This window comes from Dipodomys merriami, unplaced genomic scaffold, assembly GCF_024711535.1.
Source record: "Dipodomys merriami isolate MVZ:Mamm:240054 unplaced genomic scaffold, mDipMer1.0.p SCAF_33, whole genome shotgun sequence".
In the NCBI taxonomy this organism is placed as follows: Eukaryota; Metazoa; Chordata; class Mammalia; order Rodentia; family Heteromyidae; genus Dipodomys; species Dipodomys merriami.
Genome location: NW_027204826.1, coordinates 4,295,943 through 4,356,890, shown reverse-complemented (window position 1 = coordinate 4,356,890; position 60,948 = coordinate 4,295,943). Strand labels below are relative to the sequence as shown.

The 60,948-nt window shown below is 49.1% G+C and overlaps 2 protein-coding genes across 5 annotated transcripts; one reads left to right on the top strand and one right to left on the bottom strand.

Moving 5' to 3' along the window:
• Positions 1-269: 269 nt before the first annotated feature.
• Bbs4 (Bardet-Biedl syndrome 4) lies at positions 270-23,997 on the top strand. 2 transcript variants are annotated; one of them, XM_070042936.1, is made up of 16 exons: positions 270-311; positions 5,059-5,110; positions 8,427-8,506; positions 10,173-10,236; positions 11,670-11,781; positions 12,333-12,405; positions 13,758-13,811; positions 15,972-16,099; positions 18,235-18,289; positions 19,038-19,106; positions 19,789-19,941; positions 20,018-20,189; positions 20,859-20,928; positions 21,598-21,739; positions 22,202-22,403; positions 22,766-23,997. In XM_070042936.1, the coding sequence occupies exons 1-16, from the start codon at positions 288-290 to the stop codon at positions 22,858-22,860; spliced, it is 1,545 nt and encodes a 514-aa protein (XP_069899037.1). In that variant the 5' UTR covers positions 270-287; the 3' UTR covers positions 22,861-23,997. The 2 variants fall into 2 exon arrangements, with proteins under 2 accessions (XP_069899037.1, XP_069899038.1); XM_070042937.1 differs by lacking the exons at positions 270-311; positions 5,059-5,110; positions 8,427-8,506; ... (2 more) ...; positions 12,333-12,405; positions 13,758-13,811 and adding an exon at positions 14,089-14,183 and having other exon boundaries at positions 22,766-23,909.
• Positions 23,998-29,610: 5,613 nt separating this feature from the next.
• Positions 29,611-46,092, bottom strand: Adpgk (ADP dependent glucokinase). Of its 3 annotated transcripts, none has more exons than XM_070042938.1 (7): positions 45,815-46,092; positions 40,048-40,273; positions 38,044-38,106; positions 36,122-36,242; positions 34,039-34,235; positions 33,545-33,643; positions 29,611-30,813 (listed from the first exon to the last, which is right to left on the bottom strand). In XM_070042938.1, exons 1-7 carry the CDS (start codon positions 46,039-46,041, stop codon positions 30,250-30,252), a joined length of 1,497 nt encoding a protein of 498 aa, XP_069899039.1. In that variant the 5' UTR covers positions 46,042-46,092; the 3' UTR covers positions 29,611-30,249. The 3 variants fall into 3 exon arrangements, with proteins under 3 accessions (XP_069899039.1, XP_069899040.1, XP_069899041.1); XM_070042939.1 differs by having other exon boundaries at positions 29,611-30,810; XM_070042940.1 differs by lacking the exon at positions 45,815-46,092 and adding an exon at positions 40,355-40,372.
• Positions 46,093-60,948: the final 14,856 nt, after the last annotated feature.

The window sequence follows — 60,948 nt, the reverse complement described above, 5'->3', positions numbered from 1 at the left end:
GGCGCGGTCCAATCCGGTCCAAGGGACCGAAGGTCGCCCCTGGCGAGGGGCGTTAGGGGTTCCCGGGGACTTCGAAGGACGGTCCGCACCCCCTCAGAACCAACAGATCGGCGGACCGACTCCCTGGGTCGTTCTAGTGGTCCTCCAGGCGAGCCCTCGGGATCGGAAATCTACTTCCTGTCTGGCTCGGGGCCCTCCTCTTCCGGTCTACAGGCCCCGCAACTTCCGGCGGCCTGGTTGTCCGGGAAACCATCGGCTTCCGGCGCGCAGTGGTGGGCGGAGCCAACATGGCTGAGGAGACGCCAGAGGCGGTGAGCGCGGGATTCTGTGGTAGGGCAGCTTTGGGGGCCAGCCTAGGGCGGGCGGCGCGACGGCCCGGGCCGCGGGGCTGACGGGGCGGAGGGGCCGGGCTGCTGGGGCGGCGGCGGGCTGACGAGCAGCTGAGAGGTGGCGGCCCGGGCGCGCCGTTCCCCCCGGGGCGCGCTGACCGAGGAGAACCCGGTCGCGCCGCTTTCTCCGAGCGCTCCCGCTCGCTTACGGGTCAATCCGGCGGATTAGGAAGCTTTCCGGGGCCCGGCCTGGAACCTTCCGCCCCCGGGGTCGGGGCGCGGCCGCCGGGTTGGGATTTAAGTGTTGGCGCGTTTCCTCGGGGCTGCGGCGGCTTTGGCGCTGGGCAGCCGCACCGCACCGCACCGCACCGCACCCGCACCCGCACCCGCACCCCACCCCACCCCACCGCACCGCACCCGCACACGCACCCCACCCCACCCGCACCGCACCGCACCCGCATCCGCACCCGGACCCGCACCCCACCCGCACCGCACCCCACCCCACCCGCACCGCACCCGCACCGCACCCGCACCGCACCTCACCCGCACCGCACCGCACCCGCACCGCACCGCACCCGCACCCGCATCCGCACCCGCACCGCACCGCACCGCACCCCACCCGCACCCCACCCGCACCCGGACCCGCACCCGCACCTCACCCGCACCGCACCCCACCCGCACCGCACCCCACCCGCACCGCACCCGCACCCGCACCCGCACCCGCACCCGCACCGCACCGCAGCTGGGAGGGCGGCTTTGGCTAAGAGCTGCTCATTTTCCTTTGTCGGTGGGAGGTCCTGTGGGATCGAAACCATGCTTCCCCCCCCCCCCCCGACTGAGCTACTTCGTGGACAGGGGCTAGAACTCGGGGCCTCCCCTTCTCTCTCACTTGGCTTTTTCGCTCAAGTCGGCTGCTCTGTTATCCCTGGAGCCACAGCTCTCCTTGAGGCTCTTCGGTGGTTAACCAGAGATCAGAGTCACCCACCAAGAGGTTTGTCTGCTCGCCTCGAACCTCGATCCTCAGATCTCAGCCCTGACTAGGATTACAGGCATGAACCACCAGTGCCCTGCTGTTCATTTTTTTATAAAAAAGATAGAACATAACTATATATTATGGGGTACAGCGGAATAACTCAATAGGCACGTGCCATGAATTATGGCTCAACAGAGTAATTAACATTTCCGTCTTGAACATTTATCATTTGTTGGTGGGGACCAGTGATCTCCTTCAGTCTAGCGTTCTGAAAAAAAAAAACAATAAATTGTTATGACCTGTAGTCACCCTACTACCCTGTAGGTCATTGGAATTTATTTCTCCCCTTTTAACTCCTCTATCTCCTCTTATTTCCTGCCTCCCCCCACCCCTTTCCCCTTTTATCTTTTTGTGCTGGTCCTGGAGCTTGAACATAGGTTTTTTTTTTTGTTTGTTTGTTTTGACCACTCTCACCTGGTGCTCTATCACTCCCCCTACAATTCCAGTCCTGTTTTTATTCTGGTTAATTATAGAGGTAAGAGTCTGCACAGCTAGCCTCAATCCTCAAATCTCAGCCTTCTAAGTAGGATTACAGGCATGAGCCATTGGCACTGAGCTACAGATCACAATTTCTTTATCCATCTATTGCTTGTTAAATTGCTGGACACCTCCACTGATTGCTAATTTTGTTGTGAATACTACGACAATACACAGAAATAAACTGGTATCATTTTCTCTAATAAAGAATGCACTAGTGGTGGGGTGCCTGTGGCTCACGCCTGTAATCCTAGATACTCGGAAAGCTGAGATCTGAGGATTGTGGTTCAAAGCTAGCCAGGCAGAAAAATCCCTGATTCTTACTTCCAATTAACTACTCAAAAACCGGAAGTAGTGCCGAGGCTGGACGTGGTAGAGTGCTAGCCTTGCAAAAGAGTTCAGGGCCTAGGTCCTGAGTTCAAGCCCCCCCCCCCCCCCCACAAAAAAAGTACTAGTGGACAGCTGGATTATATGATGGCCTTCTTTTTTAGTTTATTTTTTGTTGTTGTTGTTGTTGTTTTTTAATCAGCAGTAGTTTTTGTTGTTGGTTTGATCCTGGGGCTTGATTCAGAGTCTGGGTGCTGTTCTTAAGCTGCTTTTCCTCAAGGCGAGTGCTGTACCACTTGAGCCACAGTGCCAGGTCCAACTTCTTTTTGAGTAGTTTGTTGGAGATAAGAGTCTTACAGACTTTCCTGCCCAGGCTGGCTTCAAACTACAATCCTCAGATTTCAGTCTCCTGAGTAGCTAGGATTATAGGCATGAGCCACCTGCGCCCAGCTAATTTTTTTTTTGTATTAAATAGTTGTATAAAGGGGTTTCAATTCCAGAATTCCTGTTACGAGTACAATGTGTCTTGACCAATGTCACCCCTTTCATTGTTCTCCTCCCTTTCCCATCCCATCTAAGTAGTGTATACCTGTGTGTGTGTATGTTTGCGTATGTGTATTTGTATGTGTATATATATAGCCAGTCCTGGGGCTTGAACTCTGGGCCTGGGCACTGTCCTCTGAGCTTCTTCTACTCAAGGATAGCACTCTACCACTTGAGCCACAGTGTCACTTGCAGCTTTTTCTGTTTATGAAGTACTGAGGAATTGAACCCAGGGCTTCATGCATGTTATAGGCAAACATACTACCACTAAGCCACATTCCTGGCCTAATAGTAATTTTTTGAAACACATATTCATACTTGGATCTAATATCTGTAAATTCCCAAAAGTGAAACTTACGTTTTCTTTAGTATTACCTATTCTTCACTGTTCTTAGAACTAATTAAGATTTTCAGAACTTTTGTCTTTTGAAAAACACACTAAAAAACTTAGAAAAGTAACTGCCTTTAGTTACTTAACAACTTAGTGTTTATCTGTTATTAAGGAACAAGGTCACAACCAGGCATGGTAGGATTGTGAGTTCAAGGTTGTTCTATGTTACATAGTTAGACCCGGTCTCAAAATGAAGCCAATTTTTTTTTTGGGGGGGGGGTCCGGTCGTGGGGCCTGAACTCTGGGCCTGGGCACTGTCCCTCAGCTCTTCAGCTCAAGGCTAGCGCTCTACCACTTGAGCCACAGCACCACTTCCAGCTTTTTTCTTTTGCTTATGTGGTGCTGAGGAATCAAACCTAGGGCCTCATGCATGCAAGGCAAGCGCTCTACTACTGAGCCACCTTCCCAGCCCCTGAAGCCAATATTGGCTGATAAGGTGGCTTAATTGCCTTGTCTGATTGTGTCCATGTGTGTGTCTGTTTGTTTGTCCATCCCTGCCCACGTGTATCTGTGTGTGCCTGCACCAGTACTGGGGCTTGAACTCAGTGCCTCTCACTCTCACTTGGCTTTCTTGCTCATGACCTGGCACACCATCTCTTTTCTTTTTTTCCTTCCAGTCCTGGGGTTTGAACTCAAGGACTAGGCACTGTCCCTGAGCTTGTTTTGCTCAAGACTAGCACTCTACCACTTGAGCCACATTCCCAGCTCCCACCCTACCTCTTGAGCCACATTTCCAGTCTAGCATTTTGCTGTTTAATTGGAGATGGGGCAGAGGGTGTCTCATGGACTTTCATATTCTTTGGCTGGTTTTAGAACTGTGATCCTCCAGGTCTTAGCCTCCTGAGTAGCTAGAATTTCAGGTGTGGGAAACCAGTGTCTGGCTCTTATTCTTGCACTTGAAGAGTAATCACATTATTTTAGTGTAATCTGGAAGCTATGAACACAAAGCCCAAAGCAGTGTTAAAATTGTGAGGATGATAGAGGCGGTGACTGATCACAAAGCACTAGACACTTAGATGGACATGATAACTTGTAACTCCCTGGTTCAACCTTGTACAATAGGAGAATCACAGCCAAAGGATGATTGCTACCTACACAGGCCTACGCATAAAACTAGATCCTATCTTGAAAAATAACCCAACACAGGGCTAGAAATATGGCTAAGTGGTAGAGTGCTTGCCTAGCATGCATGAAGCCCTGGGTTTGATTCCACAGTACCACATACACAGAAAAAGCTGAAAGTGGGGCTGAGGCTCACAAGTGGTAGGGTGCTAACCTTGAGCAGGCCCTGAGTTCAAGTCGTATGACTAGCTTCCCCCCCCCCCCCCCCCACAAAGTGAAGTCTTAAGCAAAATGGTATCCATTACAGTACTCTTTCTAATGGCAAAAAAAAAAAAGCTGGAGATAAAAGTAAATGTCCATTAATAGAACTCTGAAAGTTCCATATGGTGGAATATTATGCAGGTATTAAAAAGTGTTCCAACCATATATTTAAGGTATTGACGTCAAGAGATTTCTATTCAGTACATCTAAATAGTAGCTACCTGTGGAGTTGGAAAAAAAGCATACATATATGTGTATATGTAGACATATACTTATATACATATACACACATATATGTAGGTACAGATGCATAGATGTGGAGGAGAAGGTGGAAAGACTCAAAACTTCTTAAGTGTTAGGGTCTTATACCTGTAATCCTAGTATTTGGGAAGCCAAGAACAGGAGGAACTTATGAGAAAAGTCCTTTTAAAGTTTTTCTACTGAGTTACAGTATAAGATGGGTATAGCATCTCCCTCTTAGCACTGAGGGCTATACAGTTAGTATATGATCTCAAGCCTTCTTTTGTCAAAGACTGTGTTAATTACATGAATTGTGAACTAAACATTCTTATTGGAATGTGCCCAAGCTAACAAAGTACATGGTGTTTTAACACAAATGATGTCTTTCATTTCAGAAAAGTCACCTTCCTGCATCTGCTGAATCTCAGAAACTTAGGCAAAAGAAAGGTCTGTATGCAGTTTTATTGCATATATTACTTTGTACAGGTTTGAGTCATACCTACCACTGTCTTTGCTTTTTTCATTTTTGAGACAGGGTCTCATAGTTTTGCCACGTCTGACCTGTATTTCAAGGCCTTACATGTACTGGGAAGCTGGGATGCTAGGAACACACAACTACCATGTTCAGGTTTTTTGGGGAAGGGGAGGGACCCCAGTCTTTCCTGATCTCTTGTCTCTCAAGTAGCTGGAATTACAGGTATGATCCATATAGCTAAGTTTATATTTCAAAATTGTAGCTATCAATTGTAGCTACTGTCCTGCCAAAAATTATTGAAATGAAACACCTCTGATCAAAAAATAACTTCTGAGGTTGGAGGCTTGGCTCAGTTGGCAGAGCACTAGCCAGCAAGTGAAAGTGTCAGGTACCAAGTTTGAGTCCCCATCTTGGGCCTAAAAAAAAACAAATAATTTCTACAGTATCAATGCAGAAAAGGAAGAGAACATTAAGTTCAATCTTGGTTAAGCGTTAAGACTTCCAAGACACAGAAGGCATCAATCACAAAAGAAAAATAGATTCGTTTTCATCAAAATGAAAACTTCTGATCATCAATAAAATGAATGGTGCGATGTACTGTGACTTGTGATTGCAATTCTAGCTATTTGGCCAGAGACATAAAAGCAGAGCAAGCTGGATGCCAGTGGCTCATGTCTAATCCTAGCTACTTAGCTGAGACCTGCAGGATAGTGGTTCAAAGTCAGCCCGTTGATGGACATAACAATTTAGTCAGAACACTTTATGCATGGGTATTTCTTTTTTTTTTTTTTAATTTAATTTTATTTGTGAACATACTGTACAGAGGAGTTACAATTACATGGGCAGGATAATGCGTACATTTCTTACCAAGCATTGCAGCCTCCTCCTGTGTTTACCCTTCACATCCCTTCCCAGCCTCCCCCCTCCCCCCCAATCCCAATCCTTCTCCCTCCCCCTCCCTCCCCCCCCCCCCCACCGACGTTTTGGACATGACAACTTGTACTTCTCATTGTTATGCATGGGTATTTCAATTATTAAAAATATTTTACAAGTACAAAAAATACAGTGTTGTTTGTTGTTAAAGATAGCTTCAAAGAGAAATATGACTTATGAGTAGAGGTCAGTGAAAGCTGTCAATAGTTGATTAGAAGGAAAAGCTGTAGAGAGGATAATTCTGAGTACAACATAATGCATGCACATCTTGAACACCATAGTGAAATTCCTTAGTTCACACACTTTAGAATACACACTTTAATAAAAGGGGGAAGGGGTGTTGGGAAGGTGACTCCATGGTAGAGTGCTTGCCTTGCAGGCATGAGGCCCTGGGTTCAATTCCTCGGCACCACAGAAGCAGAGAAAGCCAGAAGTGGCACTGTGGCTCAAGTGGTAGAGTGCTAGCCTTGAGCTGAAGAGCTGAGGGACAGGGCCCAGGCCCAGAGTTCAGTCCCCACAAGCGACAAAAAAAAAGAAATAAGGTGTGTGGGGGGGGGGGAGAGACTTAAAATTGATTTGTTTGATTACAAGAAGAACTGAATGACAGGAAAGTAAAACAGGCTTGGTTGGGGGAGGCTGACCACCAACAGGAGGAAGGCTATAACAGCCAAAGTGAATGTGCAAGAATATGGTTAAGGGGGCTGGGAAGGTGGCTCAGTGGTAGAGCGCTTGCCTTGCATGCCTGAGGCCCTGGGTTCGATTCCTCAGCACCACATAAGCAAAAAGAAAAAAGCCAGAAGTGGAGTTGTGGCTCAAGTGGTAGAGCGCTAGCCTTGAGCTGAAGAAATGAGGGATAGCGCCCAGGCCCAGAGTTCAGGCCCTACCACCGGACCCAAAAATAAATAAATAAATAAAGAATATGGTTGAGGGCTAGGAATGTGGCTTCACTCAGTGCTTGCCTAGCCTGCATGAAACTCTGGGTTCCATTCCTCAGTACCACATAAACAGAAAAAGCCGGAAGTAGCGCTGTGGCTCAAGTGGTAGAGTGCTATCTTTGAGTAAAAGAAGCTCAGGGACAGTGCCCAGGCCGAGTTCAAGTCCCAGGACTAGTCAAAAAAAAGGATATGTTTGAATGATTTTGTTTGTATGGAAATAGAACAATGTGTTGAAATTGTTTTTAAGAAAGGGGAACAGGTTAGAGAGAGTGGTGAGTGAAGTTGATGTGGTACATTGGTACATTGTTAATGAAACCCCTTTGTACAACTAATGTATGCTGAAGTTCGTGTATTCTTATTCTGGGGCTTGAATGCAGGGCCTTGAGCTCTCATTTGGCTTTTTCCCTCAAAGCTGGTGCTCTACCATGTAAGCCACCCCTCCAATTCCAGCTTTTTGCTTGTTAAGTGGACATGAGAGTCTCACAGACTTTTCTACTTGGGCTGTCTTTGAACCTTGATCCTGAGATCTCAGCCTTCTGAGAGTAGCCAAGAGTATAGGTGTGAGCCACCAGCACCTGGTTTAATACTTTGTTTTTTTAAAGAGTTTAGGTGAGTGTGGTGGTTTATGCCATTTATAATCCTTGTTACTTAGAAGACAGATCGGAAGAACTGTAGTTTAGGGCAAGCTAGGGAAAAGCTTACAGTAAAATATGGAGTATGGTATGAGGCTGGCTTTAAACCTTGATTCTTCAGGTCTTGGCCTCCTGAGTGGCCACTCATCTGGCCTGAGGAGTTTATTAATCATTTTTTACTTTTGAAGTTCAGTGAGCAAGTAACTGATTTCATAGTTTCTCAACCATGAAACGTATTCAGTGATTCCAATAGATTTCGGCTTTTTCTTTGCTCTCTTCTAATTCCTGGGCAACATGTTTGCTTTTGAGCCTTTTCTAAAGATTATGTTTTTACTATTTCATGTTTTTGGTACTATCTATCAAGTGTACTATGTTAGGTATATTTTGTTAGAAATATTCCCTGAAATCTCCTATTCCCAAACATCTTTCCTAGTCAACTTTTTCAAGAAGTTAGTGTTGTTTTTATTCTCCGCAGTGGTGGGGATTGAACCCAGAGCCTTGCTTGTTCACCTTTCCAGGGAGAGAGAGCAGAGACAAAGGATGGTGATTTTATGTTTTCTAGGCATTCTAAGTATATCCAGCGTATTAGCAGGGCAAGTATCTCTTAATGTAATAGTTTATCTGCATAAGATGGATGCACTGTCATATTCTAATGGTTAGCAGCATGAAGAATTTAGTGTGATTATAATGCGGTTACAGTTAGTATAGAGTTGAGACCAAAGGAGGAAAATCTAACAAGGATTGTGTTGGTTTTTTTTTTTTTTGTCAAACTGTGCCCTCCTCTCTAGCTCCAGAGTTCCCCATTTTGGAGAGGCAGAACTGGTTGATACATCTGCACTATATCCGGAAGGATTATGAAGCATGCAAGGTGAGAGGTGAGGGACCGAGAAATGAAAGGGGGCTGCCAACAGGCAGCAGCCACCAGGGTTTGTGTGCAGGGTGTGGCTGGCTCTTCATGTCCAGTTAATCTGTCTTTCCTGTGCTTTATGTATTTGTTAGCTTTTGCTTTGCTAGAGCTCAGATGACCCTATATAACACCCTTAAGATTCTAGTGAGAGGCTGGGAAGGTGGCTCAGTGGTAGAGCGCTTGCCTTGCATGCCTGAGGCCCTGGGTTCGATTCCTCAGCACCACATAAGCAAAAAGAAAAAAGCCGGAAGTGGCGCTGTGGCTCAAGTGGTAGAGCGCTAGCCTTGAGCTGAAGAGCTGAGGGACAGCGCCCAGGCCCAGAGTTCAGGCCCCACGACCGGACCAAAGAAAAAAAAAAGACTCTAGTGATTCCCAAACGGCAGACATTTATTGTTTGCAGGCCTCCAGATTGGCTGTGGGTTGGGTTGGGCTTCAGGTGTGTGCCATGTGGCTTTCCATGTTAAGACTGAGCTGCAAAAGCTGAGCACCATAGGCACACACCTGTAATTCTAGTAACTCAGGAGGCTGAGATCTGGAGAATCATGATTTGAAATCAGCCTGTACAGAAAAGTCTGCAAGACTCCTATCTCCAAAATAATCAGCAAAAAGGTAGGCTTGAGGTGTGGCTCAAATTGGTGGTTAATTGAGGATGAGTCTCCAAGACAAAAGTCTTGGGATGACTTTGAACTTTTATCCTCAGATCTCATCCTTCTGAATAACTAGGATTACTGGCGTGAGCCACCAGTGCCTGGCTTTCTTTCTTAATTTAAATGATCATCAAGTTCTAGAGATCCTTCTATCACATAAAAACTCATCTACGCTTGCCAATCATCCTGTCTCCTTTCAGTCAGTTTTCAACTGTGCTCCAAATGAGATTTTTCTGCATAGCCAATAGGATTGGGTTCCTTTCTTAAAACTTGTCAAGATTTCTTCCATTTGTATTCAATCTTTTTTGGGTAGTTGATTGGAGATAAGTGTCATACAGACTTTCCTGTCTGGGTTGGCTTTGAAATGCAATCTTCAGATCTCAGCCTCCTGAGTAGCTAGGATTACAAGTGAGTTACTGGTGCCTGGTGAGTCTTTATCTTATATTCATCATCATTTTATATTTTGTGACTTTAAAAACTATTCTTTGCTTAAAAGCTGTACAAAAATGGTTTGGTGCAGTTGTTTATGCCTGTGTCTGGTGCAGTGGTTCATGCCTGTAATGCTACTTAGGAAGTGGAGATTGGGAGGATGATAGTTTAAGGCCAGCTCACAAAGAAAGTTCATGAAACACCATCTCATTCAGTAGAAACTGAGTGTGGTGGTGTACACCTGTAATCTCAGCTTAGTGGGAAGCATAAATAAGAGGATCATGAGCCAGACTAGCCCTGTCAGGGAAAGCAGCAGCAACAACAGAAAATACTGGGGCATGGATCAAGTGGTAGAGCAACTGCCTAGCAAGTAAACCCCAGAACTACAAAATAAATAAATAAAGTGTACAAAAAGTCATTAAGTTTTGTCTCTTGCCATTCTAATCTAAATGATCACAGTAAGGATTAAGATTTAAAAGTTCAAATGTAGTATCTTGGGTTTCTCACATATGCCTGGCCAGTGCTCACCTGCCTTCCTCTTCCTCTTGCAGGCTGTTATCAAAGAGCAGCTTCAGGAGAGTCAGGGGTTGTGTGAGTATGCCATCTATGTCCAAGGTAAGGCATGTTTCTTCTCTCTTTACTGGGAATTACACTTGACCTGGGGGGGGGGGGGGGGGGGTGTGTGTGTGTGTGTGTGTGTGTGTGTGTGTGTGTGTGTGTGTGTGTGTGTGTGTGTGTGTGTGTGTGTGTGTGTGTGTGTGTGTGTGTGTGTGTGTGTGTGTGTGTGTGTGTGTGTGTGTGTGTGTGTGTGTGTGTGTGTGTGTGTGTGTGTGTGTCTGTCTGTCTGTCTGTCTGTCTGTCTGTCATGGGCCTGAAGCTCTTAAGCTCAAAGCTAGCACTCTACCACTTGAGCTACAGTGCCACTTCTGGCTTTTTTCTGCTTATGTGGTGCTGAGGAATTGAACCCAGGGCCTCAGGCATGCAAGGCAAGCGCTCTACCACTGAGCCACCTTCCCAAGCCCGACCTGAGTTTTTGTTTGTATATTTTGCCAGTGTTGGGGTCTGAACATAGAGTTTCATGCTTGCTCATTCAGCTCATGCTCTACCACTTGAGCTACACTTCTGGCCTAGCTTTGTGCTGGTTATTTTGGAGATGGATCTCATAGACTTTTCTGTCCGGTTGGCCACTGAACAGCGATCCTCTGGATCTCAGCCTTCTTGAATAACTGAGATTACAGATGTGAGCTACCAGTGCTCAGCTATCACCTAGGTTTTTGAAGAAGACAAAACTATTTAAGTCCAAGTAAATATTCCCCAAAGGTCTTACTTGATGTATTTTGAAAACTGTGGTTGTCATTTGCCACTTTTTCAGATTCTGGCCACTGTTTTCCAGAGTGGATGCTTAATATCTTGGCCTTCTTTGTCATTTCAGAGCCAGAAACCCTTCTGGAACGCTTTTTATTTATTTCCTTGTTTTCTTTTGTTGGTCATGGGGCTTGAACTCTGGGCCTGGGCACTGTCCCTCAGCTCAAGGTGAACACTCTACCACTTGAGCCACAGTGCCACGTCTGGTTTTCTGGTGGTTTATTGGAGATAAAGAGTCTTATGGACTTTCTTGCCCCGGCAGGCTTTGAACCATGATCCTCAGATCTCAGCTTCCTCAGTAGCTAGGATTACAGATGTGAGCCACCAGTGCCTTGCTTGGAAGGATTTCTTATAATGAAGAGATGAGAAAAAGTTTGAGGATTTTGTAATGTGAGTCAGGATGAAGTAAATACAGAGTAGAGAATAGATCAAACTTTAGAAAGTAAAGACAGGAACCAGCAACTAAATTTTACTATCCCCAAAAAGTTGTATCCTTACCTTTGACTCTTTGGTATAAATGAATGGCTTTGTTTTCCATTTATAATCTTCATAATAATAATAATCTCTGACATAACTGGTATTGACTTTGCTGTTATTTTTCACCTCCCTCTTCCCCAATTTTTCTGATGTCAGGCTCTTCCTAGAACTCGGATTTATTTTCTCCCTTTTCTGTTTCTTGGCAGCATTGATTCTTCGTCTGGAAGGAAATATCCAAGAGTCCCTGGAGCTCTTTCAGAAGTGCGCTGTTCTCAGTCCTCAGTGTGCTGATAACCTCAAGCAGGTGGCCAGGTCTTTGTGAGTATTAGCAGTGCCTGCTCATCAGCCAGACCCTGCTGGTAACACTGAAGATGCATTCCTGGGCAGAGCCTGCTCTCGGCACTTCTTACTGAACCTCCTTCATACCCTCACTGTCTACGTAGAGTAGTTCATTTCTGGCTCAGACCCTGATCCACAGTCAAGGAGAGACACTCAGACTGGGGAGGAAAGCAGGTGTGTCCCTCATGGATGGTGTTGCTCAGTGGTGGTAGCTATGGCTGTGTGTATGAAGGACACACATCAATTTGGCTTGTTTCTTTTTTGGTTTGTATTAATACACTGTAGAAAAAAATATTACAGAAGACTTGCACTAAAATTGGTGGGAAGCCTTGGGACAGCCACCAGCACAGTCCTACCACAAGGGCTCTGCTCTTGTGGGCAGTGGCCTACAAAGCCTGGCCAGCACCACCAGCTCCAGCAAAAGGGCTCCTAGAGCCTCCAGCTCTGTGTAGTGTACATTAATGTGGGGTGAGTACAATTAGTCTCATAAGAATTTGGAGGTGGTAATTATGGAAATCTATCTTTCACAGATTTCTTTTGGGAAAACATAAGGCTGCCACTGAGGTATATAATGAAGCAGCTAAGCTTAACCAGAAAGATTGGGTAAGTAAGAAACTTTCAGTAAACGTGTTAATATTTTAATGCTTTCATCAGTCAAGTGGTTATCTTACATTATTACTATCAGAATTCTGATGTCTCTGGTGTGTGCCTTTTCATTTACTCATTCCTTTATTTATGGTAGTACTGGGTTTGATCTCTGGCTTATGTACCATTCCCCCAGCATGGTTTTTTTGTTGTTTTGTTTTTAATACTGTTTGGTGCTGGTAGTGGGGTTGAGCTCAGAGCATTGTGCTCTTGCTTAGCTTTTTTTTGTCAAGATTGGTGTTCTATCACTTGTGTGTGTTACACCTCCACTTCCATCTTCTTGCTGGTTAGTTGGAGAGAAGAGTCTTAAGGATTTTTGTCATATATTCAAATATGTTCAGTTGAAAAATTGAGCACACATGAATATGTGATAGAAAAGTTACTTTTTTCTGGTATGAAGTGGTGGATTTTTTTTCCTAAAGTTCTTTCATAGACACATACTGTATAAGGATAAAACATGATGCCCTCTGGCGTTTGGAGTAGGTGGAGGATTGTTTGCTGTCGGAGGGAGGTGATTCTGCCCATATTCCCACATGGTCATGATACAGAACTGAATGGAAGAGGGGCTGGGAAGATGGCTCAGTGGTAGAGTGCTTGCCTTGCATGCCGGAGGCCCTGGGTTCGATTTTTCAGCACCACATAAGCAAAAAGAAAAAAGCTGGAGGTGGCGCTGTGGCTCAAGTGGTAAAGCACTATCCTTGAGCTGAAGAGCTGAGGGACAGCGTTCAGGCCTCACGACCGGACCCCAAAAAAAAAAAAAAAACTGAATGGAAGAAAATCTCATTTTCTGTGTTAAGCAAACTTATTACCTTGCTGAGTTTCAGTTTCCTTATCTGTAATACAGGACACATGTTGCAAAAGAACCATATGAAAAACAAGTGGTGAAACTACATTGCAATAAAACTTTATTTACAAAAAGGGCAAGAGTAGATTTGGCTCAGGGGCTAGTTGTCCAATTTCACATGAGTGGAAGGCTCCAATTTCATGTGCTGTACATAGTGGCCTCTAGGTGGTGCTGCCACCTCAGGTCTATGGCTGGATAATTTAGCGCTTAACTGGCTCAAATTCCTGTGAAAGGACTCTGACTCAGGTATCTAGAGACAGAGAGACAAAACACGCTTTCCTTAGGGTGGAGCTGTGTCTAGCAGCCCCCTCAGCACAGGTAGAAGTGTACCTATTTTTGCTCACAGAGTGGATGTATATTTCTGTTACTGTGCCAAGAGGCAGCATCTCTAGATGCCATGGTTTTACTCTCTCTTGTGCTTGGAATCATGGAATCACACAAGACTTCTTCCTCCTTTTGTGTGTAGGAGATCTGCCATAACCTAGGAGTCTGCTATATTTATCTGAAGCAGTTCAACAAGGTAAGTCACTGTTTATGGATTCACTGCCAGTGTACGATATATTACAGTGGCCTCATTGCTTATTTTGCCTCTCTAGTGTTTGCAAAGCTTTTTGGAAGTAAAAATTAAGACTGTCTTTCACGTTCATCTCTGTTTTTCTCATTTGTCATTGTTCATAATTTTTTTCCTCTAATTTTGACAAAAATGGAAAATTCTTGAAACATGAGCGGCAATCTGATTGCTTACTCTTCTTTTTCTCTACCTAAGTTTAATTTTCCAGTATAAAAACAAATATTCAACACAACAAATATAAAGAAGTGGACTGCCTGTAATCTCAGCACTTGGAAGGTGAAAGAAGGAGGACTTGAGTTGGAGGCCAGCCTAGGCTGCATAGTAAGGCCCTGCCTCAAGAAATAAAAACTGAATATGGTGCCCATGCCTGTAATCCTAGCTACTTGGGAGGCAGAGAGCAGGAAGATCATGGTTCAAGGCCAGCCCAGGCAAAAAGTTATTTAAGACACCATCTCAATCAGTGAACTGAGCATGCTGGAACACCCATAAGCTGTGTGGGATGCAGAATGTGGGTGGATGACTGTCTGAGGCCAAGCTTTGGCATGAAGAAAGTGAGACCCTCCCTGAAAAAGAACTAAAGCAAAATGAGCTTTAATGCTCAATACAGAGCACCTGCCTAGCAAGTGCAGGGCCTTGAATTCATACTCTAATACTTCCAAAAAAAACCCCAAAAACAAAAATAAAAAACAAAACGTATCTTCCTCAAGTAAGTACATTGCTTTATCTGAGTACCAAAGTATATGTCTCTAGTGCTTTTTCGGTTTTTGAAATAAGGTCTTGCTTTTTGTCTGGGCCAGCCTGGACTGCAATCCTATTTATACCTTCACCATAGCTACGATTACAGATGTGCACCATTGCACTGCACTCAGCTATTGGTTGAGATGAGGTCTTGTAAACCTTTTTCCCAGAAAGGCTGGTCTCAACTGATCCTCCTGAGTAGCTGGGATTACAGTTGTGTATCACCAATGCAGATGAAATGTCTGAAAGCCCTGAAAGGAAATGACGGTGGGATTGTGTCCCACTTAGTGACTGTGAGGTTTTAGTCTCCTTTCTCCAGTGCCACCAAGACACACAGAATTGGTTAATACCCATTGGGCTGTTTAGTCCCTGGCAGCTTGCAAACTTGTGTGACCTACTCTGTCCCTCGGGTATGGAAAAATCTGTACATCAGCAACTGAGATAGAAAAGATAGTAAGCTATGTATAAATGAAAAATTCTGTTTAGCTCTAGGCTCCTTAGTTTTCTAGATGGAACTACAGTTTATATACTTGACTAGATTTTTCTCCTCAGAGACTATTCTGAGCAGGTATGTTTCTACTCACAGGTTTATTAGGGAGAGGCAAGATTAGCTTTTGGTGGGACCTGAACTGAGGAGGAGAATTATATTTGGATTTTACTGTAAAGCTAACAGACTAAGCTAGTACAATACAACAAGTTTATATACTTGCTGAATTAGTCAATTACTGAAAAAAGACATTTTGTTCGTCTAGTTTTCCATTCTTCCAGCTCAGGAGTTACTTTTTTTCTTAGTTTATCTAGACTAGCAGACATTAATGAATGTTTGTTGAATGAATAAGTGAGAAGTTCATTCGTTCAGGTGTTGGTTGAATAGCAGGGGTTGGGTTTGGTGTGGTATTCTAATGTTCTCTAGTGTTGTTTTAGACTCTGGAAGCAGGAATCATGGGTTTGAATATCCAACAAAACATTCAGCTGGGCATTGGTGGCTTACGACTGTAATCCTAGCTATTCAGTAGGCTGAGACGTGAGGATCATAGTTCAAGGCCAGCCTGGGCAAGGTCTGTGAGGTTCATCACCAGAAAACCAGAAGTGACACTGTGGCTCCAATTGATAGAGTGCTAGCCTTGAGCAAAAGAGCTCAGGGGTAGTGCCCTGGCCCTGAGTTTAAGTCCCATGACCAAAAAAAAAAAAAAAAATTCAGAAAATTAATCATCTCATGAACTCTCCTGATTGGTTGGAGAGGCAGTCTGTCAGCAAGAGCTGCTTTTGGGGGGTTGGTCTCTGGGTGGTGGGGGCTGTTCGCTGAACCATATGCTCCTCCATTGTACCACCTGCCTATGGTGCTGATGTGGTTCTCTTGGCTCTTTTTAGGCAGAGGAACAGCTGCAGAGTGCCCTCCAGCTCAACAGGCACGACCTGACCTACATAATGCTGGGGAAGATCCACTTACTGGAGGGAGACTTGGACAAGGCCATTGAAATCTACAAGAAGGCAGTGGAGTAAGTGTTTTCTAAGAGCCATGAGATAGAAAAGGAGAGCTTGCAGCGTAAGAGACGTTTGTATGAAGCTAGCTTAGATCTAGGTCCCTTTCTCATTGTAAAGATGGCTGCTTTTGGCTAGCTGGACAGTTTTGGTCCTCAAGGCCACCAGGGATCCAGGACTTAGGTTGTTGTCTTCACCAGACTTAACAGAAGCAACATCAGTGGTTCAGTTGTGCGGAGGGGAGATGGTACTGGTTCCTGCCATATGATTTGGTGAATGTCAGGCAGTTGTGTGTAGCTAGGAAGGGAGTGTGCCCTCAGTGAGGTTCTTAGTCTTGGCTGGCAGTCTCCTACCTGTTCTGGTTTTGTATACTAAAATAGATCTGTATTCCCAGAAATGCTGTCAGGGACAAAATTCTCCCTACTCAGTAACAAACTACTAGCTTTCTTAGCCTGAAGCCAGCATCTCCATTTCTTTGGGTGCTGGAGATGGAGCATGCTCAGTGCACACCTGACCCTGAGCTCCAACCCCAGGCCAATGTCTTGCTTTTAAATAAAAGCATCACTAGGGTGGTCCAAATACCTATTGAAGATGGAGCTGCCTGGTTTCCCCATGGTAGTCTATGTAGGGTCAGGTCTAGTTTCTGTGAAGTAGCATGGCTGTAACAGAATGTCACATTTATTTGGTCAATTAATACAAAGTCCAATCTGTGGCTCAAGTTCGATCGCTATTCCAGATCATGATATTCTAAACTAAACAGATTTCTGTGCATTTATCATCTTCTAGTGATACCCATCACTACACACCGCTCTCTTCATTTTTTTCAGCCACACTGTATCTAAAATAACAGTGTGATCTCTTAGTATCTATGCTAGAAAAGAGACTTTGTCAAGAGGCTGTTTGTGTGTGCACACAGGAAAGTGCTGTGCAAGTTTCAGTAGCTCTGCTGCTGGTAGCAGCGGCTTCCTGCCTTCTATAAGTTGGCGCTTTGACACTAGTGCACATAAATCATAAATCCCAAGGAGGATATTCTTCTAGTGATTATGGGTGGGCCTACGTCACTGCAGTTCTCTGGGGAAAAGGGGGACAGCTGAGTGGTAGAGGCCTTGTTCATGACATGGTTTGGAGAGAGCAGTGTAGGAGCTGATGGAGCCTCAGCTCCATATCTTTTGGAGGAAGGGCCTCAAGATCCGTGTTCATTAAGACAACAGAAAGGCAGTCTCAGTTGAAGTGAGAAAGCTGTTTGGCCCCTGGGTTAGGACAGGGCTTTGACTCTTCTGTTTCCCTCTCATTACTTAGAAGCCAGACACAGCTTATTGCCTCCAGTGCTTTACCTGTTCAAACTCTGTCATCTCAATTCTGTTTACTTATTTTTGCCATTCCTAAGATCTGAGCTGAGGTGTTGTAGCTTTCTGCTTGTTTGGCTGGTGCTCTACCATTTGAGTCACCTTTTTGCTGGTTATTTTGGAGACAAAGTCTCATGGCTTTTTTTCTATTTAGGCTGGATTTGAACTGTGATCTTCCAGATCTCAGCCTCCGTGGGTGGCTAGGATTACAGGCATGAGCCACCAGTGCCTGGCTGCTTTGGCTTTTTGAAAAAAACAAATGCCACTGAGCAACTGAAAAGCAGATAATGCTTTATTTAGTCCAGAGTTACTCCCAAGGGCAAGTGGCTAATTCTTTCCTAGAGCTGGTATGTGTCTGTCTTTAGTGTGGCTATTTAGTATGACATTTTGTTTAATTTGGAGAGCACAATACTAATGGGCCTCAGATCCTAAATTACACAGAAAATCATGGTACCTGGCACTGTAAGCATAGTGAAAAAGGGGCGGGAATCCCAGAAAAGAGACCAGTTTGAACGGTGCATGTTTTTGACTGACATCGTTTTAGAGTTTTGTTCTTTAGCTTTTATCAGTGTTATCAAGACAAAAGATTCCATAGGTTTTCTTAGGTTGTTGGCCTATGGAGTCTGGATTTGAAGTCTGTCTTTTCTCTTGCCCCGCAGTCTCCCTTGTAGCCAGGGTTGATGAGATGACCTACTTCTACAGGAATCTGTGGGAAGTTGGAGGCTTGGCAGTCAAGGGCTGGGGGTAGGGGTTAGGCAGAGGGCTATGCCTCAACCATCATCACCCTCTGTCCACCTGTGTTGCAGGTTCTCACCAGAAAATACCGAACTTCTCACAACTCTAGGATTGCTGTACTTACAGGTATGTGCTGGCAGGGGAAGTGCCTTGACGTTTCCCTGTGTTGGATATTGAACACATTTTGTGAAGGGTCACGTGCGACACATGAACTTTGCTCTGTATTCGATGTTCTTTGCTTCCAGGAATTAGCTTTCTGCATTAAAATCAGGAGCAGTTCTGTTGTAGCCTTAGTGCAATTGTAGTCCTCATGAAGCCGTTTTGGGGAGAAACTGATACAAATGAGCACTTCTAGTGTCCTTGAGAGGGAAGGCAAAGCTCTTTTTTTTTTCTATAAAAAGTCCCTCATCCTTCCTGAGGTGAATGTGATTCATTTAGCTGTCAGTTCTCTTGATCAGCCTGCGGACCCAAAGATCCTGAGTAGCCTGGTCTGCCCACTCTTGTTTCTCTGCTCAGTTGCTGCTGCCTCCTGGTCATCTTTATGTCTGACTCCTCCTTTATAAGTGGCACCAGGAGCTTAGCCCTGGGTTGGCAGGTGGCCAAGGACATGAGGCTAGCCAGTTTATTTCCTGCCAGGAGGCATTAATGTGGATAGCTCACAAAGTGGCTGAATAGTTTCTACAAATAAACACTTTATAAAGAGGAGAATGAGCAAGATGGAAAAGCACAAACACAGGCGTTGTCATGTGCTACACACCACAGTTTTTGGTGTAAGTACCCACATGACTAGGTGCTTCCATTCAGGGAGCTGTTGGCTGGACTGTGTGAACTCTGATCTCTTGCTGATGGAAATTCTCCTCTGCTTTTTTCTAAGCTTGGCGTTTACCAGAAGGCATTTGAACATCTTGGAAATGCATTGACTTATGACCCCACCAACTACAAGGTACCGCGGGCTACGAACACTAGAGCCTTTGTGTAGTAGGTGGCCCTGGAAAGCACAGGGATGATCTCTTTTTGATTCTAGAGAATTTTTTTTCTGTAGTGCTGGGAATCAACTCAGGACCTTTACATGCTGCATTGTTCTTTTTTTTAAAAGAACTTATTTGAAGGTTTTGTAAGGTGTATATTGTGGGAGAGCACATGTCCCGTGTTGGGCATGTGCCCTGCGGTGGGTAGAGCTGCAGTGCTTGGGTCCCTTTCACTTGGGAATGTGCCTCTGTGGCAGTGGGGTGTGGGGAGGTCAGCAGGTACTTGAGTCACTCAGGATAGGGCTGTCCAAGGACACAGTGCATTCTCTCCTCCTCCCTCCAATTTAGGAGGTAAATTCACCTGACCCTTCTCCTTGGAGAGCTGCAAAGGGCTGCTATTTGGACAGCCGGTGAAGTGGTGGGGACAGGTGTGCGTGTGGTGTGTGGCGAGAGGCTGCAGAGAACGGTACTGTGAGCAGGCAGTGAGACGCGGGAAAAGCCAGGATGCTTGTCTATGCTGTATAGGGGTCCCTGTAGCTTGGCTCATCTCTACATCCTGGCATCTGCACTCAGGTGCTGTTTTATGCTGGTCATTCGGGACAACCGAGTCACCAAACGTCCTGCATGTCATTAAGGGTCCCTGTGCTGTGTTTTCAGGCTATCTTGGCGGCGGGCAGCATGATGCAGACTCATGGGGACTTCGATGTCGCCCTCACCAAGTACAGAATTGCGGCCTGTGCCGTGCCGGAAAGCCCCCCACTGTGGAACAACATTGGCATGTGTTTCTTCGGCAAGAAGAAGTACGTGGCGGTGAGTGCCTCTTAGGGTCCCGGGCTGCGCTCACCCATGCGGCTACTGGGTTCCTGAGCCAGGGCCCTCTCTGTAGGCCATCAGCTGCCTGAAACGAGCCAACTACTTGGCACCTTTTGACTGGAAGATTCTGTACAATTTGGGCCTTGTTCACCTGACCATGCAGCAGTATGCTTCGGCTTTTCACTTCCTCAGTGCAGCCATCAACTTACAGCCCAGGATGGGGGAACTGTACATGCTTCTGGCTGGTAAGAAATCTCCACGGGGTCTGTGATGAGGGGAAGACAAGCGAGGCACCTTGGAAGCCATTCCTTTGTGGGTCCCCTAGCAACATGACTTAGAAAAAGATGACCAAGTCCTTGGGCTCTTGGTTGGTTTGTAAGTGGCCTATTACTAACAGTATTGGGTTACTGTAACACTCTGGGTCCCGGGCAGTTCCATCTCAAGCCAGGAACTAGAAGAGAAAGGAGCAGGTGAGCGCTGCTAAGTCTAGAGAAATGGTAGCAGCTATACTACTGTTTCTGGCTTCCCTCATAGGGGCCTGGTAGGAGTGGGTGCATTAATCAGCTTCCATGAAGTATACATTGAAAGGAGAGGAATGGAGTTGGGCACTGGCAGCTCACATGTGTGACCTTAGCTACTGAGAAGGCTGAGATTGTTGGGACTGTGGTTTGAGAGCAGCCTGGGCAAGATAAAAGTCCGGGGCCTATGGCTCTGCCTAGCTCTAGGCACCAGGGCAGCTTCACAATGGAAAGCCTGGCAGGGGAAAGAAGCTGGGAAACCACTGCACAGAATGTGGCAGTGAATTACTGGAGAGAAGTATCTACGGGGGTGGGGGTGGGGTGGCAGTGCCCACATGATAGTGCCAGCATTCATTTCTGCTTCCAAGCTGAGCTGCTTCATTCCCCTTGTCGCAGTGGCCCTGACCAACCTGGAAGACATTGAAAATGCCAAGAGAGCCTATGCGGAGGCCGTGCAACTGGATAAGTGCGTGCTGTGGGGCTGTGCCAGGGGGGGTTGGTGTCCAGTCAGCCCGCCTTCCTCCATGGCCTGTGGGTGGACTACGCAGTTCCTAAGCAAAGGATTAATGGGAAAATGCATTTCCAGTCTGAGTTTAGGAATTAGGAAGTCAGTGGGAAGTAGGCTTGGGCTGCAGACAAGCCATGGGTCAACTATCATGCCAGATGTGGCTTAGTATTTTTGTTAGTATTTTTGCTATTCTGTCCATTGTGGGGCTTGAATTCAGGGCCTAGGTGCTATTTTGTAAGTTTTTTGCTCAAGGCTAGTGCTCTACCACTTTGAGCCATAGCACTGCTTATGTTTTCTGAGTAGTTTAGAGTCTCATGGACTTTTCTGCCTGGGCTGGCCTCAAACTGCGATCCTCAGATGTCAGCCTCTAGGATTACTGGTGCCAGGCTCAGCTTAACCTTAATAAAAGTGGCTCCTTGGGATTTGTTCCTCTGGTCTCCACTATAGCAGGGTAGGGTTCCCTTTTCAACCTGCCCAGGTAGTCTTGGTCTCACTATCTGCTGTGCTGGCTGGGCTTCAATTCCTTCCCATACAGCATTGTTGATGCATCTCAACTCGTTTTCTTTTGTGTGATGAGGACGATCTGCCAGTGAGCAGGGGTTGCCTCAGAGTCCCCGTGTGCCACAGGTGTAACCCTTTAGTAAACCTCAACTACGCCGTGCTGCTGTACAATCAAGGTGAGAGGAAAGGTGCCCTGGCCCAGTATCAGGAGATGGAGAAGAAGGTCAGCTTTCTCAAGGAGAACAGCTCCCTGGACTTTGACCCTGAGGTATGTCTTTTATTATCAAGTCAAGTAATCCAAATACAGGCACAACCTCTTTGGGCTTTGATGTTCCTTGCACATGAGTTCATCCATTAGTTACATCCTAAACCCCCCTAGAAGAAAATGATAGTGAAAGGACGTTTAGACTTACTGAATTGTTACTGCTACTGCTTTATGTTGATTGGGACCAAGCTCCAAGCTCCTCCTGCGGCTCCCTGTCACTTTGTAGGGAAATGAAGAATTGAACACAGTAGGTCAGACCTGAGTCAATCTCCCTTGTCACCACTAGGGGCAGTCTGTAGTGTCTGCTATTTGGAGAGGGTTCCTTGCAATGAGTGTGTCCTTCCTCAAATGGCAGCAGACAGCATTTCAGCTCAAGCCCTGTGCTTGGTGAGAGTCCCAGGAGGAGGAGGGCAGCTTCTCTGCTTGTCTTGCATGTGACTCTTTCTCCTTCCCACTGGATGCAAGATGGTAGAGATGGCTCAGAAGTTGGGAGCTGCTCTCCAGGTTGGGGAAGCACTGGTCTGGACTAAACCACTGAAAGAGCCTAAGTCGAAGCACCGGACAGTGTCTGCTGGCAAACCTGCCACACTGCAGAAGCCTCTGGGCTCCAATCAAGCTCTAGGACAGGCAATGTCTTCAGCAGCAGCCTACAGGAAGATTCCTTCAGGTAAGAGGGTAAATAGCTCCAGGGCCAGCTTTAAGACTTGGATTTGTCAAGACTTCAATTATGGCCTGCTGAAGCCAGGAGGGAAAGAAGCGTGGGATGGCCAACCTGGCATAGTTGGATGGTCCGTGCACAGGGTCTTCACAGGGTCTTCATAGCATCGCAAGGTATTTTCTGCTGTGTGGGCGTTCTGTTGTGAGTCACTAAAGATGTCAACGATGGCTGTGGTGTGGGCAGACATGCCTGTCTAGCATTTCTATAGTTGGGGGCATCATTACCCTGCAGCTGCCCTGCTAGGTTCACAGAAACTTAACAGAAAGAAACATGGTCATTTCTAGAACTGAAGTTCTTTGCTTTGTCACTAGGTGTTGGAAGAACAGCTCAATTCACAAAGCCACCATCGCTTCCTCTGGAGCCAGAGCCCATGATGGAAGCAGCAGGACAAAGAAGAGAAAAATAGAAACAAGTAAGAGAAAAGCAGGGTCAGAATAGGATGGCCCTGGAGTAGTCTCTTGGGATTAAGGAAGGTCATATGACCAGAAAGTGGATACCAGCACCGCTCTCAGGGTGAGCACCACAGAATTAAACACAAGTTGGGCTGTGTTGTGATGATGATGAGGAGCTCAGGCTTTTGCAGGCACTGGAAAGCCCCATTATCTAGGAAGTAGGGAGAAGACAGCCTCATAGTCCTTCAAGAGTCGGAGAGTCTGCCTATGGCTCCCAAGAGTCAGCCAAGGCCCATGATGCAAAGGCCATCACTCAATAAAGCACTTTTATCTCCTGGCCCACTGAGCCCTTCCTTTGTGCAAGGGAAGACGGACCTCTGCTCAGCAGCCTGGGCTAGTCCCCACGGCAAACCCAAACCTCGCAGCAGAAACCCCAGGCCCACAGGACGTCTAGAACTGTGAGAGGCCAGAGTCAGATCATGTCAATGCAAGAAGCAAGCAGGAGGTAAGGGATGGCCTGGTACTGGCACCAGGGATTTTTTTTTTTTTTTTAAGGAAAAGCTTCTAAGGAATATTAATGTATGATAATCAATGATAACTACTACTGACCATATGCTATGTTCTTTTTAAAGATTATGTATCATTCCACAGGCATACAAAATAAGAGGCCACATTAAAAATGTTTTTTTTAAAAAAAATACGATCACTGTCTTACCTGTTTCCAAACCTAGTTTGAAACTGAAGGAAGAAGTTGGAGGCCTAGTCTGGCAAGGGCATAGTCCTTGCTGGGCAAGGGTCGGTCCTGCCACATTCCACAACACACTGTGTTCAGCCAAGCAGACCATATGCTGGGTATAAAATGGGCCTTGAAAGTCAGAAGAGAAGCCAGGACGATGACACCCAACTGGAGCCTACACAGATCAAAGTTGTAAGAGAAGAGTTGAATATGTTATGTTAGAAATTAATCACCCCTCAAATGTTTGGAAATTATCTTGTAACAACTCAGAACTTAAGGGTGAAATGAGAAAACATTTTGAACTGAATGACAATGAAAGTGTACATAATCTGGCTTAATGCAGTGCTTAAAGGAAATGTGTATGTCTTTCCCTTACTTTGAAAAAAGGGGCAAATCTGAGAAAGAGTGAGAATGTATGACTTAGTACTAGATGAAAGAGGACACACAGTATTATAGACCACAGACACAAAAAATGTAAGGGAATATCAGGATAAAATTGTACAACTTAAGGTATAACAAAACATGAAAACTTTGAAAAACAAATGAAAGGTAAAACTTTCACAGGCTCATACTTACAATCCTAGCAACTCAGGAGGCTGAATGAAATCTGAGGATTATAGTTCAAATCTCCAGTTAACTACCAAAAAGCTGGAAGTAGAGCTGTGGCTCAAGTGTTAGAACAGTAACCTTGAGTGGAAAAAGCTTAGGGATGGCGCCCAGGCCCTAGGACTGGACCAAAACTCTCTCTTCTCACAGGCCTTACAACTGAATTTATAAATCAAGTTATTTCATAGACACATTCTATCAAGACACAAAATAAACTTTACCTCATGAAAATTTTCAGAAAATTAGAGAATTTACTAGTTACTGGTATCAGGTCAGAACATCCTGACAAAACTACAGAGCATGACCTGCATGGACAGGAGAGCGAGTATGCTGCAGAATGCTATGTCATGCCCCCATTGAGTTATCTCAATTTGAAGCTTGGCTTATATTTAAACACTGACACTCTCCTGCATTCAAAAGAAAAGTCATGATTTCAATAGACCAGAAAAGGCCATTTTAGAAATGCTATCATTCAAGAGACTTAACCTGATAGAGGATTATTACTCCAAATGTACCTTGAGATACATGAATACAACCAGATTGAAATCAGACCAATGACCCAGGCATACTGGCACACATCTGTAATTCCACCACTTGAGAGACTGACGTGAGGCAGGAGTCTGAGGCTGTTCTAGACTACACAGCAAGCCACAACTTCACCCACCAAAGAAGGCACACAGATGGTGACTAAGCATACTTACCGGGGCTGGGAAGGTGGATCAGTGGTAGAGTACTTGCCTCGCATGCATGAAGCCCTGGTTCAATTCCTCAGCACCACATAAACAGAAAAAGCTGGAAGTGGCACTGTGGCTCAAGTGATAGAGTGCTAGCCTTGAGCTGAGGGACAGCACCCAGGCCCAGAGTTCAAGCTCTACAACCAACCAAAAAAAAAAAAGAAAATAAAAAAAGACAATGTGCACTAATTAGAATGACCAAAATCCAGAATGGTGATGCCACCAGACACTGGTGAGAGTCGCCTTGGCATATTTACCACCTTTAGCCATCTGACTCCTTGGTATTTCCGGAAAGAAGCTGACATTCTATTACTGTGCACAAATCTGAGCTCAAATTCCTAGCCAAAAGGTGAGGTGCACAAAGGCATGAGAAACAGCGAGAATGCAAATGTGTGTCAGCTACCATGGCTCCACAGCATAATCCCAGCTCTGGGACATTCATCCCAGTGTAAATGCATGTCAAGACTTGTATACAACATATACAAATTCTGTAAATGAAACAAATCTGGGGCCATGTATGGTGGCTTATGCCTGCAATCTCAGCTTTTTGGAAGGACAAAGTAGAATGATCACAATTCAGGGTTGCCTTGGGGTAAAGTATTGTGGGGCTGTGTGACTCAAGTGGCAAAGCACCTGCCCAGCAAGCAGGAGGCTCTGAACAAAACCTGACCCTAACTAATACTGTACACAAAAGCAAGCTGCAGGGTGCATGAAAGGAAATGAGGCTGAATGTATGACAGGCAGGGCAAAGGGGACCATCATGACACTGAGACAATGGTAATCAAGTGACAGACTTGAAGAAAGTACCATGTCTGGTCAAGAAATTTTAAAGCTCAATAATTAAGACTCAACTAATACCAACAAAAAGAAATGTGCCAGAGTTGCATACTTCACAAAGATACATGAATAGCCATTAAGTACATGAGTAAATTCTCTATCACGATAGAATACATGCGTGTCAAAATTACTAAAAACACACCCACGTGTTGGCACAAATAAGGCACTATCAGAATCGCCATAGCACTGGTAGTAGAGTAGTATAAAATGATCAACCTTTGGAAAAATCTTCCACCCACAGTTGTATGGCTTAGAGAAATGACAATGGACATCAGCTTCCTTTGCAGAAGCCCCACGCTAACCTGTGTTGATGGGATAGTATTAAGCAACAAAAATGGCTGTAATGGTGGAGAAAAAAAATAGCCTCTTCAATAGTTGGTGTTGGGAAAACTGGGCAGCCACATGCAGAAAACCTAAGATTGAATCCCTGCCGGGTCACTAGATAGGGTAGGAAGAAACACTAGGACTTACAGGTAGAATCTTCTTGAAGAGTCCCAGGGGCACAACAGAAAGCAGAGAGACTTGACAAGTGGGAATACATCCAAATAAAGTTTCATGCCTGTAATTCTAGCTAGGCAGGAGGCTGGTATCTGAGGATTGTGGTTCCAAGCCAGCTAGGGCAGGAAGACTTACCTCCAAATGACCACCAGAAAACTGGAAGTGGCATTGTGGCTCAAAATGGTAGAGTGCTAAACTTGTGCAAAAGAGCTCAGAGGCAACTCCCAGGTCCTGAGTTCAAGCAACAACAACAAAGTTTCTGCACAGCTAAGGATATAGTTACTAAACTAGAAAGACAGCCAACAGATTGGAAGAACATTTTTACCAAAAATGTATCAGACAAAGACCTAGCATCCAATATGTACAAGGAGCTCAAAAAACTTAACCCCTCCCAAAGCTAATAAACCAATCACCAAATGGGCAAGGGAGCTAAGGAGAGACTTAACGGAAGTTAGAATGGCAAAGACACACATGAAGAAATGCTCATCATCCCTGGCACAAAACAACTCGAGATTCCATCTCACCCATTAGATTGGTCAACAACATGAATTTGAACAACAAATGTTGGCAGACTGCCCATGTAATTGTAACCCCTCTGTATGGTATTTTCACAATAAAAATTAAAAAAAAAAAAGTTGGCAGGGATGTAGGAAAAAGGAACGCTATTGCACTGTTTGTGGGAATGTAAACTAGTACAACCACAGTGAACAGCTGTCTGGAAGTTCCTCAAAAATTGAAACAGACCTTCCCTACAACCCAACTATACCACTCCTGGGGATCTACCCTGAACATCATGAACCAGGATATGATAAAGACACCTGCACATCCATGTTCACTGCCACACTATTCACAATAGCCAAGAAATGGAAATAACCCAGATGCTACAATAGATGAGTGGATCCAAAAAAATGTGGTACCTATGCATAATGGAATTTTGGAGTCATTAGAATAATGTTATTTGCAGGAAAATGGATGGAATTAGAACAAACCATGTTTTTCTTTTTCTTTTTTGTTGGTCGTGGGGCCTGAACTCTGGGCCTGGGCGCTGTCCCTCAGCTCTTCAGCTCAAAGCTCTACCATTTCAGCCACAGCAACACTTCCGGCTTTTTCTGCTTATGTGGTGCTGAAGGATCGAACTCAGGGCCTCATGTATGCAAGGCAAGCACTGTACACTGAGCCACCTTCCCAGCCCAAGAACAAACCATGTTAAGTGAGATAAGCCAAGCTCAGAGAGAAACGGCCCTTGTTCTCTCTGATATGTGGACATTAGATCTAGACGACACTGGGATGTGACAAAGTATGCAGGATTCCAGCTACATCTGGTGAGACCAGAAGAGGATACTCTTAGGAGAGAAGCACAAAGGCACAATGCCTACATACCTCTTCATATTTCTATACAAAATACATATCTAAAACTCCAGGATACTGGAACAAGGTTAGTTTTCAGTTTCTAATGATTGTTTTATTTACCTTATATATGGTGTCTTCAAGTGTACATCTTCAGAAGGATTGGAGAGGGTACAGAACTTGAGAAAAAGGGTGAAAAGAACAGCAGTGGAGTTCACTAGACATTGATAGAATTTGTGGGTAGAAATGGGAGGAAGGGACTGAGAGGGAACAGAAAACACTGCAAAAGGAAATTTACTCATCTGACTCATGTAATTGTAATGCCCCTGTATATCACCTTTATAGTAACAATAAAATAAAATTAAAAAAAAAAACAGCTGTGAAGAAACATGGACGAGGATCAAATACTGAACGTCCCCATTTGCAGTCCACAACAGGCAAAAGCTAACTTACGGTGAAAAAAATGGTGCTGCTCCAGGGGTCAGGGTAGAGGGCTGGGATGGCTTTGCCGAGGGTAGTAGAGATAGTTTCTATTTGGCATTTGGGTTAGAGAGGTATGGAGACATGTTTGCCAAACTTGCCAAATAGTACATTTAAAATCTGTAGTTTCAGACCTTTTTTTTTTTTTTTTTGCCTAAAGACAAAAAAGTAAGAAGTTATTTTAATAGCTTTCAAATGACTTAAAATAGTCTTCCTGAGACCCAGAAGTTCTGTTTAGCTTAGTGCTAATATAATTATTAGACTCTTTAATTCTTAAATTAAGTGCTGCATACTTTGCTAATCACCCTGGGTGGCAGTTGACTTTAGTCAACAGTCCTGTGGGAGCAGGTGCAGTGAAAGGGGGCACGCAAGGGTTAAGTTGCCCACTACCACACACTTGCCATCCTCACCCCATTCCCACTCACCCTCGAGATCTGAGGCACGAACATGCACACTGGAGGAGTCCTGAGTCTGGGATGCATGCTTCTTACCTTTGGTGTTTCATGTTGCAGCATTTCCCAGGCTGTTAAAAGTCACTTTGGGGCGAGAGCAGCAAGTTTCTAAGACTTCTAGCAACTTCTCTCGACATATGGAAGCCTTTCTCAATGGTTGAAAGCAAAGGGTTGGCAGGACTTCCATCTTCATCCCTTCTGGGGCATTGCCAGATATTCTGCAGAGTCCACTCACTTTATAAAACAGTACTCAGCAATACTTACCTTATCCTGTGTCACCCCTGGATACTTCTCATCTCAACAAGATTAATGATTAAGGCTCAGAGTCAAGTACAGTGATTGCTATGTGCCTTGAGGCCCCGGGGTCAAGCCCCAGCATGACTGAAGGCAAAACAGAAGTGAAACCGATGAAACTTCCCAAACTACTGTCACTGCTCACCAACACCTGGAGCGGAAGATGGTACGCAGAGCGCACCACCACAGACCCATCTCTCAAGGTTTGAAAGATTTAGAAAGGACCTGATTCCTATTCTTGGGAAAACAGGAATCTCACATAAGCTTTTCACGTTCAACAGTGTCTAAGTACCATTGCTAAGTTTGTTCCCGCCTTGTCCCTCCATTTCTGTGACTCCCCTTACATTCCAAAGACATAAAGGAACAAAAAGAAAACAGCAAGAAAGTTCCTCTACGCTCTTCTAGTAGAAAGCTGATTCCTGTTCACAGAACGCAGGGGGGGGAGTGGATATGGTGCTATTTCCAGTTGCCACTGGCATGGTTCTGAGCTGGTTTTCTCTTTAGAGAAAGAGTAAGCAACATTCCTTACCTAAACTGTGGGGGAAGGAAGGTCAAGAGCAGAACACTTGAGGCTGCTTTGTGATTCCAGAAACTGCTGGGGGCCTGGTGTGAGAAGCTGGCTTCCCACGGTCACCCCACCAGCTCGCGCTCATCCGTGCAGTGCTCCAACTCAACTTCACCATGGCCACTTGAACTACAGATGTCCAGTTCAGACAAAACCCCTCAGAGCAGAGACATGGAAGTCACAAGGTCAGCCCAGAGAATCAGAAAGACATGGGATTGTTTTTAGTATTTTTAGAAGCACACAGAAGTCTTGTTTTATTAAAAAAAAATAAATACATGACACACTTATTCATGATCCTGGGGCTTTGTGAGGTCGAGCGCCTGAGGGGTGTGTCAGAGCATAAACCCGTGCTCTGCTGCCCGCAGCAGCACATTCCAGTTGTCAGCAAGTCTGCAGGGCTCAGAGGCCGCACATCAGAGCTGGGTGAGGTGGGCCTGGAGAATGGAGGCAGAAGTGGTAGGCTGCCCGGGCCTCGGGCCCAGCGGCTCAGCCATCCTTGGCCTCTGCTGCACCCAGAGCGTGGCCCGCAGCTGTGGAGGGCCTGCACTCTCCCATCGGGCACTCCTGGGGTGAAGAACTCGGGCTTTCGATTCTTGATGGCGCTATAGAAAGGGACAGTTTGGGAGCTGAGGTTTTCCCCATGTAACACGTAACACAGAAAACAGAAATGCAGTCTCCTTAGCAGACAGCCAGCGCTGGATGAACAAGTGCGTTTACGCGATCCCTGCAGGCTGGAATGTATCGGTTTACAGCGGAGCACAATCTGCTGTGGTTTCTTTGGCTGTCTTCCAGCTGGCCCTGGAACCTTCTGATACCCACAGGCCGCTTCCTGAATTCTCCCTGACCTGTGGTCCTCACTCAAACCCCGTGGCCAAATGTGCTTCGGAGTAGAAGAGTCCTTCTGCTGAGATGGCATCCCCCAGGCCCACGGTTCGCACGGGGTCTTTGCACACCAGCACAGGTGTGAAGTGGAAGGTCACCCCGCCCCGGTGCCACTGCTCCACTGGTTTGCTGGGGTCCAATACCACTCTGGTGCCTACCTCCGAGTGCGACGTCATGAACTCCTGGGGGGCCCTCAGAGTCACCCGGCTGGTGTCTATGGCTTCGGTGGCGCAAGCCTGTGTCCCTGCCACGCGAGCTCCTGCCGCCACGGCGGCAAGCTGGTTGGCCCAGTGTCCATCCACAGTGGCCAGGATGTGGTAGGCCAGCGTGTGAAAATGGACGCGCGTGAGGTCCGAGGCTCTGCTCTCACTCCGCCCGTGTTCTTTCAAGATCCAGAAGAGGATGTCGCTGACCATGCCCACGTCGGGGACGCCGTCCCAGGAAGAGATGCCAGCGTGAGGACCCGACGCTGCCTGGCTCAGGAACAGCAGCTCCTGCTCATTCAGCCCCAGGGATGTCACAGCAGGAAAGACCTGCTGGCAGAAAGAGGGACACGTCTCTCTCTGGCAGCCACCTCCCAGCGCCGGTGCCGGCTCCTCCTTTTGTCCTTGAGTCTGTTCCTACGGTCAGCGTCAGCTGTGACTAACCTACCCACTGCCACGATCAAGGACACAACTGCCTGGACACTCTCAGCCCCGGGGCTGGCCTCTGATGCTGGCAGCCATGATGCTGGTCACCTGAACAGAACCTGTGCACCGTGCAGTCACGGTGGTTGTGGGTGTCTGACACCAAGCAGCAGCCTGGAGATGCCGGTGCTGAGGGGTGGCACTGGGTGAGAAAGCGGACAGGAGCCATTGAGTCCACTTCTTCCTTCATTCTGTGGTGCTGGAGATGGAGCACAGGGCCTTTGCACAGGTCAGGTAAGTGTTCTAACACTAGAGCCACACCCTGTCCTTTTTTTTTTTTTTTTGGTTGTGGGGCTTGAACTTGGGGCCTGGGTGTTGTCCCTGAGCTCTTTTGCTCAAGGCTAGCACTCTAAGCCCTCTACCATTCTTTTTTTTTTTTTTTTTTTTTTTTTGTGGCTCCAGTCGTGGGGCCTGAACTCTGGGCCTGAGTGCTGTCCTTCAGCTCTTCAGCTCAAGGCTAGCGCTCTACCACTTGAGCCACAGTGCCACTTCTGGTTTTTTTCTTTTTGCTTATGTGGTGCTGAGGAATCAAACCCAGGGCCTCAGGCATGCAAGACAAGCGCTGTACCACTGAGCCACCTTCCCAGCCCCTAAGCCCTCTACCATTCTAGGCCACAGTTCCACTGAGGCTTTCTGTTGGTTAGTTGGAGGTAAGTCTCACGGACGTTCCTGTCCGGGCTGGCTTTGAACCATGATCCTTAGAGCTCAGCCTCCTGAGTAGCAAGTATTACAGGTGTAAGCCACCAGCACCTGGCTCATGCCCTGTCCTTTTACTTTTGAGTTCAGGTCTTGCTAACTTTGCCCAGACTGGCCTGAAACTCTGATCCTCCTGCCTTTGCCTGGGATTATAAGCGTGACCCACCAGGTCTGGCTGAGCCCATGTTCCCTTATGGGAGCTATCACCTTCTACCTCACTGTCTTTCTTACTAAGCACCTCCCGTTCAGAGCCAGTGGAGGATCGTGCAAGGCCGGGGCCTGCCCTACGCTGTTATTGCAGGGAAGTGGACTGCCTTCAGTTTACAGGCCAAGGTCGCAAAAACTAAATAACCTCTCAAGGAAAATGACATAAAAATATTCCCTCATTCCCTCCCATTTTTTTTGTCAGTTGTGGGGCCTGAACTCTGGGCCTGGGCGCTGTCCCTCAGCTCTTCAGCTCAAGGCTAGCGCTCTACCACTTGAGCCATAGCGCCACTTCTGGCTTTTTCTGCTTATGTGTTGCTAAGGCAGTGAACCCAAGGCCTTGAACCTAAGGCCTTGAACCAAGGCACGAGAGGAAAGCACTCTACCACTGAGCCACCATCCTAGCACCCCCTCCCCCACTTTTTTAAAGCAAGAAATTATTTAACCTCAAAAAGAGAACTACACACGAAACACCGAGCATGAAGCCAATTGCAGATGGCCGGCTCTGCGGGCCAGCGAAGCATCCATGCAGGCCCTCACAGCAGCTCCTGGGGAGAGTGGGGTGGGCGGCTAGCCTTGTGCCTGTCGGGAGTTAGAGTTCAGAGTGTATGTGAACTCTGTAGCCTACTCAGTTTTGACATAAAAGGGAGGGTGGGATGGTATTAAAGCACCAGAATCATACAAATGTCAATATTAAATCATACTCTGGGAGCAAGGATGAGGAAGTACTCATAAATCCACTGGTGGAAAGGAAACTAGTGTGTCAGCCATGGTGGACGACCTCAAACTTATGCTTTCTTGGAGACAGAGAGAAGAAGAGCTAAGTAGCCCAATGCATGTCCCTGCACGTTCCTGGCCAAAGACAAGCCACGCCCCACCCAGGACCCTGCCTCCAGAATGCGACAGCGCCCTGGGGAAGCACTTCTGGATAAAAAGGGACAGAAAGGACAGACTCCGCATCAGTCAAGTCCAAGCACTGTCACCAGCAAGGATCTCCCAGCTTCTCCAGTCTGAAGTTCAGAGCTAGTGAGTGGTTAGCCAGGGTCCCAGGCTCTTGCTGTGCCCTGCTCACTGGGTCCAGAGGAGATGAACCCCTTGAGGGCTCCTAGTGTGTGTGCATGTGTGGGGACAATCGCACCCAAAGGTTCGCCCAGGGTCCCCCTCTTTGTGCTTTTGTTTTAGCAGCACTTGCAGTTGAACTCTTGTACTCTACCCACTTCAGTCACACATGCAGCTCTGGTCTGTGCTGACGGTTTCTACAGTAGGGCCCTGCTCTTCACTTGGGGGCGTGCCTGGTCTCCTGTCCACCTGTTTCAGGCTTCCCATCATGGCTGGGGTGACAGGAGAGTGAGGCTCCTGCAGCTGTGGGTCAAGAAGGGCTCATGTGGAGCTGGAGACGTGGCTCAAGCACAGGGCACCAGTTGGAGCAGCACAGAGCAGGGACACAGGCTGCACACCTTCTGAGCAGATTTCTGCCTCTAGATTCAACTGTACTCTCCGTTTTCTGAGTTCGGCAGAATCTGTTCTTTTCTGCTTCCCAGATGCAGACAGGCCTCTACTTGGCCAGAGACCTGGTTCCACTACAAACCCATCTCCTGGCTCCCCTTGGCCCCAGGTCTGAGTGGCACTCAACCACGACTCAGCAAGCCAGAGGAGCCCGGTGTGGTCTGTCCATGGTTACCTGGTGCACGACGCTGCGCATGAGCTCCCTGTCCGTCATGCTGGCCAACTCAAGGTGAACAGGAACACCAGCAGGGATGTCAGAGAGAGAGTTCACAACCTGTGAAGAGAGGAAGACAGCACAGCGTGAAGGTGGCCAAGAGGAAAGCCAGGATTAGGTTTGGAGCAGCTTGGACACTAGCTACGGTAGTGTGGCGCGCCTCACCGCATTTACAGACAAGGCTACCTTTCCCAACAGAAAACCATGATCTACAGCAAGCCAGGGCATGGAATCGGAGGACACAGACTGCCTGGGGAGCCACACAGAGCCGAGGGCACAGTGACACAGGACACAAGCTCCAGCCCACACCTGGCGTAGCACACAGAGGCTCAGTGGAGTCCCTGCCCTGCCCAGCCGCTGCCAGGCTGTGTCCCAGAGGCCAGGACCCAAGGCAAGGTGAGACAGCCTGAGCTGGAAGCTGAGAGGAGGGAGCCTGAGGAGAAGCGAGCTTTTACCTCCAGGAGTCTCTTCCTCTGCAGCTCCTCGCCACGTCCCGCCAGCATGTGCAGACCCGAGAGGACCACCAGGTCGGGCCGGAACTCCTCCAGGCTGGACACAAACACCTCCAGCGCATTCATGGCCCCGTTGGAGAGGTCGTGCGAGAAGATGAAGCGGCTGGCATGGGGAGCTTTAAACGGGCCCCATTCCTCCCCTGGAAAAGCCCAGTTGACACAGCGGGCAGAAAGGAAGAGGCATTCAGTCTCGGGCTGGGGGCTCCCCCTGGAGTCGTGGCTGGGCCTGTGTCTGACTAAGCCACTGTTCTCAACCCAGAGCCTGAACCCAAATCCAAGCAGGGAGCAATCAAGGTAAGGGCCTCATAGGCCCTTTGCAAGGTCACTGGCTTCCACTGGGTTCAGGAAAGTTCATTCTGCCACCCACTGAGCTCTCAGCTGAGATGCTGGCCGTGGGCCAGCCAGGCTGGATTTTCCACTGTGCTTGGAATTGAAGCACAGAATTCTCAAGGGTCAATCTGCCCGCACTTCTGCTGACCCTGGGGTACCTGACTCCAAGGTTGAGAAATGTCTTGCTCCAGCCACCTCTGTGTGAGATCTGGGAAACTGACGACTCCTCCCTGGACTCCGGGCCCGCCCAGGTAGACTCCACAGCCTCCTGCACCATCCCAGGGTGTGGCAACATGGTTTGGCACTAACTGCCCATCCACTGGAGGTCTGAGGGTGGAGTTGGGGCCGTTTCTGTCACTGCACCACGCTGCACCGCACCCGGCAGACTGCAGTGACCACAACCAACACGGAATCAGCTCCAAGCCTCAGGAGCAGGAACATGCCCCACGGAAATTCCCACAGAGCAAGCCACACACCCAGGAGACATAGCCACGCAGCATTCCAGAGGCCAACTTCATCAGGAGTGACAGAGACAAACACAGGCTGCAGGGCAAGCGGGGAAGGGTATAGAGTGCGTGGTGTAGACACAGGACGGATGGAGCGGCCAGCCAGCAGCCGGGCTGGGCCTGCAGGAGCTGCTACTGCCCCTTCTCACAAAGCTCTTCTCATTCCTGTAAGCAAGGCCTCCTCTCTGCCTCCACTCTGCCTTCAGCCAGCAAAAGTGGCTTGTGACTGGCTCTCAGTTCAAGTGTGAAGATGGGCAAGGGCCTTTGGCAAGGACTGGAGACCCCAGAGGAGCCACTGCTGTCCATACACAACACCCAGGATGAATGGAGTCAGATCGGGAACCAGGAGCACGTCTGAGCTAGCCACACCATGCCAGTCAAGAGGCTGCCCTGCTGTGTACACAGCTTGCAGGGCTCCATCCCCACCTGGTGTGCAGGGGGAAGGGTCACACACGTGGGTGCCTTTAGCTGTGAATGCCTGCTGCTGCAGGATTCACCTAAATGCCTAGCAGATTCTGGGGACACCCAGGAGAACTAGAATAACCAGCAGTTCCCTACCAGGGCTTGGGATGAGGTCTAACTCACCCGAGGCTAATTACTCCTGGGGCTGTAGCTCTCCTCTGATCTGGATATAGCTCACTACAGTTAGACCTGCTGTGTGTGTCCACTGGACAGCTGGGTGCTTGGCCCTCTAATGTTCAATCTCAGTTCCAAACAGAAGAAAAGAAGCAGCCAGAAACACTTGGAAACAAGCGCGTCCAGGTATTCAAGATTCTCATAGAAATTGGGCCTCTTGTATTTAGGGGGATTAGAGAGTGTTAATCTGGACTTGTAAACCCCAAAACACTATGAAATGGGAAATCACGTGAGTGATGCTTCCAAGATGGCCCCCAGAGGCCTGGACCAACCCAAGAAGCCCAGGGGAGTTGTTCAGAAAAGCCCGGGAGCACCAGGCAGGCCCAGCCTGGGTGATCTGCCCTTCTCTGTTCCTAGTCACAAAGAAGAACCTCATGAAGTGTTTAACACTCTTACTTCTACTCAAGATGCCAGCTTCCCTGAGCCCGCCCCTCCCCACGGGCCAGAGCAATTCTAAGAACACCAAGAATTCTTCCACGCCGTCTCCTAACCACTTCACAGACCAGGGCGCCAGGCAGAGGCTCCCGCCGCCAACACCTAACCACTTCCCTTACCCGCTTGGTACTCCAAGATGAGGTGGAACTCATCCACTTCCTGCAGCGACTCGGGTGGGACAAATATGTTGTCATCAAGGAGTTCGTGCAGCTTTGGGCCAACTGGGCCGCAGAGAAGAACCTAGACATGAGGGACACGGAGTCAATGCGGCAGACCGGGCCTTTCCCTGGCGCCCCCCACCCCCACCCCCGACAGGGTCTCAACAGTCACTGGCAAGGAAAGTTCACGCCAAGAAAATACAGAAATCCGATCTAGTATCAGTTTAGTTCTGGTTTGGAGGAACATGGCACAGAGGAGTTGGGCCATAATGTATCAGAAAGGAGAAGCGCCATGATCAAAGTCACAGCCACACCCAGGGAAGTGCGACAGCCATGCTGGCTGCCCTGGAGCCAATGTCTGTTCGCAGTTCACATGCCGAGGTCTGGATGTGCTGGCATCTGCAGACGGACTTTGAGGAGGTTAAAGAAGATGCTAATGGTGTAGTCCCAGTCAGAGTATTGGAGACCTCACAAGACATGGGTGTGTGCGTGCATGGGCCCACGGAGAGCAGTGGCAGGCCATCACTTGCCACTTACTTCCTCTCTCTAATCTTTGGCTAGAATTTTACTTCCATAGTAAAGTCTCACAAAACGTCCAAACAAACTATGAAACGCCAGTCTCTGAACACCTGGACGTGAAGCCAAGGCCAACTGCCTACAAAACATAAATGAGCCCAGGAAGACATTGGAAGACCCAGAATCCTGAGGAGAGTTCCCACATACATGAAAGCAAAGTCAGTGCATCACCAGCAGCCTTGAAGGAAGCCCTTGAGACATGGCTCAGACAACAGCACAGATGAGGACCTGGTTTGGAGGGGAGTAGGAGGCCCTGGGTGCAAAGCCTGGTACCACCAAGCAATAAAGAAAGGCACCGGCTGGACATAGGAATCCAAATGAAGGAAGGGCATCAGAAAGGTTAATTCTGGTAAGTAAAAGATATACTTCCATTATTTTCCAACAGGGTCTCACTTATTTGCCTGGCCAGCCTGGACCTTGACCCTACTTACACTTCCAGTTCAGACTGGATGGCAGGCCTGTGCTACCATCATGTCTAGCTTTTTTTTTTTTTTGAGGTAAGTCAAGAACTTTCCAGGCCTCAGTTGGCCTGGAACCTCAATCTCAATCCTCCCAATCTCAGCCTCCTGAGTAGCTAGGATTACAGGCGTGAGCCACCACAGCTGGCTCTGAAGTTCTCACAGCACATAAGGAGCTCAGCGATCACCTGAAAGCCAATGGTGATAAGTTAAAGATGCACACTGCATCCCCTGAAGAAGTTGGAGAGTGCTCAGTTCATTCTATGAGTTCCCAGTTCATTCTGGGAGGCCAGTATTACCCTGGCAGCAAAACCAGAAAGGCACATCAATAGCCCTCATGGAAACTGCTGTGAAAATTTTAAACAAGGTTTTAGTACATTGAATCCAATGATAAAGTAGAGTTTACCCAAGGATTGAGGTTGTTCTAACACAAAAAACCCAAAGTAATTACCAGGTCCACACCATCACTCACCACCCACCATCGACCTACTAAATTGCGCGCACACACACACGCATGCATGCACGCACGCACCCCTATAGTGCTGGAAATCAGCCGAGGCCCTGCACATGCTGGGCAAAGGCTCTGCATTGATCTCCAGGCCCCCAAGCTTTCTGCAAAGGCAGCAATGACAACCTGCCATCAACTCTGTCCATCTTCTTAGTGGGTGTGTGAAGTACTAAACACCACCGGGCCAGCACTGCCCACCTCGTATGAACACCCACACACAGCTTCCTTACTAGAGGCCCAGGGTTCAGCACATCACAGGGGAGCCAGAAACTTAGTCAAGGACACACAACCCTCTCACTCCTAAGATCAGAGACGTCTGGTGAAAAGCGAGGTTGTCCTACCTGCAGATCTGTGTTGGCCGCAAACTTCTGTCCAATCAAAGCTGCATTTCCTCCCACGTAGTGCTGCAAGACAGTTCACGACCTGAGTCGCCCCACGCGACCACGGAACCCAAGCAAAATGCCAAAGTTTACAGTGAGGTCACCTTACAACAAAGGTCATGGGTGAGGTTAGGGCCACCACACGGAAACACAGAGTAATCACGCTAACCGTGCGAACAGGATTTTCTTAACTATAGATCAAACTGGGCAGCCAGAACAGCCCAGAAAACATGGGAGGTATGGCCAGGTCTTCCATTCTGCACTGCACTCCTTGAAGTGAGTCTATGAGTTTATCACCTCTCTTCAAAATGAATTTTTTCTTCCAGTGCTGGGGCTTGAACCCAGGGGATTGTGCATGCTGCACAAGTGCTCTACCACTGGGCTCCATCCTTGGCCCTAAGATGTAATGTGCCCAGACTGGCCTCCGGCTAGTGACCGTGCCTCCAGGCCCACAGTCTCATCCCTGGAGACCTGTATACCTAATTCTCAAATGAGGCTTGCCAGCCCCACCTTCCTGTCCCCTCTCCACCCTTGACCTGGACAAAGCCTCATGTGTCTCCATTCACAAAGCCGGTCTGACATCAGCCTGGTCCACAACTTTATGATGAAATGTGCTGCCAAGGGCAAAGATTTTCCTTGGAGTCAGCTCTAAAGGTCGTGGCACCCCATGCGGATTTCCACCCCGACCCTCTTTTCAGCTGTGGGGAAGGTGAGCAGTTCTACTCTAGCCCCTGGCCTGCTGCACACAAGAGCTGTGCAGAAAGGCTGTTTCAGGCAGACAGTTAAGCCTAACAGGCAGGTGGCCCCAGGTAGCTACGTCCCCAGTACCTGGCCCTGCAGAGGCAGGGACTGAGGAAGTAAGGGAGGTGCTAGGCCTCGCTCCTGTCCTGTCCCATAGTTTAGGGCCAAACCTCTGGATTCAGGTGGGACAGGAACGGATGTCTACAGGTAGATGTGCAGCTGTTTCTAATGGTTAGGTTCAAACTGGGCCTATTAACTAACAGGTCACATAACTATGATAGCTAGGGCAATTTACTAAAAATGGTGATCAGATTTTTCATAGAATGGTGATTAGCCGGTTTATCAAGCAACCTTTAGTACAGTTTAAGGACGTTTGAAAAAGGCACTGAAGTGAGGTGTTAGATGGTAACACACTTGAGTTTTTAATAATGAAGTAAAAAGCGGGGTGTAGGCCAACGGGGGTTTTCTGGAAAGTGGACTGGAGGTTGGAAGAACCATACCATCCAGGCTGTGTTCTTTTTTTTTTTTTTTGGTCAGTCGTGGGGCCTGAACTCTGGGCCTGGGCGCTGTCCCTGAGCTCTTCAGCTCAAGGCTAATGCTCTACCACTTGAGCCACAGCACCACTTCCTGCTTTTTCTTTTTTCTGCATATGTGGTGCTGAGGAATCCCAGGGCTTCATGCATGCAAGGCAAGCACTCTACCACTGAGCCACCTTCCCAGTTCCAGGCTGCATTCTTAACAGGGAGAGGAAGAGGTAGGGGTAGGAGAGGAACAGGAGGGGGATATGACTCCCCCTTAACACTGGAGGTCTGGGAAGGGTTTGGCCGTCACAGGTGGGTGGGGCCGCAGAGGGGTGCAGGGCAATCTCCCTGCCATACAGGACCACCCATGGGAATGCCAGCATTCTAGTACTGGATGCTACTATGGGCAGGCCCACCACTCCCCGCACAGGAGGCTACGGCTAGTTCTCTGTGGCTATGGCCAGCTTCCACTCAGGGTGGACTCAAGATTACAGCAGCCACACTGAGATGACTACAATTTTTTTTTTTTTTTTAAGCTGGTCAGGAGCACATGCTTCCTCCATGGGGTTTGGGTAACACGAACAGGAGACCCGGAAGGGAGGGGAGAGGAATGGGAGCGGGATCACAATACAGATTCCGTGTGTCTTGTCTGCCTGGGGCCCAAGAGTCCTACCCCAGGACACACCACAGCACTGTGACCCACCTGGGCTCCCGGGGACTCGGACGCAGCCTGGGCGATGGTGTGGAAGGCTTCCTGGTCACTGAAGAAGCGCTCGGCTGCCGCGCCCTGTGCCATGAAGTGGGCAAAGGCCTCTTCCAGATCCTTCCTGGAGTGCAGCACGGCATGATCTCTCCCTTTCCCAGGACGTAGGCCGAGCGCCTGCAGGAGCTTCACTCCCGAGAGCACCACATCCACACACGCATTGACCCTGAAGGAGACTCGTGTGAGGCGCTGCGCCCGGACACACTCAGTGAGCCAGAGCACAGGGCCTTTCTAGACTTTGGCAGACCTGCTGAAGCTGGTAATCCCAGCAGGAGGCACCAGGACTTCAGAGGCCAGCCTGGCTACACGGTGTGATCCTGTCTCAAGAAACAAACATTGCACTCGTTATAAAGAGAGAAGACAGGTGCTTAGCAAGACAGAACACCGCCGCCACCGGAAGCAAAGTGCAGCGTTCTTGAAGAAGTGGTGGCAGAGCCAGAGTCAGGTTTCAGTCATTTCTCTGAGTCTGCATTTCATTGGTAAGCCTCACAGAGCCCTTGTGAAGAAGATGAACTACATCCATGAGTGCTTATTGAATGGTGCTTGGTGCAGAGTTTAAAAAAAAAAAAAAAAGATAAGTTTTGGTCAAAAGCTAATGAGACACCTTCCCTCTGGAGATAAAAGGCATTAAATATGTAAACACCAAATACTCCCAGCTGGAGCCAGCATCTGCCAGCGGGGGCGGCTTAGACCACCCCCCCCCCAAACACACAGCCTCTTAACAGCTCACCATCGCCTGGCAGGGCTCCCGGGCTGGCCCATGGGTATGGCGGGCAGCAAGCAGGCACGCTGCACAGTTATACATATGGGAGCTGGCTTCTTTCTGTGAGGTGTGTTTCTCTGCTACAGGCAAGCATGGTCATAGAAACAAACAGGCCAAGGCAAGAGAACCAAAAATAAACCCACACAGCTACTGCTGGCTGAGTCTCAACACAGGAGCGGAAAACATGGCCTTCTTAACGCGGTGGTGGGAAAGCTAGACAGCCACGTGTGGAGGACTGAAACTGGACCCTGATCTCTCAGGCTGTGCAAAACCAACTCCAAATAGATCCAAGACCTTAACGCTAGACCTGGAACCACTAAGGAAAGCACTTCCGGGTCATGGCAGAGGCCATGACTTTCCAAACAGGACTCTGGCTGCCCAGAAAATGGATCAATAGGATTGCATCAAATCACAAAATTTCCTCACTGAAAGGGAGCGTGAAGAGGCAGCACACAAAATGGGAGAAAATCTGCCAGCCACTCACGTGACAGGTGATGAATATTCAGAATACACGAGGAATCAAAAAAATACAGCACCAAGAGCAAGCCACCCAATCAAACAATGGGCAAATGAACTGAACATCACAAGAAATCCATTTAAAAAGTGTTCAACACCTTTAGTCACCAGGGAAATACAAATCAAAACTACACTAAGATTCCATCTCACACCAGTCAGAATGGCCATCAGCAGAAAACAAGCAACAGGCAAGAGAGGGAGTAAAGATTATGGTCAAAGCAGCTTAACAAAAATGGCACCCGTTGGAAATGAAATTGTGGTGTTTTTTGTTTTTTTTTTTGGGGGGGGTCCGTTTGTGGGGCCTGAACTCTGGGCCTGGGCGCTGTCCCTTAGCTCTTCAGCTCAAGGCTAGCATTCTACCACTTGAGCCACAGCGCCACTTCCAGCTTTTTTTTTTCTGGTTATGTGGCGCTGAGAAATCGAACCCAGGGCCTCAGGCACCTTCCCAGCCCCTGTCCCTGAATTATTCTGCTCAAGGCTAGTGCTCTCCCACTTTGAGCCACAACACCATGTCGGTTTTCAGGTGAATTGAAGATAAAGAGTCTCACAGACATTACTGCCCAGCTGTCTTGAACCACGCTAGTCAGATATGAGCCTCCCGAATAGCTAGGATTACAGGTGTGAGCCACTGTTGCCTGGCTAATGATACACTTTTAAAGACTAACTTATAAAGAAACCTAGGCTATCTCAAACTACCCACAAGAAAAACAATACAACACAGAACAGGCCAGGCTGGGTGCTGTGTTGTTTTGAGGCAGGGTCTGGATGCTGGTAGCTGACACCAAAAAGTAACAGAATCCTAGCTACTCAGGAGGCTCAGATATGAGAATTGAGGTTTGGAGCCAGCTTGGGGGTGGGAACCAATCCATGAGACTATCTCCAACCAATCAGCAAAAAGCCTGAAGTGGAGCTGTGGCTCAAATGTAAGAGCACCAACCTTGGTAGAAGGCGGCAAGCAAGAATTCGAGGCTCTGAATTTAAGTCCCAGTACTAGCACAGCAGTTTTGTTAAGTAACTTTTGCAACGATTTTATGAATTAAAATCACAGCAACCACTGCATGTCAGATCCTATGCTAAGGTCATGCTACATAATCCTGTGTGGATTGTCTCCTGGAGTCCCCAGAGACAAGCAGCGTGTCACCTGAGCGGCTCTGTTGGTGGGGAGGGGACGACTCTGTCTTGACATGAAGGTACCATTTCAAACTGAAGAACTGTGTAAAAGTACACTGTTGGAAAGAAAGAGTACAAGGACAAGCAGAAAGGCACTAGAAGTGGACATGGGGAAGGGTGAGGCCATTCCTTCCTCCCCAGGTCCTAGCTCCTGTTAGAGGTTGCCCAAACTCCTCCTAGCCTGTACTCTTTTGTGTGCCTGATTCAGGAGTAGTAGCTCACAAGCCCTGCAAAGAGATGAAAATGGGCTGGGGCCGTGGTGCCTGGTCACTGCCCCACTGGCTAGGCAGGGGTTTTAGCTTGGGCACCAAGGCAAAGTGTTGACCTCGGCACTGAGCGGCAGTGTGCTTGGCTGAAGGCCACAGGCTGCAAGGGGTCGAATTCAAACTCGGACTTTGAGACAAAATCCCACTGGGAGGCACAGCAGCACAGCTGCGGACGGACCCTGTCCTTGAAGTGGCCAGAATGCTGACCCAGCTGGACGATCCGTGCGGCTGACAGCAAGCCAGGTCGGGAGAGGGCTCCCTCCCAGGGGAGGGAAGGCTGGGCCAGGACTTCATCCTCCCGCCCAGCAGCTGACCCGACACCCCACAAGACCGTGCCTGACTTCCCCACAAGCTCTCCCCTTTTCTAAACCTCTCCCAATGCACTGACACCAGGGTGGAAATGTGAAAGGAGGCGCACTGCACCTCCACACGTAAGGACTGTGAGATCCTGGGAAAATCAGCGCTCATCCTCCACGATGAAATGGTGACAGTCTGCCTTCGCAAGGCTGGTGGAAGATTCTTGATGCTAAAACTCGTCTCCCGGCTGCTTTTCCTTACCACGTTCAACCTATTATCCAAGTATCTCGTAAATTGGTCCTGTAACTGGATATGCGAGGCACACAGCTGTAATCCTGGTCAGGAGGCTGAGATCAGAAGGATTACAGCTCAGAGCAGCTCAGGCAGAGCAGTCTGTAAGACTCCATCTCCAATTAACCAGCAAAGAGCTGGGCTAAAGGCATGGCTCAAGAGGTAGAGTGCCAGCCTTGAGCAAGTGAGCAAGCAAGCAAGCCCAGTGAGCATGAGGCCCTGAGTTCAAGCTTCAGCAGGCATGTGTGCTCTTGCCCTGTAACACTAGTGCCAAGCAACAGTTCAGGCTTCTCTTGCCCTTCACTCAAGCCCTGCAATGGCTTCTCACCGGTGTTAAGTCCTCAGGACCCATACTAGATTGTTTTTGTGGGTGGGACAGAGATGCAGAGATCTAGAGAAGTAATGTGCCTGCTGTGCAGCCCCATCTTTAGGCTAATGAGAAACATTACTAATGGATTTGTGTTGCCAGAATGGACAATGAGCGGAGGAAAGCCTTCTCAAAATCCACTCTTCACCTTTCCAGCCAAGACCTAGCACCACTTCCTGTTACCAGCGCCTCAGCCGCTGCCAGGCTCACAGGCCACACCCTTCCCTCCTCAGTACCACACAAGGCTCTTTTTCACATTTGGCCTTTGCTTCTCGGGGGTCTGAAGCACAAGTCGCTGTATACAACATACTCTGCACGAAAAGACGGTGATGTGTCCCACCTCGCAGACCAGCACTCGTCCCTGCCCTCCAAGCCGGGTGGCAGAACTCACCCTACAAACTTCTGAGGTCAAGTCATAAGCGACTCGAAGCCTTCTGCCTGGTCCTCTTGGGACAGTTCCTCTCCTAAACCAGGCTTTGAGCCCCAGGGGAGTGGCAAGTCCTAGGAGAGGGTTGAGCTACAACCAACTCCAATGACAAATTCAGTCACAACCCCCAGGAGACTACAACTGCACAAGACTCCACCCAAGAACCTCCCAGCTGGGCACCATCAACCCTCAGAGGAATGAAACATTAGAAAACAGCTGCTGTTGTTAGTTTTTTTTTTTTGGGGGGGGGGCGATTTATGGCGCAGTATTAAAAGGAACACTGTTACCTCAGAGCCCTGAGACATCAGGACCACCCTGCTCTTCCCACTCTGTTCAATAAAACACCTGGCTGGCTATTACGCACATTGCTCTTCCCATCCCATTCCAAATCCAGCCCCTAATGTGGCTGAATTCGGACTCAGGAAGAAACTAAGGTTAAATAAAGCCACAAAAATGGGCTTCTAATCCACAGACTAGCGTCCACATAAGGAAGAGCACCAAGGGGGCACACACAGAGTAAAGGCCACAATGGACACACCGAGAGGCTGGCCAGATGCCAGCTAGAGCCTCACTCCAAACCAGCACCTTGGTCCTGGCCCATCTATCAACCTGCCGTCATTTAAGCTATCAGTCTAGGGTGTTCTAGCCATCCAAGCAGGTTAATTACAACTATGTACATCTGCTTCCCACAGGCTAACTCCACCTGGGCACTCAGATCCCAGCACAGGTGTGACAGAGAAGACTTAAGCTGTTTTTAGAAGGGAGAAAGAGCCTGAAGTTGAAACAGGTAGGTAAACAAACATTTCCTACACAGCAATAAGTAAATGTGCTAATTTTTTAAAAAAAGCATTAACTCTAAGTGCCTTCAAAAGACCACTCCACGCTAAAGAGCATTACAGAGATTTCACTTAATCTTTCATTTATGCTTACCCCTCCAGGCCCAAGCCCTCCCCAGCAGTATGGGAACTTGACAAAAGCCTTTTTTTTTCTCTCTCTTCACTATGGTGCCTTTGAGGTGATGACATAAACAAACAGGCACTAAAGTTCCTGTAAAAGTTACCTTCCTGTGGGGAGTCCAGAGAAAGGAGCCGGGGCGATCTGGAAAACCCTTGAGTCATGAATGCCATGTCACTCGAGTCGGACCCAGGGGGGGGAGGAAGCGGGGGAAGCAAAGCGTTTCCAGAGGCTCGTGAAAAGCCGGGCGCCGGTGGTCAGGCCTGTCATCCTAGCTCCTGGGGAGGCCCGGGGCCGTAGCCAGTCCGGGGAGGACTCTCTCATTTCCCAAACAGCCAGAAGCTGAGCTGTGGCTCCAGTGATAGGGCGCTAGCCTTCGGCAAAAGCAGCTCAGTTCAAGCTCCAGGACTGGGGGGGGGGGGGGGGGGAAGAGCGTGAAAGAGAGCCGAGAATGAAGACAGAACAGGCGTGGAGTTTGCAGATCCCCAGAGTGCGGTCTCCCGCCTGGGCAGCGCAGAGCCACACGGGGCCCCCGGAGCGAAGGGAAGGGACGGGGGGGGAGGCTCGTCAGAGCTCAGCCGCGGGAAGTTCGGCCGCCAGGGGAAGATCTCCCGAGGCCGGGCCAGGCCCGGCCGCCGGGGACCCCGCGCACTCACCCCACGGCCACGCGGCGCCAGCGCCGGGCGGGCTGCACGATGAGTGTGTCCCAGGCGGCCGCCAGGCGGCTTTCCGCGGACGGGGGTCCCGGGGGCGCGGGCCCCAGCCGCAGCGAGGTCCAGAGCGTGCGCAGCGCCGAGCCCGGCAGCTCGGGCTCCAGCAGGAGCACGCAGCCCAGCGCCAGCGCCAGGACGCCAGCGCACGCCGAGCCGCGCCACAGCGCCATGGCCCGAGCGCACGGAGAGCGCGTCCGCCTCCCGCCCGCTCGGCCCGCGCCGCTTCCGGGCTCGGCGCGCGCAGGCGTCGCGGCGTGCTCGCGTCATAGCGCCGCGCCACGGTCCCACCCGAGAGGAGGAGGGCGTGGCGACGCCCGCGCGAGAGGGCGGAGCTTCTCAGTGCGGGCGCGTGGCGGCGCGGTTCCCGCAGAGGCGAATGTTCTGGAACAAAGGGACTTGGGGCGGTCTAGCCTCGCGCATCTTGCCGAAGTAGAGATGGCGGGGATTTGTTCCCTTTCCCCAGTGGAACAGATTACAAAGGAAGCGGGTGAGCGGCCTTAATAGTTAAGCCGCTTTTCACCATCCGGGTGTCCCCAATCCGGGGTTTTTCTGGGCCCGTCCCCATGCAGACCAGTGCCCCGGGCGCCCCCTAGCGGACGCGGCGCAGAGCGCAGTGACGCGGCGGGGACCCCGGGCTCCCCCTAGCGGACGCGGCGCAGAGCGCAGTGACGCGGCGGGGACCCCGGGCGCCCCCTAGCGGACGCGGCGCAGAGCGCAGTGACGCGGCGGGGATCCCGGGCGCCTCTAGCGGAGGCGGCGGGACTCTCGGGTGGCCGACCCTGAGCCTGATGCAAAGAGCGGCAGCATCTGGAATAGCGGGGTTCCACACGACCTTAAAGCAGCCCCTTTGGGGGTGCGGTTCTTTTACAACGTCTGGAGAAGATAATGCACGTGCTGTGTGTATAGCACAGCGGGGCCCGGGGTGGCCGGGCCCCTGCCCAGCAGCACCCGAGCCGGCCCCGCCTGGCGCGGTGACCTCTGCAGCCTCCCGCGCCTCGTGCGCCCCGGCCCGGCTCCATTCTTCCCGTCCCGCCGGCACCTGACGCGGCCACCCGGGCTGTTTTCCACCCAGCCGCGGGGCTTGGCAGCGACATCGGGTTCCGCAGCTTGGATTTGGCCTCGGGGCCTCGTGTCCACCCGGCCCGGCCCCCAGCCTAGTCCTCGCAGACAGGAGGAAAGGAGGGAAAAGCTGGAGAGAATGGAAGGTGGGGTCTGGGCCGGGGGGAGGGGGGGGTGCAGGAATCTGGGTGGGGTCAAGGGTCTGGGTGCCCACATTTTACTTGGGGTTGGAAGTCAGGGCCCACTAGAGTTCCCAAGGGCCAAGTGTGGAAGAACCAGAGGAAGCTGAACGGTGGAAGAGCATGGAATAAATACACAGCCTGGAGGTCTAGAAGGTTCCAGGTCCAGGAAGGGTGGAGAGGAAATGGCTCAGGATTTGTTGCTCCTAGGAAATCGGGCTGACCTTCTAGTACTTCCCAGTGCTTTGTCCCTACTTGTTGTGCTTCTTTCTAGACTTGCCAGAACTTTTTTTGTCTTATGGCAGGTTCCAACTTTGTACCTCTGTCCTCCTGCCTCAGCCTCCCGAGTGCTGGGATTACAGGCATGCACCATCTGGCCTTCTCAGCAACTAGAAGTTTTGATTTAGGCATAGACAAAACAAGAGCAACTTGAACAAAATGCAAGTTGATTTTTTTTTTTTTGCCTGTTCTGGCGCTTGGGCTCAGGGCCTACGTGTTGTCCCTGAGCTTCCTTTGGTCAAGGGGGGGGCGGAGGTAGCACTCTACCACTTGAGCTACTGCCACTGGGCCTTTATTTCTTCTTCTCATACAAAAGCCAAAAGGAAGCCAGGCACTGGTCACCCACACCTGTAATCCTAGCTACTCAGGAGGCTAAGGTCTGACAATTTAAGATCCAAACCAACCTTAGGCAGACAAATCCAAGAGTCTCTTGTCCCCAGTTAACCAGCAAAAAGCCAGAAGTGGAGGCATGGCTCAAGTGGTAAAGCACCAGCCTTAACTGGAGATAATAGTCTCACAGACTTTCCTGCCTGGGCTGGATCTTTCAGATCTCAATCCCCTGATTCTGATGATCTGTTTGGCATGTAGATTGCTTGGCAATTCTGATGTCTTTCTAGATGTTAGAGTTCCAGTGTTGATTATGTAAAACAGTCCTGAATGGGCAGCTGAGGCCTGGGTGGGCCTCCCCGCAGCTCCTTCCCTGCCAGAACAACTCCCTTCGCTATTGATTCTTCCTCTCAGGACTTCACCATGAGAAGGCCAAAAAACAAGCAGATTGGCTCCAGAAAATTCAGAAATGGATAGAGACCCAGATATTTCCCAAGTTCCACCACCACCCCCAATCTAGCAGGTGGGAGAGCAGATTCCACATTTCTGCAGAAATTGCTTAGCAGAGTCCCCTCTGTATCCAGAGGAGCCTTGGCTTTACCATAAATACCAACTTTTACCCCTACAAGATGTAAAGGTTCAAGGGGCCAAGCAAAAGAAAAGAAGGTTGGTGATCTGAGGATCGAGGTTTCAGGTTAGTCTGGGCAGCAAAGTTCGAGAGACTCTTATTTCCAATGAGCCAGCAAAACTCCAGAAATGGAGTTGTGGCTCAAGTGGTAGAGCACCAGTCTTGAGTGGAAAAAGCTCAGGGACAGCATCCAGGCTGTAACTATTTTTAAAATGGATACAGATTCACTGAAATTTCCCAAACGGCCACATAGAGATCCCAGAAACTTATTCCCGTTTCTCCCAACAGTTCTATCTCATAGAATTATAATCACATCAAAGCAGGACCTGGCATTTCACAAGGTGCGGGTGCTTGGGGAGGTCCCTGTAACCCTCGGCCTGCTCATCAGCTACAGATCTGTGCCCCCCCTCCCCCGGGACCCCCTGCCCCAGGGCAACCGCTCTCCAGCTGTTTTCCTTCCCTGTAATTTTGTCATTCTCAGGGTGCTATAGTAGAAGCCGGTAGCGTGTCATCTTGGAAGTGTGCTGCGGGTGGGAGAGGGTTTGAGCGAGGCCAGGGGCTGGTGTGTGCGTGTGTGTGTGTGTGTGTGTGTGTGTGTGTGTGTGTGTGTAAAGGTATTTTAAGGTAGGGCCTGGGTTGGGGGAGTGATTGGGTTAAGTCAGGTCAGCAGGGTGGAGGCTCCTGCAGTGCGGCTGATGGCCAGCAGGGGGCACCGCGCGCCCAGCACTAGGGCAGCCAGCGGAGGGCGGGGCTCCAGCCCAGGCCCTGATCTCCTGAAGGGCCAGAGAAGGCCGAGAGCAGACCCACAGCAGGTGGGGAGTGGGGATGAGATGGGAGTGGAGGGTGGGGGTGAAGTGAGGGGGGATGGGGAGGGGTGGGGTGAAGGGATGAGGAATCGGGAGGGGGTAAGGATGGGGGACAAGGATGGAGGGTCTGGGGTGGAGGGTGTAGGTGGGGTGGGGGATGGGGTAAGGGGTGGGGGGAATGAGGTGTGGGTAGGGGGGATGGGGGTGCCCATGGCCCCAGGCCAGGCCGTTCTACAGGGCTGTGGATGCCAAGGGGAACATCCGCACGTGTGCAGCTAACTGTATTTGGGGGACAGCATCTGAATTAAGTGCTCAGTGTAGGTGAGAAGTCGGTTTACAAAGGATTTCGGTTCTGTGACTGCTAAGGCAGGAACTTTACGGGTAGGGTACTGGGGACTGTGTTTGTAACAATGAGCACCTAATCCCAGACAACCTCCTTCCTTTGCTTTCCTTTCTATTTTGTGTGTGTGTGTGTGTGTGTGTGTGTGTGTGTGTGTGTGTGTGTGTGTGTGTGCTGGTCCTAGGACTTGAACTCAGGGCCTGTCTGCTGTCCTTGAACTTTTTCACTCAAGGCTGGTGCTCTACCACTTCAGCCACAGCTCCACTTCTGGCTTTTTGGTGGTTCATTGGAGATAAGAGTCTCAGGAACTTTCCTGCCTGGGCTGGCTTTGAACCACAATCCTCAGATCTCAGCCTCCTGAGCATCTGGGATGACAGGTGTGAGCCACCTGCTTCCCGTCAGGTGGTGAAAGGTCTTGTAAACAGTGTCAAAAGACAACCAGCTAATGGAAGGCTAATCACTATAATATGCAAAGAGCTTTTATAAAAGCAGAAGAGACAAGCCTGGAGGAGCGAGGCAAAATGGTCAGAAGAAACAGAAAAGAATCTCCAACTGCACAGATAGGAGCTCAAGCTCATTCGAATTCAGGGGAATGCAAATTAAAGTAAGAGCCTCATTCACACCCTTTGGGCTGGCAGAATTGGACTTGTACAGGATTGGATTGTGTGTGTGTGTGTGTGTGTGTGCACGCACGCATGTGTGTACTTGCAATCATTGCTGATGGTAATTAAATTATCACAGCATTTTTTGGGTGGGGAGGGAACTAATCTGGAAAAATCTATTAAGATTAAGAATACATATGACCTTTGACCTAGCAGTCCCATGCTAGGCAGGAAAAATGAATGCCTTGGCCACATCTGGAAATGGAGGCGATACTGCCACATTGACTGTGGAGGTGCATTTGTGATGCATGAGTACATAAGCGCATGCGTGTGTGTGCACACACACACACACACAACCTACACTGGGCTGCCATCTATTTGTGCCATCTTACTTGTGCATTCCTCATGTGCCTGGGGACAACAGGCAGGAGCCACTGTGCTCAGCCACTGTTGAGATGGAGTCTCTTGAACTTTTTTGCCCAGGCTGGCCTCAAGTCATGATCCTCTGATCTCTGCCTCTCAAGTAGCTATAATGATTACATGCTTGAGCCATGTTGCCTGACCTCTGAGATTCATTTCAAGCTGAAGGAAGTTGGCAGTCATAAATGAGTAATTGCCATTAAAAAAGAAACAACTTAGGACTCATTTAAGTTTTAGAAATCACCCGTGAGTTGTATATGTCTTGTTCTAATGTTTTGAACAACCCTGGGTGCCACGTACAGATCTTCGTGGTGGCAGAAAATGCTACCCAATATTTTAATTTCACCCTTGAAATGTCTAGCTCTTACCTTGTCATTCCACTCTCTCTTAGAATAAGAGCAAGATTCAAAGGAACGCCAGGCACCGGTGGTTCACGCCTGTCATCTTAGCTACTCAGGAGGCTGAGATCTGAGGATCACAGTTCGAAGCCAGCCTGGGCAGAAAAGTGTGAGACTCTATCTCCAGTGAACCACCAAAAAGCCAGAAGTGGAGCTGTGGCTCAAATCATAGAGCACCAGCCTTGAGTAGAAGAGTTCAAGGGCAGCTCCCAGGCCCTGAGTTCACCCCCCACACACAGGAAGCCACGAGTGGGAAGCCAGCAGAAGGTGCTGGTAGGTCTCTTACTTACTTCAGGCTGGGTGACTTACCCTGGGTGCTGGACTGGTTGCTGGTTATGGCTGGCTAAAGCTGCTTCTGCATGCACACCTCTGACTTCCCCTGCAACCCCTGGTCATGGGGTCTTGGCGGTCATGGGGCCTGAACTCTGGGCCTGGGCGCTGTCCCTCAGCTCTTCAGCTCAAGGCAAGCGCTCTACCACTTGAGCCACAACACCACCTCTGGTTTTCTAGTGGTTGATTGGAGATAAGAGTCTTATGGACTTTCCTGTCCTGGCTGGCAGGAACTGTGATCCTCAGATCTCAGCCTCCTGAGTAGCTAGGATGACAGGCGTGAGCCACCAGGGCCCGGTGAGGAGCTAGCATTTTGTGACTCTTGTCATAGGGTTCCCCTCCCCCACTTATGACTTCATCTAAACCAGTCGCTTATCACAAGGCCCAGCTCCCGTCCGGTTGAGCAGTAGGACCTCAACATGGGGTTTGGGGCTATTAAACATCAAGCCCATCATAGGCAACCGCCACTTGAGTAGCTGGCCAAGACACCGGCCATGCTAGGGCTGGGCCCGTGTGGACGGCTGGTGGGCCGGCCTCTAGCAGGAGCTAGCTGGAGACAGGTTTCATCTGCTTTCCTGGGGGTGGCATTTGTGGCATTGTGGGTCTGTCCTCCCAGAAGTCCCCACAGAGCCTCCTGGCCAGGGAATGTCACACGTTTTTAACTACTTGGCAACCGCTTTACAAGTCTCTCTAAATACAGATTAGTCTGTGGGACTCCAAAACTAGTGGGAGAGGGAGAAAAAAATTAATTGAAAGAGCTAGTGAATCGAGGCGGTTGTGCCTGAGTAAATATATATTTATTTTTCCCTCTCTAGAATCCGGATCTATTCGTTTAGTCAGCCTAATTCTGGTTGTTTTGCTAATTTGAGGGGGGGTGTGGGGGGAAGGTTTTGTTCTGCTGGGTTAAGAGGATTTTAGTTTCTCATTGGACGTGTTTCAAAGGAAATTCATTCTTGCAACAGCTTTGGTTATCTCACTGTTCAAAGGTGGCAAAAAAGAAAAAGAAAATGCAACCCAAAAAAACCCACTTCTACTTTTGTTACTTCCTGTGGCTGACCTCCTGTGTTGCTCACGTTCTACCAGCCTGCTGGGGGCCACGGCAGACATGTGCAGGGGTGCCCTGAGACAGGCTGGGGTACAGGTGCACGGGTGCCAGGTGGATGGTACAGAGTCCATGGTTGCTAAGGTGACAAGCAGGTAGTACAGGTAGTACAGGACCCAGGGTAATAATACACAGTTGCCAGGGTGACAGGCACATAGTACAGGGTGCATGGTTGCTAAGGCAACCAGCAGATTGTACAGGGTACATGGTTGCCAGGGCAACAGGAGAATGGTACAGGGCCCATGGTTGCCAGGGTGACAGATGGATATACATGGTTGCCAGGGTAATAGGTAGATAGTACAGGGTGACAGGCGGAGGGTACAGAATCCATGGTTACCAGGGTGACAGGTAGAGGGCACAGGGTCAAGGCTACAGGCAGATCCACCCAGGACTCCTCCAAAAGACCTCCCTAAGATGCCAAGATAAAGCTCCTGTGGCGCCATGTCCCCATACCTGGGGGGTGCACCCTGGAAAGCAGAGCTTCACCTGTGCGCAGGCGCTGGGGGTGAGGATGGCGCACTCACACTGTCCCCCGCATCTCTCTGTCCAGCACCCCGCTTTTACAGGCCTCATCTGTGAGCAGCCCAGTCCCCACAAACCTAGGCAAGCGCTCCGCCTGGCCCGTCAGCCTCCCACCACATCCTGCTTGTCTTGGTCCAGGCGATCTCCCAATGCCCGTGATGGCTTTGGGGTACGAATATGTGAGCCAGGCGCCAGTGGCTCCCGCCTGTCATCCTGGCTACTCAGGAGGCTGAGATCGGAGGACTGTGATTTGAGGACAGCCCGGGCAGAAAAATCTGTGAGACTTTCATCTCCAATGAATCACCAAAAAGCCAGAAGGAGAAGTGGAGCTGTGGCTCAAGTGGTAGAGCACCAGCCTACAGCAAGAAAAGCTCAGGGACAGTGCCCAGGCCCCGAGTACAAGCCCCAAGATTGGCACACACACACACACACACACACACACACACACAATGCAGAGAGAGGAAGAGCCAGCTGTCTCCAGTGCTAGCCTCTTGGGACATCTCAGGAACCAGGGAAAGGGACCAGGAAGCTCTGGCCCAGGATGGGGTGTTGGGGAGGCCCCCATGGCCCCCTCACTGGGCATTGCTGCCCTCATGCCCCTGGCTTTCCCTCTTGGTGAGGGCCCCTTTCCCAAGGCTACTCTCCTGGGATAGTTCTAGAATTTTCCCACTTTATTAGACAGTGCATTTTAGCCAGCCCCCCCCCCCCCATCTTCCAGTTCTAGCAGCCTTGGGGCCTCTCTTTGCGTAATTAAAAGATCCATTAAGGTGTTTTCCCAAACAAAAGAGCCATTCTCTCCCTCTGAGGACTTGGACAATCCTCTCTTGACGACCATCTCCCACTACAGTCAGATTTTCACACACGCGCCTGCACGTGCACACACACACACACACACACACACACACACACACACACGTGTGCGCATGCGCATGTGTACACACGCTTGGCCAGCTTGCAACTCCTGGAAGAGCTGGCAGGGTGGGGGTGGGGGAGTGTCAAGATCTTCTCCATGTCTCAGGCACAGGCAGGAAACAGAATGTTGGGGAGTCTCTGCCACTCTGGGTGCCTCCTTCAGCTCTGGCAGAGACCTGGGCTGCTGCTCCAGAGCGCAGAGACTGTATTCCTGCTGTGTTTGCCTGACCAGGCCCCCACGCCCTTCCACAACTCCTTCCTTGCTGGTTTTTTGTGGGTCAGTGTGGGGCTTGAACTCTGGGCCTGGGCGCTGTCCCTGTGCTCTTCAGCTCCAGGCGAGTGCTCTACTGCTTGAGCCACAGCACCACTTCCGGTTTTCTGGTGGTTTATTGGACATAAGAGTCTCATAGACTTTCCTGCCCAGGTTGGCTTTGAACCACAATCCTCAGATCTCAGCCTCCTGAGTAGCTAGAATTACAGGCATGAGCCACTTGGCATCCCGCTGTCCTGTCTGCTTTTGCTCTTAATAAAAATGATAAAGCCGGGTGCGGGTGTCATCCCAGCTACTCAGGAGGCTGAGATCTGAGGATCGCAGTTGAAAGCCAGCCCAGGCAGGAAAGTCTGTGAGACTCTTGGCTCCAATGAACCACCAGAAAACCAGAAGTGGAGTTGTGGCTCAAAGTGGTAGAAAGCTAGGTTCAAGGCCCAATCCTCCCTTCCCAGCTCCCCCCCCAACCCCTCCCTTCCTCCTCCTGGCTACACACACAAAATGCAGTATTTCCTATATCCATTCTATAGACCTGTGGCTCTGCCGTGGGTCGGCTGCAGCCCTCACTCTGTACTGTAGCCTCAGACTGCCTGCTTCATGAGTCGTCAATCCCCATCCTAGGGCTTGAACTCAGAGCCCAGGAGCTATCCTTGAGCTTTTGAACTCAAGGCTAGTGCTCTACCACTTGAGCCACAGCCCTACGTCAAGCTTTTTTTGGTGGTGATTATTTGGAGATAAGAGTCTCACTGACTTTCCTGCCCAAGCTGGCTTTGAACAGCGATCCTCAGATCTCAGCCTCCCCAATAGATTGGATGATAGCTGGGCTTGAGCCACTGGTTCTCCACCCATAAACTGGCACACCCCCTCCCCCAAATAAAAAAGACTCCATAGGACAAAAATAAAAAGTAAGACCTCCGCGGTCCTCCTCTCTGATGGTGGGGGAGGGAGGGGGGCGGTTGGTTCTGTCCACGTGCTGTGGCTTCCACAGCGGTGCTGTGGCCTCCTGGGATCTCCCGCAGGTGGCAGAGTCAGGCAGAAGAGGAGAGATCTGTGTCATTTGTCACCCATCAGGGTGGCCAGCCTTGCCCCTCCCTCCAGCATCTGGGGGTGTTCGCCTGGGGCTCCCAAAAAAAGCTTGGAGGATTTGCAAGTGGCGGGGTCCTGCCTGGGCCAAGGCTGCAATGCCCACGGTTTCCTTCCTCCCTAGCTTAGCAAGCAGAGGGATGGGGGTGGGGAAAGAAATCCGCTGTTCTGTGGGAGAAAAAGAAAAGCTCATTCAGCTCCCAGACAGATCTTTTCCAGTAGCTACCGGCAAAAATAAATAAAGAAAAATTTTTTTTAAAAAAAGGAGGCTCCCTGCCCCCTCACCCCAGATCAGAGGCCCCAGAGCAGACCTGTTGTGAGGCTGAGATTCAGGCTGCCCAGGTCTTGGGGACCCCTCCCCCAGCGTCTTCCGCCATGGCCTGCCACCCCTTGGGGCGAAGCACTCTCCAGCCCGTCATTGCGGCGTGTGTGAGTGGTTTTCTCCACTCACGATCATTTATTTCTGGTGTCAGGGAGGCCCGGGGCGTCTTTCCCCACTGGTTGTAAATGTTCTGAGCACCATTGATTCTTCTAGTCCCGCCCCCTGGAAATCCGCTGCATCAGCAAGTCTGTGTCTGGGGTTCCTGGAGGTGGGGGAGTGGGAGGGGGCGGGAGGGAGGGGGAGATAAGGGCCAAGGTGCCTTTGGGTCCCTTCGTCCCAGCAGGGGGGTGGGACAGAGGGCCAAAGCTCCCCTCTGCTCCCTAGGGGGCAGCTCACGTGTTGAGACACTGTATTAGGGAGCCTGGCTGGCTGGGGGGGGTCTCCCTCACTTGAATGACAGGTGACAGCGCCATTACTCTCAGTTTATCTGATCCCAGGCCATCTGAGTGTGGCTTCGGTTGGCTGAACACTTCCTCAGTGTGTGTTGATTCCCGTCATACTGCAAGCACGGACACAGTACCGTCTACTTCACATTCCAAGAACACTAAATATCTCCATTGGCTCTGTGTGTGTGTGTGTGTGTGTGTGTGTGTGTGTGTGTGTGTACGTGTGTGTGTGTGTGTGTGTGTACTGGGACTTAAACTCATGGTCTTGTGCTCTTGTTTAGCTTTTTGTTTCTTTTCTTTTTTTCTTTTTTTCCACTTAAGGATGGCGCTCTACCTCTTGAGCCACAGCTCCACTTCTAGCTTTTTTCTTTTTTGGTCGGTTATGGGGCTTGAACTCTGAGCCTGAATGCTGTCCCTCAGCTCTTTAGCTCAAGGTGCATGCTCTACCACTTGAGCCACAGTGCCCCTTCTGGTGTTCTGGTGGTTTATTGGAGATAAGAGTCTCACAGACTTTCCTGCCCGGGCTGGCTTTGAACCATGATCCTCAGATCTCAGCCTCCTGAGTAGTTAGGATGACAGGTGTGAGCCACCAGAGCCGGCTGCCACTGGCTCCATCTATCAGCCTAGGAAAAGGTATTATAAGAGGCAGAGGGACTCGAGATGGAGCCATTCAGTGGGCAAGCAGAACGACAGCCAATAGAGAGAAACCCAGAGCAATCTTTTTGCTCTTCTCAGAGCAAAGGAGGGGTCAGCATTGTGTCTGGAAGATTCTGCTCAGACTCCAGATGGATGCATGGCTGTACCTGCTTGAGCCGCCCAGCGAGGTGTGTTGGCCTGACCTTTGTCCAAAGTCGCAGGAGGCACAGCTCGGAAAGTTCGATGAACACCGCTTTCATAGCATGGGGCGGCTCCGAACCAGATGTATGGGAAAAACCACAGAATTTAAAAGGAATTTCCCAGCACTGACACCTGTAGCTTGGATAAAAACGGAAAGACGCAGGAAATGAGAAGTCCCCGGGTAGTTAGCTCCCCTAGGGAGAAGGCTGTCATCTGTCTAGCTAAAAATGTGACCCACTAATTTTGGGGAAAGAAAGATAAACTTCTACAGCCCTCTAAAGAATATGCTCACACGGGGCTGGGAAGGTGGCTCAGTGGTAGAGTGGTTGCCTTGCATGGATGATGCCTTGGGTTCGATTCCTCAGCACCACATAAGCAGAAAAACCTGGAAGTGGCGCTGTGGCTCAAGTGGTAGAGCACTAGCCTTGAGCTGAAGAGCTAAAGGATAGCGTCCAGGCTCTGAGTTCAAGCCCCAGGACTGGCAAAATAAGTAAATAAAAACAAGAATATGCTCACAAGCTGGGCACTGGTGGCTCATACCTGTAATCCTGACTACTCAGGGGGCTGAGATCTGAGGATCCTGACTTGAAGCTAGCCTGAGCAGAAAAGTCCCTGAAAAAGTTCAAGTCTCAGAACCCGCACACACAATTGAACTAAGTGGCTCACGTCTGTCATCCTAGCTACTCAGGAGGCTGAGATCTGAAGATTGTGGTTTGAAGCCAGCCTGAGCAGGAAAGTCCCTGAGACTCTTATTGTCAATAAACTACCCAGAAAAAGCCTGAAAGTAGGGCTGCTACTCAAGTGGTTAGAGTGCTAGCTTTGAGTAAAAGAAGTTCAGGGACAGTGCCCAGGCCCTGAAGTCAAGTCACACTCACACACACACACACACACACACACACACACACACACACACACACACACACACACACAAATCCAACCAAACAACAACTGTGACAACAATAACAGAAAAAAGGAAACGTTCCTAAGGGTTTAAAAAGAGAAGATAGCAAAGCTTACCTACCACGCTTCTTTCTCTTTTCCAGGGCTCCTCTAGGTAGTGTTTCTTAGTTACCCAAAACACTCCACCCTGTCTATAAACTCTGTGTCCTTGATTCAGGGTCTGACCTCTTGTTGATTGTTGATCATCCTCACAGAAGAACCTCTGTGATAACGAGTTGATTATTCTTTCTTCATCTTCTTTCCATTGTATTCATGTCTGTCTCCCCAGCAGTGAGGACGTAGTAGGTGCTCAATAAAAATTGTTCACTAACTGACTAGATACACAGAGGAAGGAAGGAATTCTAGAAAGTGTCTACCCTTGCTGCTGCAGTGGACTGGGAGTTCATTCTTTTAACTGAGTAAATTTGCTCTCATCTGAGCCCTTTAGTAAGTCATTAGAAGAGTCAAGGTCAGGTCTCCAAGGGCTCCAGGGGTGTATCTGAAGATTTCAGATTTCTTTTTGAGGGGGGAATCATTGGGGGATGGTTTCTGGTTCTTTTGGGAAATAATTGTATGGGGTTCTCCGGGGGGTTACCAATGACCCGCTGGGTCATCTTGACTTTGTTCCAGCTCTCCTGGCCCCTGGCTTTGTGACCCCTGTTTTCCCTTGGGTATCTGGAAGGCAGTTACTTTCTCTCCTGTTTGTTCTCTCTGGGAAATGAAAATTAAAAACCAAAAAGAAAAAAAAAAAAGGTCTCAGAGTTCCCTCTGAAGCGTGAGTAGGAGGGTGCCCCGCTAATCTGAGGATATTATTAGTAAAAAGACAATTCCTTTGAAAACGAAAATGGCTGTATCACAACATCTCCTGAAGCTTGGGGATGGAATTAATGAGGAATTGAATTTGCTGAAGAGTCACAACTTCAAAACCGGGATCATGCAGGTGGCCAAAGGAAATTTACATTTACACTTCAATCAGACGCCCCTCCCATGACTGGAAGAGGAGGCGGGCTTAATTCTCTGAGCTCACCAAGTCCCCCCCCCCCCCTTCCTTTTCTAACAAAGACTCCTCCCGCTAATTAGAAAAGTGAATCTAATTTCACGGATTTTCAGTTCCTATTAAATTTATTCCGGGCTTGTTGGTAATGAAGCCATGTGTTTTGTTTCTTAAGAAGGAAACATGGGAGAGGTAAAAGAGTGGGTGTGAGCTGTGTGGTTTGTTTCCCCCGATTCATTCTTCAGTTAATTTGGGGTGGTGTAGCACGATGCTAGTTCAATATTATAGAGATAACCCCTTCTTTCCCAGCTCAAGAGTCTACTGTGGTTAGCCCCAAATAAAAAGCCTACTTCAATGTATTTAAAACACCAATTGAATAAGGCCAATGAGCTATGGGGCATAAGTGCACCTTTAGTGTTAATTAACAATGTAACTTGCTTCTAGAAAGATCTGTTAATTAACAATGTAACTTGATTCCAGAAAGATGTATTAATTAATAATGTAACTTGTTTCCAGAAAGATCCTAGGCCAGAGCCTCCATTTTTTTTTTTTTTTTTTTTGGTTAGTTCAGATCCTGTTGGGACTAGCTTGCTCAAGAATTACTGTTGTTGGGGCTGGGAATGTGGCTTAGTGGTAGAGTGCTTGCCTAGCATGCATGAAGCCCTGGGTTCAGTTCCTTAGTACCACATACACAGAAAAAGCCGGAAGTGGTGCTGTGGCTCAAGTGGTAGAGTACTAGCTTTGAGCAAAAAGAAGCTGAGGGACAGTGCCCAGGCCTTGAGTTTAAGCCCCATGACCAGCAAAATAAAAATAAAAATTGTTTTGGTCAGTTGTGGGGCTTGAACTCAGGGCTGGGCACTGTCCCTGAGCTTTCTCACTCAAGGTGAGCACTCTACCACTTGGAGCCACAGCTCTACCTCCAGTTTTCTGGTGGTTCTTTGGACATAAGTATCTCTTGGACTTTCTTGCCCAGGATTGGCTTTGAACTGAGATCCTCAAATCTCAGCCTCCTGAGTAGTTAGAATGACGGTCATGAGCCACGGTTGTCCAGCTTAAGAGTTTTACATCAATGTAAACGTAAAACTTTCCTTCATGAATTCCTGCTTTAACACAGCACGGTTAGTACCCTGAGCACCTGGGTGACTTTTATCCCATGACGATGGCAAAGAACCCACAAAGGGGAGGCTCAGATCACAGCTCTGTTGCCTTGAAGTTGACATCTAGTTGGATAAAAGCATATATACCTGGGAAGAGGAAATACAAAATGTCACTAGCATGATTGTAAATAAATCATGATAAAAAGCAGTTATTTGATTGTAAAGTCCCTGTCTGTCTGTTTCAAAATCTAGCTTTCATCTGGGTTCTGGTAGCTCATGCTTGTAATCTAGCTATTCAGGAGGCTGAGAAGATTGCAGTTCAAAGCCAGCTCAGGCAGGAAAGTCCATAAGACTCTTATTAACCACCAGAAAACCAGAAGTGGCATTGTGACTCAAGCAGTAGAGCGCTTGCCTTGAGCTGAAGAGCTCAAGGACAGTACCCAGGCCCAGAGTTCAAGCCCCATGACCCGCAAAAAAACAAAACAAAAACAAAAAACCCCAAATCTTGTTCCCTTAGAGCATGAACGATTCTCACTAATTATTTGTGGGTACTATAGGAGAAGCCAAGCAATGGAAATGGATAAAAGTAAGGGCGTGTGGTAGCTGCCATTGGCAGTTCTCCATAATTCTCCCTACTTTGGTCCTTCCTAGCTGTGCAGACACTGCTGGCTGGTCCATTCATTGCTTATTCCAACCCCCTCTGCTGGTCCTGTGCTGGAGAGAGGCTGGATAGCTAGAAACTCTCCCAGACTCCTTTGCAGAGGGTTTCTGCAGGTGAGCTAGATCCTGACAGCAACAGCAGCAGCAGCAGGAAGAGAAGGAAGAGGAAGAGAGAGGCTATGTGAGATTGAGTGGATCTCCTCCGATGTTCAGAACTTGCCACTGTGTCACTAAGAGGTTGAATTCCCTGTCTCATCTCCTCAGAGCCATGTAGCTGAGCCTTCATGACTGATACATGACACTGCATGATGTCCGAGGCCAGGTCATGAAAGGAGATAGAGCGTCTGTCTGTTATGGTTGGTATCTTCGGTGTTCCCCAGAGTCCACACCAGCCTGTGGCACTACTGAGAGGTGTTGGAATCTTCAGGGGGTGGGGCCTAGTGGGAGGGAGGTCATTTGAATCTTTAAGGGGCGGGGCCTAGTGGGAGGGAGTTAGGTCATTGGGATCTTTAGGGGCCAGGCCTAGT

Bases quoted from the DNA above. Each gene is read 5' to 3' on its own strand.
- Bbs4 (XM_070042936.1), top strand. From the start codon at position 288: ATGGCTGAGGAGACGCCAGAGGCG. The intron at 19,942-20,017 runs GTGAGTGCCTCT...CCCTCTCTGTAG, and splicing joins GCAAGAAGAAGTACGTGGCG to GCCATCAGCTGCCTGAAACG. The intron at 20,190-20,858 runs GTAAGAAATCTC...CCCTTGTCGCAG, and splicing joins ACTGTACATGCTTCTGGCTG to TGGCCCTGACCAACCTGGAA.
- Adpgk (XM_070042938.1), bottom strand. From the start codon at position 46,041: ATGGCGCTGTGGCGCGGCTCGGCGTGCGCTGGCGTCCTGGCGCTGGCG. The intron at 40,274-45,814 runs GTGAGTGCGCGG...AGTCTCCTTCAG, and splicing joins TGGCGCCGCGTGGCCGTGGG to GGTCAATGCGTGTGTGGATG. The intron at 38,107-40,047 runs GTGGGTCACAGT...ACTGTCTTGCAG, and splicing joins CCGAGTCCCCGGGAGCCCAG to CACTACGTGGGAGGAAATGC.